Raw genomic sequence first — 72,089 nt, 5'->3', positions numbered from 1 at the left:
TGCTTGAACGTCCCAATCTGGGCTGGATACAACATGTAGTGTCAACACAAGTTCGTCTTATACAATCGCAATCGCAAGTGTCTTTACAGAATGCACATTCATTAAAAAACTGAGCATATCTCCCAGGCATGGTCGGATTCAGTGTGGCTTTCTTCATCAATTGAATAGATTGGTACGCTGTTAAAAAAAAGAATAGTTATTATCATTATTAAAAAGTTAGACGTGTGTTTTAAAACACATTATGTTAAATATGCAGTGTTGACTTTCTTGACTATATATATCATTTTTAAATGTGACACAATGCGACAGCACTTATATTATCAAGATATGTTGCTGTTTTTACCGGTTGGTCAACCAGGAGACGCCTAATGGATTATCATGTTTAGACAACCGATCTCGTTGATCTCGTTGATAATTAGCATATATACGGTGCTTAAAAGTGGCGTGAAAACACCAAAAATCAAATCAAATCTCTCACATTCTTGTTACCTTTATGATTATGGCAATGATATGTTATATATGAGTGTGCATATTGTTTGTTGTCGAACAACTTTATTTGAAGGTAGATTATTTATTTCTTTTGAAGGTAAAATGAAAATAATGTAAACAAGAAATATAGAATATTAAAAACTTACTTTTCTTGTCGCAACTTTTACAATTGATAAATCCATAAACTATAGATATGAAAACTAAAAAAAGTTCCAATTTGATTGCAGTCATCTTTAATGGACATGGAAATCTTTAATATTAAAAATACTGCCTAAGGTCTACGCACAAAAACATTTATATTACATGTTTTATTTGAATACTTCCATAAAGCATTGTGTACAACAGCATTAATTTCAGTCACATACGTGTTTATACGTGTATAGAAAACACCATTTGACTGATCTAATGTATTTCTGCGAGCACATTAGATAGAATTTGACAACTTCAGACCTCCAAAGTATGTCAAGTTGAAACAGAATTAGAATAATTTTTATTTTTAGTTTTACATAAGTGTCATAAGTTAATTATGTAAACATATTCATCATTGATACTAGAATTTAAAATGTATAATTGCGTCCGACACGCGTTTCATGAATATGAGCCGACAACATAATGAACTGTTAGAGGCTTATACCTTTTTTGGACATTGTTTAACCTTTTACAGAAATAAGCAAACTAATACAAACGTAGGTTAAGATTTATTTTCATCAGGTGTGTAAACGGTTTTGCTTAAATTTGATCAATATTACCCTTTATTTTGATCCCTTTATACTTTAGCTCAACTTAAACGATAGAAAACAATAAAGTATACAGATGAAGATTGAATTAAAATCGAATCTGTATTAAGATATTATTGATTTTAGTGCAGACAACGAGTTAACGGAAACACATATGATGCCGAGAAACAAACGACAACTAATGACGTAAGGCTCTTAACTTGGGTCAGGCACATGCAAACCCTTTCCTTTCCCGGGACAATTTTAACATACAAAATAAGAACAAACTATGCAAGGAAGGTTAAAAAGGACATAAGACATTGCTAGGGAAATCAACTCGATGAAGAATTACTATTCGAGTACTCGTTTGCTTTACCGGGGGGCAATACTCAAAACTAGAAAAAGGTAGCAACAATTAATAGTTGATTCAGGGGAAGTATTTAAACAATGACAGTTGTTAAGTCACCCAATCTTATATTTTCAGCGTCAGTTTCCATGCCCCAAATCTTCACAACAATGCTCAACTTTATCTGGATCAATTACATGAATAAGAAAAAAGGTAAAACACTTTGTAAATTCACACAAACCGGAGATAAAAATGACAGACACTGACAATTTCTTAAATGCATTTCAAACATGGTGTTTAAAGTAAAAAAAACCAAACATTAACAATTAACCACCAACAAATTTGGAAAATTGAAAGTCATTCCTACATAATATTTTAATAAATTCGGCAAACCAAGTCTTTTATCTTACCTCCTATACATTTCTAGGAATATGATTGGTTAAAAGCGTCCGCGTGGAGACCGTGTATATTCCATATCAGGTTAGTAAGGGGCGGGGCTCATTTCAATACACGATAAGTAGTGGAGTAACGACTTTGGCACTAGTTGATTAATTAAATGCATTGAAAGTTCTGTTTAATATTGTTATACCGATGGTTATTCAATCTAAATTGTTATTGTTGACTTTTTTTGTGCAGACCAAAGGAAGTACTAATTAAATTAAACACTTGAACATTTTAATATAAAAATAAGAAGATGTGATATGATTGCAAATGAGACAACTCTAGTCTAAAAATAAAGATAGTCAGTCAGATAAATTCGTTAAATAGTGTGCTAGTGACCTAATACGATATACACGGGGGTCAGTTAATTCCATATGGGGTTCGAGCTTCACTTTCAACCCATATGGAATTTACCGACCCAGTATGTATCGTATTAGGTCATTAGCACACCATGTAACTAATAATATTATGTTAAAGTATGTTAATTGACATGCATACTAATATAATTACACAAGTCACTATTATAGATAATCTACTTACTTACTTACTTACTTACTTACTGACATAGAAGTTATTGAAGTTATTGTACAAATCATGGTTCATCATCATGCAGATATCAAGCAAATTCCCTTAGATAATAATCATATGTTGTGTATGTACTTTGTCAAACATACTTATAGACACAAACTCAACACTTGGATTTTAATATTATTTTTATGCCCCACTTACGATAGTAGAGGGGCATTATGTTTTCTGATCTGTGCACTCGTTCGTTCGTTCGTCCGTCCGTTCGTTCGTCCGTCCGTTCGTTCGTCCGTCTGTCCCGCTTCAAGTTAAAGTTTTTGGTCGAGGTAGTTTTTGATGAAGTTGAAGTCCAATCAACTTAAAACTTAGTACACATGTTCCCTATGATGTGATCTTTCTAATCTCAATGCCAAATTAGAGTTTTTACCCCAATGTCACGGTCCATTGAACATAGAAAATGTTAGTGCCAGTGGGGCATCCGTGTACTGTTTTTTTTCATAAATTCCGGGCAACTAGCTACGAGATATATAAAAAATATAATATATTATTGTTTTTGCTCAATCATTAATGAATGTAAAGTTGAAAGTGACATAAAGGTAAATCATTTGATTGACTCATTCGATCCGCAAACAATGATTCTTATACAGGTAAAACGATGATAAACATTTATTTCCATCTATAATATGAATTAAATAGACCTAGAAGAATCTAACAGCACGAGTTTGCATAATCTATTTATATCTATATTTATGTTCACATCGCTTATATGGTTATTGGTTGATTTTAGAGGTCGACTCGATAATTAATTAGATGGCGTCTAGACTAAAATACACACGAAATGAAGCCACTAATTTATGTCTGTGCCCTGTTAAGACTTTATTTTAGACTTATTAGTTTGGATAATTGTTTTACATTGTTATAAATCAAATATGAGAATTTGATTAAAATCGGTGAACATGAATTTGACAGCTAGTGCCCCTTTAGGTTAAAAATGATATGACCTTTTTTCAAATTTTAAAAGAAAAATGCACACACTGACATTTCTTGCATGACTAATTGATCATAATTGCATTTATTCTGAAATCAATCGTCAAGTTTTTACTACAAGTAGTACACAAATTAAACATTAACAATGATCCATGTAAATGAGGTCAAGGTCAGATGATTACATTTCAATCATTTTGAAATGCAGTTGGCTATGCAACACTGTTGTTACATGAACATTTACGGGATAATTATTGAAAAGTGAGTGATACCTTGCATGGTGACAGTATTGTAAACGTTAAACATACAAGACAACCATTTTATTCAATTTTTTTTATCTATCTTTATTCGTAATGGAAAGGTTTCGTCTTCAACACCTTTGACTTCCCAGGACCTTAAAAGAAATAATCAAGTTTTAAGTGATCATCTAATTCTATTTGTACTTAATAGTAAAATATATAAAATAGGCCCAAAAATGATAAAAAGTAAGATTCAAAATTAAATTTCTAGTATCAGTAATAAGGAAATTACTTAATCCGTTTGTGTGAGTGAGTGATAAAGAATTTTTACTTCTGAAAAGTTCATACTAGTAAATTTATTTTTACCACAATTAATGAGAGATAATTATAAATTACGACATATCAGTCATACCCGTAGCCAAAAAAAAGGTGGTGGGGGTTCGTACAAACCACCCTTGAAAACAAATAAGCACTGTTAAAGTCAACGTTCTGTTTGAATTGTGACTGTTAAAGTTGAGGTCGTGAGTCCAAATAACGAATAAAATTGCAGGCTACGGGCCAACAGTATAGCATATAATATCAAAGTGATGTATTTTTTATTTTAATATTTGTATTTCAGGTATTATATATTGATAATATGCTTATAATTATAATGTTTTGATTGCACATATAATTATATGCTTGTATTTTGTTAACTGTTAAGTATGATACTACAGATTTGTATGTGACTGTAAACCTCATTAGTGCATATTTTACTTGAAAGACAGAGACATTTATTTTGTCATAATTTGATAGAGAAATTGAAATGGTTTATTATTGACTTTAAAATAACTGATATCTATATCAATAATTAGGAAACAAATATAGATTCTATCACTGCATCAAGTGTGATACGATATTTATCCATTTGAGTCATATTTAAAATGCGAGACTCGCCAAGCATTTTAAATATTTGAAATTTAACTGTAAAGGTTTGGTTGTGGAATGATTTTTAGACTTTATGCAGATAATCACAATCCTTTATTTCAAATGATCCACAAAAAGATGTGTGGCGTCATCAGGCATGGTCCAGCGTTTTCATGACGCCACAATGGAAATTGCGGAGGACTGCAGGAAAATTTGATGTCAACAGACATGAACGAATGTTAACCAATGAAAAACTTTGATCAAACGAACCACACGTTGATTGAAAAAAAAAATCAACAGGTCAAAAATAAGTAATCAAGTAAGAATTAAATAATTCCACAGTATTTTGGATGAAGAATCAAAACGTGTATAAACATGTAAAGTTATGTTTTTCTTTACAAAGAAAAGCAAAGAAGTTTTCCGGATCTATAAGTTTTTTTTGTATAAGTGTGCTCTGTCGTAACAACTTTCGACATTAAGCACACTTCCGAGAAACTATGAGAACAATTTTAAGTCACATCTGCTAAAATGGTTTGGAACGGTAGCATAATACCATGGCAACAAAATAAAAACACCAAAGTTGCACTCTGCCGTAAAACTTTCAAGTATATAGCAAAAGTCTTTGTAAATCATAAAACTCTGACATTAGCGGGACGGGTCATTGCTTTTTGAACGGGATACCTAAGATTTACAGATGCTGTGACTTTTTTATATGAGCAAACTCTACAACATTGATATACTCTTGTAGCACAATACTAGGGCAACAAATCTATAATAGTAGAAGTATGATTTGTTGTAACAACCTTCGGCATTTAGCACACTCCCGAGAAACTATGAGAAAAATGTTAAGTCGCATCCGCTTAATCGAAAGTATGTGGTATGAACACAATATTTATGCGACCCTCCAAAAATGGCTATGGAACGGTAGTATAATACAACGACAAAAAATTTAAAACAACACCAAAGTTGTGTTCATGCCGTTAAGTACAACGTTCCAGTATTTAGCAATAGTACGAGATAATGATAAAACTGGCTGACGTTAAACTGGTCCGCCATTCCATATAAGGCTTCGCACGTCAGTGCAGCGATAAGTGAACACAACAGGGAATGAATTTACTCTGACGTTAGCCGGACGTGTCATTGTTAGCAACGTTTTCGAACCACACATTGATTGAAAAAAAAAATCAACCGGTAAAAAAATATAAATCAAGGAAGAATTAAACAGGTCGAGACCTCTAGCTTTTCTGACGTCATAATATACTTGCATAGTAATTACCCAAACACAACGCCAATATCGCCTTGAAAAATTGACTCAATAAACTACAATGCAGAGAAGTATATTTTCGTATAAGATAACAAAAAAATACGAGTCAATTAACAATTTTGGTCATGTTGAATTATTTGTATATATTACTTGCTGAACAATTTCGCTGTTTACATTTTAATTATTTAATATTCAAGATAATAACCAAAAGCTGCAAAATGTCCTCATAATTACCATTTCAGGGGTAGTAACCCTAAAACAAGTTGTCTGATGCGTCTTAAAATTTAAGGGCAGATACATCTAGACATAATGATTTTTTTTTGTATCCTTGTCAGATTATATGCTATAAATGCTTTCGTTTCAGAGATATCAGCAAAACGACATCCCCCTGTTCCACACATTGTTCTCTTTTTAGCTATAGCGGCCATCTTAGTTGATGGGCGGGGTCATTTGATACATTTCTACAATCAGATACTTTTAATAAAGGCCAAGTTTGGTTTGTTTAGTTGTTTAGGCTCACTAGTTTCAGAGAAATTTTTGCAGAATACTACATAAATTTACGAAAAATTGTAAAAAAATACTTTATAGGGCAATAACTCATTATGGAGTCAATCGACAATTTTGGTCATTTTGACTTATTTGTATATCTTACTTTGCTGAACATTTTTGGAGTGTACAGTTTATGTCTACCTTATATAATATGCAAGATAATAACCCACAACTTCAAAATTTCTTTCAAATTACCAATTCAGGAGGAGCAAGGCAAAAAACGGGTTGTTTTCAGTGCAGATAGTTCTGGACCTAATTAATTGTTTTATTCTTTTAAGATTTGCTCTGATTGCTGAATTTCAGAGATATACGCTAAAAGAGACATTTTATCCCCATGTTCTATTTCTACTTGTTTGGCTTTATAACTATTTTGATCTGATGAGTCTTATGTAGACGAAACGGGCGTCTGGCGTATTAAATTATAATCATGGTACCTTTGATGGTAACTATTTACACCACTGCGTCGATGCCACTGCTGGTGGACGTTTCGTCCCCGAGGGTATCGCCAGCCCAGTAGTCATCACTTCGGTATTGACAGGAATATCAATTATATGGTCATTTTTATAAATTTCCTGTTACAAAACTTTGAATTATTCGAAACACTAAGGAATTTCTTATCCCAGGAATAGATTACCTTAGCCGTTTTTGGCACAACTTTTTGGAATTTTTGGTCCTCAATGCTCTTCAACTTTGTACTTGTTTGGCTTTATAACTATTTTGATCTGAGCGTCACTGATGAGTCTTATGCAGACGAAACGCGCGTCTGGCGTCTTAAATTATAATCATGGTACCTTTGATAACTATTTAGCCATTGCGGTCATCGGATACATTCTTAAAACTAGATACCCAAATGACTATTTGGGCTAAGTATGATTTAACATGGCCCAGAATATTAAAAGTTGACGACGACGGACGACAGATGCTAATTGATGAGAAAAGCTCGCTTAGACCTTTGGGCCAGGTGAGATTAAAAAGTAAAAAGGCAAAACTAACGGACAAAATTCAAACCGGATCGAAAGCAACGTACACTGAGCAAAAATGTTGAACAAACAGCAAAATTATCGGACAAAAAGCAAAAGCGGACATAAAGCAAATCCTGTACCGAAAGCACCGTATCAATCTTTAAAAAAAGAGAACTAACACAAAAATGCTAGTTATTAAATTTCAAAAACGACTCCGGATATATATAGCTACTTTCATCAGAGACTGCAAAGATATGCTTCAATTAAAAATGAGATATGATCGGTATAATTCTAAAATTTAAAAGGTGAAGACAGTTAATATGTTACAACAACTACTACGTGGAAATAAATTCCAAATAAACAACACTGACCGATCTAAAATGATATTATATTTCAAACTTGACAACGGTAACTTGAAGAAATTACAAAAAAGAGATTGCCTATGTCAACATCCCAAATGATTAGCAGTTTACTAATGGTTAAAATGATAATAATTATTATAGTAAATGACAAAGGTTAAATAATTTAACTTGACTGCGTGATAATGTGTAGTTATATGTAAATAGGGGGAATGAAACATTTCTGTCTAGCTAAAATATAAGATTCACAACTTGGTTTTGTGTTGCATGTGGAATTTCAAAAATCTTATCTTTTTTAAAAGCATCTTCTATAACGAGGGAAAATTAACATTTAGATTTCATGTACACTAAAACAGGTATTGTTGTTACCACCTCACTGTCATTGTTGGTTTGATTGCTAATCTGTTCACGATTGTCTATAGTTGTAACACGCACAATTAAGTAAATCAAGATTACATATGAACATTTATAATCAGACAATTCATTGTCCTTGACCTTACACGCCGTTTACACTACCACCACACTCCATCCAACCCCTTCAAACGTAAACCAAAATATGCAATTCTAACAATTGAGAAAAACAATCAACTTGACAAGAAGCACATATTACACTGTGTCCACCAGTATTTCAATAACAGCAACATACAATATATGTATCGCAATTTTTATAAAATTTTCCTTTGATCTTTCTGACTGATAATTTTCATTCTCAGTACAGTGGAGTGATATGAAAAAATATCGCTAGAAACCAAGGGAGCACGTGCCGTTGTTAATAAAATTTAACATGAAATTGACAACGTCGTCATAGGTAAAGTAGTGATAAACAGATTATCATTGGTCATCTGAACTCGATTGCTTTTCTCACTTTTGCCGTACCGGCTCAGGCGAGAAAATCATTCTCGTTGAGATGACAAAAGATAATCTAGAAATATTGTAATGATAAGCAAAACAATAACTGAAACATTAAAAATATGATAAGAATGCACATTTGTTTTCATGTGAAATATTCAACAATAGCAGACTATAATAAGTATTCTAACATGATGTCCTTCCAACGCTTTGGCTTTTCTACCTCAGGCATAGATTACCTTAGCTGTATTTGGCAAAACTTTTAGGAATTTTGGTCCTCAATGCTCTTCAATTCATACTTCATTTGGATTCGAGCGTCACTGATGAGTCTTTTGTAGACGAAACGCGCGTCTGGCGTATATACAAAATTTAGTCCTGGTATCTATGATGAGTTTATTTTGAGTACACACCCGTGGTAAAATATGAATATATTGTTTTAGCTTATCCGATTGTACTCCCACGTCAAGTGCTTTTTTTATGAATGAGCTAACCGACGTCAGTGAATTATGACGTCAGAATATAAGCATTATATGGGAAAATACACGCTTGTGAAACCGAAAATCATCCCAACAAGGAAACGTAATCAAACTATGCTAAAATGTATTATAAGCGATTTTTTGTTATACATATAAGACATATAAATAAATTATTATGTAAATTCATCCAAAACTATCTAAATTCGTTATTGTAAATTGATTAAGCGTGTAATTAATTCAGTTTGCTCCGTTCTTTTACATTTAATAGTGCGTTTATAAATTATTGGAACTGCAAATATTTCCCCTCACCTAGAGCTTTTCGATCCAAAAGCATTGCCGTATTTGTCCTTTTAGAATCGAAATATCTCATGGGGGCTGGAAATATATCTCTCAGGGTAAAATATTTGTCATAAAGGGCCAACCCGTGGTAAAATCAATATATTCAAGCCCACCTGAATTTTTTCTTAAATATATAGAAATTTTGATTGTTGTAAAATTAACAAAAGTCACAAATACAAAAATTGATTAACCGAGGAATATTTTGACGGGAACAAGACGAAGATTGGGACTTATCTGGCCCTGATAATTAAAAAAAAATAATGAAACATAGCCTTTATGCCCAATGGACTATTTGTCACATCTTTATTTAGGTACAAACGTTCAACATCTGATTATTAAAATCCGAAATACTTCAAATAATGTTTGCGATAATAGGCATTTTGGCAGGAAAACGTAACTCAATATTAGCCTCTGAAAAATCTACATATCAACTAAAGAAAAAAGTAAAGTCACAAAATACTAAACTCCGAGGAAAATTCAGAACATAAAATGCCTAATCAAATGGAATAATTAAAAGCTCAAACACATCAAACGAATGGATAACGGATAACAACTGTGTCATATTCAACAAAAACCAAAAAAGTGTTGAAAATGAATGTTAATTCGATATTAGATTTTAATATAAACAACAAAACCGTCTGTGTGTACTTGGAAATCAATGTATGTATGAATTAATTAAGGCGGACCTGTAGAAAATGACAGACTATAAATTTACAGCATATAATTTCCCCGAAATAATACTCAACATAAGCGTCATGACAAGTTCGGCTAGTAGGTTGAGTCGAGTCTCCGGAACTGCCGAGATCCCATCAATTTTGAAAATGCTTTTTTTTTTACAGAGCACGTTAATACATATTTAAGAATTACGAAAAATTTCCAATAAATTAACTTCAATCTATTCTTCGACAGTGACCAACTGTCATGGTGATTTAACTTAAAATTTATATATGGTAATCAGAGCATTCAGTTCAAATTTAAAAAAAAAAAGAAAACATATATTTTTATCAAAAAAGTATATTTGAACATGTTTTGTTTTACAGATAAAATTGAGAATGGAAATGGGGAATGTGCCAAAGAGACAACAACCCGACCATAGAAAAAAACAACAGCAGAAGGTCACCAACAGGTCTTCAATGTAGCGAGAAATTCCCGCACCCGCACGTCAATAAATATTAAAGAATTACGAAAAATTTCCAATAAATTAACTTTATCAAAAAAGTATATTAAATATGAAATATTTTTACACTTGAAAGCATGTATTTTATAGTAGTTCTCAAACTAAAGAGCTGAAATTATTAGCCTGTAACAAAATCTATCTGATCAAGCTCATGTTTGTATTTATCTACAAACACATCACCATCACCAAAACACAATTGTGTCATGAATCCATCTATGTAATTTGTTTTATATGCACATAGACCAAGGTGAGCGACACAGGCTCTTTTGAGCCTCTAGTTTTTAATTGAACAGATTTTGTTATCAAGAAATTTACTTAAAGGTGGATAAATCCTTTTTTCAAATTTTATTTTTTGGTCGTAAAACCAATAAATCACAATTTTCCGCTGTCAGATTTGACCTAAATGCTTTGGTTACAAAGTTATAAGCCAAAATCTACATTTTACCCTTATGTTATATTTTTAGCCATGTCGGCCATCTGGGTTTGGTTGGCTGGGTCGTCGAACATATTTGTAAAACTAGATTCCCTAATGATGATTGTGGCTAAGTTTGATTAAATTTGGCCAAGTATTTTCAGAGGAGAAGATTTTTGTAGAAGATTACAAAAATTAATAAAAAGGGCAATAACTCTTTAAGGTGTCAGCTGATCATTTTGGTCATTTGACCTATTTGTAGATCTGACTTTGCTGAACATTATTGCTGATTACAGTTTATCTCTATCTATAAAAAATATTCAAGATAATAACAAAAAAATGGCAAAATTTCCTAAAAATTACCAATTCAGGGGCATCAACCCAACAACTGATTGTCTGATTCATCTGAAAATATAAAGGCATATATATTTTCACTTTACAAACAATTTTACTCCATGTCGGATTTGCTCTAAATGCTTTGGTTTCAGAGTTATAAGCCAAATTCTACATTTTACCCCTATGTTACATTTTTAGCCATGGTGGCCATCTTGGTTGGTTGGCCGGGTCACCGGACACATTTCTTAAACTAGACACCCCAATGATGATTGTGGCCAAGTTTGGTTAAGTTTGGCCCAGTAGTTTCAGAGGAGAAGATTTTTGTGAAAGTTAACGACGACGAACGATGGACGCCAAGTGATGAGAAAAAAAAAGTAATGAGAGTTATCATTGTAATACAGTCTGGTTCAATATGGTATTTAATAAATTTGTCTTCGTCATACAATTTCGTTCTGAAATATATAAAGTATTTGTAACTGGACTATAAGAAAGCATTACTCAATCATAATACTTGATACATTTATAATTTCCATAAACGGCAGCGTAGAATTAACCGCTTGGCGAAGGGTGTCTAATAAATAAAAAAAAAAACAATAGTAGTATACCGCTGTTCGAAAGTCATAAATCGATTTAGAAAAAAAAAATCAGGATTACAAACTTTAGTTGGTACCTAACACTACATGGAGATAACTCTATAAAGTCAGCTAAACGTTTTAATTACTTTGTGTTGTAAAAGGAATATTAAGCTTCTCAATGATCAAAATTGGAGTTTGACAAATTGCTATATGACCAGTGTAATTTTTCTGACAAAACGGTTATTTTTGTTAAAGTGTCAAAATAAATACTTTGACAAAATTTTATGAAAATTAAACGAGCCAAATTATAATTAAAAAGCTGAATAAATATGTGAAAACATATGCTACATCAGACCAAATGTTAAAACAATACCTGAGCTACATATATAACCTTGCAGATAAAGCCTCAAACATCATTGTATTTTAAGTTCATATTACATAAATAAGATAAGACACATGTATCGTCTTTGGCCATTCGTTTTTTTTTAATGCAACAAAGCATGACACATTCTTCCTTGTGTCTCTTAGTTTGAAATGCGGAATACTTGAGTAAAAGGTAGAAAGTCAAAAGTTTTAATACTATTGCAAGAGAAGTGACTTAGATGGTTTGTTCTTTAGCAGATCTTAAATGTTCTTTAAAATATAAAAAAGAAAAGAAAAAGGAACATGTTAGACGTGTAATATGCTAATCACGGCTCCTCATTTACTAATTACTTAACATGAAAAATTTATCATACTCAATCTTTTGAGCATCTGGACTGTTCCATGGACAATGTCATTTTCGGAATTGAATGTACTTTTTGTGAACCACTTTATGTTGGTGAAACTCGACAAACTTTGCGTAAAATTATGCATCAACACAGTTCTGATAATAAAGAGCCGAAATTAAGGGTTCTTTATAACCATTTTTATAAACCGGACCATGACCCCTCTTTGCCTATGAAAGTACGCATCATCGAGAAATAGACATAATAAATAAAATAGTCAAATATGGGTACAGCAGTCTTCACTGTGTTACAATTTTAAAAGGAACAATTTTACAAAAAAGCACAAAAACATCTATCAAATTAAAAACACATTTATTGCTTCGCGTGTCTGACGTCAGAATATTTATAAGTCACATAGGAAATTTTTCTGTCGTTCAATGTTTATACAAATCAATTTTATAATTTCACATGGGGAATGTTGGCATACAGGGTTAAGTAATCAAAAGTATGTTACAATTAATTTCAGAAATAGACCGAGATCTGAAATCGTCCAGAAGTTCTTTAGAATTTCTAAAAATTCTCAAATGGTTAATGCCACTACGCGATTAAAATAATTTTGTTGTTTGTCGTTCAACATATTTTCTAATTTATAATAGAATATAACATATTGACATATGATAGAATAATAACATAGTGACGGGATCTTTTAAAGTACAGAGTCACGTTATAAGAACCAAAGAAACACAAACATACTGACGGGAGGTATAAGTACCGAGCCACGTAAAATGGATATCACAGAAAACAATCCAAACAGTAAAAGTAATAGTAATATTAATAAAAGAACAAAGACAAATGAAAGAACAATATAACACGTTGTTAATATGATTAACAACGTCAGTGCGCGGAATCTATACACCAAGACCATCATGTATTATTTGTGAAGTTGATACGGAATATTTATCAACAAGGTCTTCGTACCTTCAGATGAACTTTTTTAGGAAAAGGACTAGAAGTTCTTTGACATACCCCTGCAGGTTCATCAACTTTCTTCTCAGAAACTTGTGACGTTTTACAAAGTCTGAGTAGGAGCTGCAAGCTATTGAATATCTTATAAGTTAGGAAATGTATATCCCATATGCAGGTGAAGTTGGTATATTGCTACTAAGGTGGGGGAAATTTATAATTTCAAAATTTAAATTGTCCTGTTTGTCATAGATTCTGGTACTGAGATGACTGTGTATGTCAAATTCGAGATACAAGTCTAAAAATGAGGCGGAGGAAGCCGTGTCTGTTGTTTCTTTAATTTCTAGTTCTGGGGATATATAAATGGAACCCAATCAGCAAAGTGCGGGCGTTATGGAAAGAACATCATCAATATATCTGAAAGTGAAATTAAATAATCTGGCTTCTTTGATCTTCTTGTTTTTGACAAGTTTCTAAAGGAACTCCGATTCATATGAAAATAAGAAGAGGTCGGCAAGGAGAGGCGCACACTTCGTTCCCATAGGAATGCCGACAATTTGTTGAAAAAGTCTACCTCCAAATTCAACAAATCTGTTGTCGATAAAAAAACTCAGGAAATATATATTGAGGATGTTCTTAAAATTAACAATCTAAGGTTTCATTAATATATCCTCCACAACTATAAATTAACACAGCTTCATATGCCTCATTTTTAGAATTATACCTCATATTCGACATTAGCGATCATTTAAGTATCATAATTTATGACATGTCAAAATTAATTTTAAAATTATCAATTTCATCCACCTTAGTAGCAATATACCAAATTCACCTGCATCTGGGATATACATTGCCCAACTTATTCGGTATACTAGAGCTTGTAACTGCTACTCAGACTATTTAAAACGTCACCAGTGTCTGAGCAGAAGGTTGATGAACCAGGGGTATGTCAAAAAGGTTCATATGAGAATTATATTACCTTATTGATAAATATTCTGTTTCAACTTTACAAATAATACAGGATGGTCTTGAAGTGTAGAGTCTAGGTATTTACGTTGTTTATCATCTTAATAAGGTATTCTTTTCTTTGTCTTTGTGAATATTACTTTTACGGGTTAGTCAATTTTTTTGTTATGTTCATTTGATGTGGCTCGCTATTTATACATCCCGTCATTGTACGGTTGTGAATTTTTGTATTGTCTTTCGTTTTTTTTTGTGTGTGCAGTGTCTGTATGCCGTATTGTGTTTCTTTGTTGAAATATTTGTTTTTTACAGTGATTAAGATTATACCTCAATGACCCCTTTTTTTGGACATTTACTCCTAATATATCTATTTGATTTGTTCACACATGGTTGTCAATATAATGGCATTGTATGCGACTGTCACACAAGTGATAGATTTTGCCAGCTATAGGTCTAGCAATAAAAACCATTTTAAACACATGAAAATACCTGTACCAAGATGGAATATGACAGATGTTATCCATTCGTTTGATGTGTTTGTCATGAGCTTTTTATTTTGCCATTTGATTAGGGACTTTCCGTTTTAAATTTTCCTCAGAGCTCGGTATTTTTGTCATTTTACTTTATAATATCCGCATCTGATTCATATCACTCCAAGAATATGTGGTTTAATAATAACATTGAAGCTCGGCTTTGACTTTGATAACATTAATGTTAATAAATAAGAAAGAAGTTTCCATGAGCTCTTTGAAGACCCAGCAATTTAACGTTATTTATAAAGACACTTATGTAATTGTGTATCAAATAGAGTAAAGGAAGATTCACATTTGTCTTATTCGGTCGTCTCGGTCTTAACGGTTTATACGAAGTGTTTATTAGACTGTTGTTCGTCTTTTTATCTGTTTTCGTGTTTTTTACAATATTTTGTTGGCCTCTCTTCAAAAACGAGTTTTAAATGTTCCTTTTGAATCTTTTTCTTTTTTTCTCTCACAACAATCTCGCTAAATAAACCCGAGACCCCTCCGCCTCTATTAAGGTTTTGTGAAAACAATACTTTACGAAAAAGAAAGATAATCTTTAAACTTTCTGTTTCTATGAAGCAAAAATACAGCAGTGCCTGCATATGTGTTCTCCTAGAAGATATTATATAATATATAAAGGCAGCAGTAGTATACCGCTGTTCAAAAGTCATAAACCGGTTGTAAGAAAACAAATCGGGGTTACAAACTGATACCGAGGAGAAAATATCAACTATAAGAGGAAAACAACGAAATAAGAGAACACTGAAGTGCAACAAAAAACCAAAAGACAATGCAACACACACAGAAACGAACTATAAGATGACAACTGCCATATTCCAGATAGTAGATGTCTGCTAACAATGAAATATTTCACCAAGAGTTCCTTGTGGTGAAGTTGATTTTATCTTTTCGATAGTTTTACATAGATAGAGTACGTTATGATATGAAAGTCAAGATATCTGTACCTCTGGTTACACATGAGACACATATAGCCACCAAAGTCATCGGGACAAGGCTGGAAACTTCCTGTGACAATAGTTATGTATATATGATCTCCCCCAGTTTTTGGTTGGGTTGATGTTGATCAGTCTTTAGTATTCTTTGCTGCCTTCTTTCCTTGAACTCTCTTTTGGTCAGTTTTAGTGTTTTGCCATGACATTGTTAGTTTGTTTTCGACTTGTGAGTTTGACTATCTCTTCGGTATCTTTTACCTCTCATTTTATATGCACGATTGGTCACTATATAATTCAATATGAAACATTTAAAATGAGATATTCACAACATGTTTAAGCTTGATGCATTGCAGGATCAAAAACAAACATGAAAAACAAGGGGTATGTGATACGACAGCCACTTTACCAAAGGCTTCTTCCTAGCTTTGGAATAACTCAGTAAATTTTTTAAGGTTTAATTCCCTCCTCTAATCTAGAACTGTCGGGTACCAGTTTAACATTAGAACAAATAGCAAAAAACTTTTAAAAAGTAAAATCACAAAAATACTGAAAGTCCATAATCACATGGCAAAATCAAATAACAAAACGCATCAAAAACGAATTGACAAGAACTGTCATATTCCTGACTTGGTACAGACATTTTCAAATGTAGAAAATGGTGGATTAAACCTGGTTTTATAGCGTTAACCTTCTCACTTTGATGACAGTCTCATCAAATTCCGCTATATTTACATTGATGCGTTAACTAAACAGACACAATAAAACAGTCAAAATATGAGTACATCAGTCATCATCGTATAACAATTTTAAAAGGAACAATTTAACCGAACACAAAAACATCTATCTACAAACACATTCATTGATTTGTGTGTCTGACGTCAGAAAATTTTATAGATTTGTATTTCAATGTGCATACAAACAAAAGAGCTTGACTTGTCAAAATTGGACCAAGCACAATAAAAATAAAAACTAACACAGTAACACAAGGACAAAAATAAATCTGAAAATACTCAGTAAGTGAATATTGAATATGTATTCTAACATTGAATTGACAACAAATTGAGATGCATGTACACATAAGGCGGAGTATGCAGATTGTATCCCATAATTAAGTATTAAAATGATAAATACAAAAATCGGGATTTGATTTGGTTTTTGCAGAAATTATTTCAGAAGACCGGCATTCTCAAAATTATTTGTTATATTTAAAGTTATAACTTTAATATTTTTTATTTTTAAAACTAGTGGAGTCAACCCCAAATGGGTAAATTTCTTAAGAAATATGATTGGCAAAATGGTGCATTCAAAAAGAGATATTCCCAGATACTACCGACTATATTTGCCGAGCTAACCTTCTAAATTTGAACAAACAGTTTTATTGAATATTTTTACATACAGCAAACTGTGTTACCAATTATCGAATGATTTTTTTTTATCTGTAACACTTCACATTGATAAAATTGGTAAAAACTCAATGATTTTACTGCAAAAAGTTTCCAGTAATTGCAAGAACCTGCCACTTTTATACGCATTTATAAACGTCACACAAAGCACCAGTTTTGATGACGTCATTCATATTAATATTACAATTTGAAAATAAAATAACAACTATATTTTTTTTTACAGTCAACCATGTGAACTAGTTTCATTCAGTTAATTTAATAAAAAAAGACATACAAAGTTTATAATTGGAGTAAAAATTGTGTAAAAAATTACACATTATCTCAGAAAAAATAGTTTTCAACCCCAAAATTCAATATATTTAATACTTTTATGTTTATTGTTAAATAACAGAACAAAGTCAGTTATTTTCTTCAAACCTAATATGGTTTCGGCAGTCAAATGAAAGTTTTTTTTATATAAGTTTTCAATGCTTTGTGGGTTCTACTAAAAAACGAAAAAAAATTCGTTTTGGCGTGCTAGCGGTAAACGACAAAAAAAATCGTTTTGGCGCCGAAAGGGTTAAGAAACATTCAATTTAAGATTAAGTTTACATATTTCACTGCACAACGCATATTTGAATCACAAAATGCAAATTCAAAATACAATATCGCCTAAAAGATTAATACTGATTACTGGATCATTTAAATTTACTACATAATTGATGACGTATTCATAACATTGCCCGTCTGACGTCAACACTACGTAATTGTGCCATTGCTCCGGTATCAGAAGTATATCTGCTACATTTGGTGGCAGTTTAATCCAAGGATTTAAATTGATATTGTTGGAATTGTAGTATTTCTGGGTTACTGTTATTTCGATATAGTATGGTTGAGAAATCGAATACAAATGTATCTTGCCGTTTTCATAGAAATACCTTTCCTGAGTTCCGTAAACCCCACGCTGTATTGCCCACAAAGGACGAGTTATATAATAATTAAGCGATGGTCTATTTGTCTTCTGTTTTAAGTGTTCTGTATACGTCATTGGATAGCCATAGTCTGAATACTGGAGTGAACCAGCAGCAAAAAGAAATGACCAAACATAATTATCTGAAATGGAAAGAAATGACCAAACATAATTATCTGAAATGAAAAGAAAATCGATTATTTTAAAGTTTGATATTAAACCACAAAAGACAATCCCAGCTAGCTGTCTGGTATATGGCATAATATATCAAATAATTACACCTGAAAAGTGGAAATTATTTTTTCATTATTAAAGACCTGTCTAGCAAATCAGACAACTATTGAACAAATAAAAGTAACACAATAAATATTTGCTTTATTTGTAAAAATTAAGTCTCCTGTTATTCTTTTTCCCTATTTAGCGAACATAAATGTCAATGCTTCTTATTATAAAAGGCTATTTCACATATTTCTAACAAAAATTACTACATTCAATGTTTCCGTTTTTGTTTTGTAAATATTGTATGATTTTTTAGTTTCCTACATATTTTCCAAGATGTTTATTCGAAAATCTCTATGCGAGTAAATCATGATGTGCCACGAATAAGTTTTCGTGCTAGAAAATCCTTAACTTATAACCTTATTATATATTCCTGTACTTAGAAATAGGTTCGAATATGTCTTATTTTGAAGATTAACACAGTTTAAGTTACAGATACTACAATGGATTAACATTCATTCATGAAAAAAAACTCCGCGCTCATGGTTTCTTTTTAAAGAATCAACGTGTATGCATTGTATCTTTATTACAATTAAATTACCGATTTTATATCATCATTTTTCATTTTTAATCAAATTTAAGTAACTATTACATCATTCACGAAGGTTTCTATACAGGGGACAATAAAAAAAAAAAAGAAGGAAATGCACTTCATCTACTACTTTATCTCCACAAGATTTGAAGAATCTTTCCGCTGCTCAAGTTTTCTGTTTTCATTGGCAAATGAATATGCACTTATTCTATTTTTTTTGTGAGACGTGATCTCCCATATTTTGGTATATCAAAGATGAGGTAATCTTTTAAGTCAAATGATGAGCAAATTTTACAATGAAGTCTGAATTAACATGTGTTATTAGTTTAATATGCCCAAGTTTATATAATATCTTGCATTTATTAAAGTTTTACAGTGAATCCTAAAATGAAGTATATCATCATACTTGTAGTGAATCCAATTAAGTAGCTTTATAAGATTATATAATGATTGCATTCGTGTGCGAATACAATATATATAAGGAAAACAGTCAAAGTCTTCCTGCAAATTGTCTAATTGCACCAAAAATAAAATTTATAACCGTGCCAATTTCAATAACGGAAAGATAAAGCTGTCCATGCAAATCAGCAGGGGAGAGTTTCAAAAACGAGTATTTTTAATCAAATATTGCTTCATTCGGAAAAGTCTACTTCTAGGTGCATAAATAAATTGGATTGAACAGAATTTTGAAAAAAGGCGTGAAGCCTAGATTTGGTTTATGATTATACTTCGTCATTTGAATGAGCAAGACAAGATTTTGTGAATATTTGAAATTACTTATTTTAAAATATTATAGGAAATTTTTAAGTATTATAACAATGATAATTAAAATTTCATGAATATAAAGTGTGCATTATCTCAATGGTCAGATTTAAATGTCATACAAATACCAAACTTGTTTTTACTGCGCAACGCGCGTTCTGGTTGTCGACATAAGACTCTTCTTCAATATCATATGCATCAACAAAAATTCCAAAGCCTTCTTGTTATAACCTAAAATTCAACCTACTGGCATATAATTCCACTCTATCAGTATTAGTAGAATGTATGGCTTCAATCTCTGTTATATCCGGTAGATTAGAGTAGGCATTAAATACGTCCTCGAATGCTTGCACTGGCATGCATGGCCCGGTCGTATTGGTCCACAAATCATCGTACTTGTCATAGACGTAGACGCCGTCACGTGTCAGTACAATAATGTCGTTGGAGGTGTATGAACCACATAGATTCTGTATGACTTCAACTGTACCAATTATAGACTGAAACAAGAAAAACACGGGTAATAGTTGTATGATTATTCTTTTTTGAATATATAATACCAATTAGTATATTCTCATTATAGAAATGAGTGGTAATGTATCAATATTGAACAATACTAAAGTATGTTGAAACATTTGCTATAGGAGTGACTGTAATATTTTCTATATCTATGAAGAAATAGCACAAAAAATGTGGTGCACACTTCCACATTTAAAAAATATAGATTTTATCACTGCAACAAGTGTTACCATATTTCTCTACTTGAGACAGTTAAATTTTAAAGCGCAATTAAGGCTTGCCGAACTTTAAAAAAAAAACAGAATTAAAATTTTGGGAGTGAAGAAATATCATGATAACCGAGTATTAGGGGTGGCATCTGTTTCTCTAAGTACCAATTATCAGGCTGTCTGCATATTGATATTGTAAAGTCACAATATGAAGGTTTTTGTCGAGTGAGCGCTGATATTGGTATCTCGGGATGCTACGACATATGATACGGATTTTGCCATGTAAGAGATGAGCAGTGTGATATAGACAGTTGGACGACCGATAATGATTTTTTTTATATGTGACGTCATAAGGCTGGGGCATGGTCGTCTTTTTTCGGGCCGTCACAATAGAGAAAATCAGAAGAAATCAAGAAAATCTAACGTCATAGTTAAATTTCATCCAATCATTTGCGGAGAACAGAAATTTCACTGGTGATGAAACACATTCTTCCTAATTCGAGTCATACTAAATTCCATTTTTAGGGTAATCATTAACAAAAATGGTGATGAAGTCACGGTCACGTGACAAAATGATGTCTATTAATTGATAGACAAAAAAAACCCCCAACAGAACAGAAGAGTTGTTTCATCCAAAATTCGATTTTATAAAACTGTATCAAGTTTGAACATTAGAATAAATCTCAAATTTGTGAATTATTTCGGTTAAAAATCAAATTGAGTCTCTTGAATTAAGAACTTTTTTCTCTCGAACCACCTGTTGTAGGGATCAATCCTATGGGCACAAATTATGCTTCATTATTCAAAGCACTCTCCCAGATATGGCAGATGTTTGGTGCGCCCGCTAACATATCTAACTCCGCCAGGTGTACATCCATATGTAGCTGTCCTTAGTCGGGAGCCTGTACAAATGTAATTTTGTGGTTTTCGTTTGTTGCTATATATCATATTTGTTATGTGTTTATTGTTTGGTGCATACATCATGTGTTTAGTTTTCTCGCTTTAGTTATTTTGTACATAAATCATGTCTTTAGTTTTCGCTCCTGAATTGTTTTACATTTGTCATTTTGGAGCCATGTATAGCTTGATATGCTGTACAGATTTTGCTCATTGCTATAGGCCACGCTTACGGTGACATTTAAAATTGCGGACCATCTATGTCATTTTGGCTCTGGTGGAGAGTTGTCTCGTTGTCAATCATACCATATCTTTTTGTTTTTAAATTTACCAATGATATTCCCGTCTAAGTTCACTGATCATTTTTACTACAGCGATTGACCATGAAAGAAAAAAGTAAAAAGAAAGTCAACTTACGGTATTAGAATACGGATTTATTGTAACAGGGTTTGAAGTTGTCTCTGCATCAGATGTATCTAGAATGTTCGGTGAGGTGCTTGTTACTTGAGGTGTGAGTACGCCCTGTACATGCTGTAGTATATCATCACGTTCCATCACACACATACCTGTAGTGCTTACAAATTGGTAGGGAAACGCGTCTGTTGCTTTCTCCTTCAAATTGCATTGGCCTTGTCCCTGGTTAATGTTGGTGATATTATATGTGATGACAGCACACGCATCAACCATTATGCAAAGATTAGCACACTCACCCTGAAAATTAAAAAAAACTAGGATCAAAATGTTAAATGAAAATTGCTAGTATTGTCCCCAGTTTGAATTCAATGAGTAAAGAAAAGAAATTAGATTTTATATTTTCTTGTGAAGAATGGGATATTTTACTTATCATTGTTGAAATATAAGTTTAATGTATAATTTGAAAAACAATTATAATGTCAATATATGAATTGTGTGTGATTTAAATGTTATATTTAATCATATAAATATTTGAATGAATAATTTTATAGAGTAGGTGTTTTTTTAATCAGGAACTTTTCAACTCATTTCTTTTCTGATTTTATTGAAATTTCCCCCCAATAATTATCTCGACAATATCTGTAGTTAAACGTTGTTCATATAGTTTGTATGAATTAATATCGTACAACTATAAGAAGCCTAGCATAGCAATTAGTTATTTTGTAATATTACTCATTTTTCATGGATTTGCTTCACTGAAAGGGTCAAAATCGGGAAACCATCAAGGTTATACAGAAATCTGAATATCAAAGATGTTATATCATGATATACTTTAGACACTTTCAAGAATTTTTTAATATTCACTTGACAAAAATTTCAAGATATACTTAATTCAGTGCTATACACAGCTACTTTTGCATAGGTACTATTTCTGTACCAAAAATCTGTAGTACTGGAAATCTACTTTTAATATTCAGTAATTTTTTTTGTTACTTACGAATTATTGTAATATTTAGGTACCTGTATTTTACAGTACCTGATTTGTACTTGAAATTTAGGTACTACAGATTTTTGGTTGCACGGTTACATTTTCAGCATTTTGAAAGTTTGTATTTTTCAAATCTCATGAAGTTATGATGTTCAAACATGGAATACTATGATCATTTTTGGTATTACTTGTGTACCAATATTTTAAATACAAATCAAGTACTGGAAAATACAAGTACCTAAATATTACAATAATTATAAAGTAAAGAAATAGTACTATATATTAAAAGTAAATTTCCAGTACTACAGATGATTTTAAGTACAGAAATAGTACCTATACAAAAGAAGCAGTGTACATGTTGCTGTTGTAGGCATTGTGATACCAAATTTTACATGTTTTGTAAAATTTGGCATCGAGGACGTCACTTACCAAAATAAAATAATGTTTAACCGTAAGACATAATTTGTCCAGATTTGGCTTTATTGAATTGATCAGCTCTCAAATGAATGAATAAGTTTTGGATTTTCTAATATTTGAACCCGAGCATCACTGAAGAGATATATTGTCGAATTGATATATTGTCGAATTGCGCATTTTGTGCAGAACAAAATGGTACGGTTAATATAACTTTTCAAACGGGATAATGGTTTTGTTTGAGACTAAAACTTATCCATAAGAGCAATTTTTATCAATCTTCAAGCGTTCATTATTACTTGGTAATCTGCTCAGCATACGCAACTATTATCAGCACCCGCATTGCGCATGCGCTAAATTTGATCGCAATCGTTACTATAGATTAAAGGAAATATTGTATTTTGGTTAGCTGACAGTAAACAAAAATAAATATCTTTTTCATTGGCATCACATAAGAAAAAAACATTTTCTTAGCTTTCTAGTGATATATTTTATAATTGAATCGGAATTGCAGAAGATAAGGCCATTTTCATTTTTAAAAAAGTGGTTCATTCCCTATTACTTCATACAATTCAAAACCAAAAACGTGTGCAAAGGAGTTTTCATATATGAATAAATCTTTCATTATTCTTAGAAATAAATTCATTGGCATAAATGTATATTCTTTACTTTATAATCTTTCCAATGGTATATATAAGGTATTTAAGAAAATTTAATGAATCGGGGCCTTTTTTTTTATCCAAAACTGGAGTTGTTGTTATTGTTTGAAGATTGCGAGAAAAATTGTAAGTCCATGGAAGTATTATATTCATATAGTACTTCCATGGTCCTACCAAGTTAATTGCTCACAGGTCACAAAACAAAGTTAAATCTATTTGTACATAAAATATTTATACATGAATTTAATAAAATGTTTTACATGTACATCATGAATTTAAAAATTCAGTAAAAGAAGTGTAACTTTCATTTAAAATAATATTTTTGTCCAACTGTCAGTTTTCTTTATTTTTGATAATACAAAATCTTTCACTACTACATTAACTCAGACTTTTGGATGTTTTTCGTGAAGCGTATTCAAAAAAATTAAAATCTCATCTAAAATGAATCTGTTTTTTTTTGCAATTTTCTGATATATAAAAAAGAAGATGTGGTTTGATGAAACAGGAAAAGTGTCATTATCTTAAATTTTCCAGATGCAGTAACACTTTCAGAAGATCTTTTGTAGTAAATGGATTTTGAATGAAATCTTTTACGTCAAATTTTCTTTCATCAATTTGATACCTATTCACTGATTTTGATTGTCAATATGAATCGCTGTACTATCTTACATGTACATGTGATATATACTAGTCTATTGCTTGTTTGATGCACATTCTCCTTTTATCCACTTATTTTTTAGAAAAAAATAAATCGCATAGAGCAAAATAAATATTATTTTTAATTTGTCTCCGTCCTTTCAGAAGTTTCTATCGTGAAACATATTTATTTTTTATACTTGAACATTTATGTAAAATTTGTATTAAAAAGGAAACTTATTTTAATTATTGTTCTGTTAATGTTAAGTTTACGAAGAGCTGTCTCATTGGCACTCATACCAAATCTTCAAGCATTTATATTGTACATGTATTTGCAGAATTTTTTATTTGTCGAATGAATGAGATTACTGGAATCATTAAAATTTAGAATTATACATGAAAACAGATGCCTCCGACCCCTGTTGTTTCGATTAGCATGTTTTCTAAAGATATCTGCGTGAAGTTCACAAATTTCATCAAGTATTTGATCACCTGTTGTGAATTTCAGATAACACTGTCAAGTTCAGTCAAATCCGTTGTTAAAACTTTCCTTTACATATTAGTAATATTATTTTCCGGACAGGGATCCCCCTTTTTTATATTATACTCGGAACATTATTGTACACACTTTTTCTGTGGGACTTTCTTTACGGTTTTAGGCGGCATGCAATGAAATTTTGGGAAAATTTGCTGATTAGTTTGAGAATATCAGTACATAAATTCATTAGTATGTGCTTCGATTGGCTTATATCTATGAAAAAAAAACCAATCTAAGACTATATCATTATTGTTAGTGAGAGACCTATCCTTCCATCAACGAACATGTGAAGCGTGTGTAAATATTGCTGAAACTGAGAACCATGTATTGATAGAGTTATATATATATTCCTGATATAATCTGCTCAGGAAAATGCAATAATATTGTCAAAACATGAAAGTAAACACATAGTTCTAAGTGTTTTTGAATTTTGGAAATTGAAAGATTTTTTGAAAATTAGCCTGATGTGAAATAAAATCATGAGAAATTGACGATATTTCTAATGCAAATATCTATATGCATTTATCATAGGTATACTATGATATAATATGGGATGCTAATTACGGAAGAACGCCGTTAGACGTTTAAAAAACGATATTTTCCCATTTTTTTTACTTTTTCTACGAAATTGCTTCGGCCCTCGTATTTCATCTGTGTAATACCAAGAAAACACAGATTATCATTTAATCTGGGATGAACAGAAGAAAAGACGGATGTCATAAATGAGAAATATTTAATCTCGAAATGAATATAATGGCATCAGTGAAGAAACTTCAATTGTCGAACAATTTGCCATTATACCACATTTATTAAAACCTATTAGTTTCAGATCTATACTCGCAATTCTCCTCATGATACCACATCTATTAAAACCTAATAGTTTCGGATGTATACTCACAATACTCCTGACTGTGTACGAATGCAGGTCTCTATTAACTATTGTTTGGTGACATGTCTGTCTGTAAAACATAGACTGCTCAACTTCACAAAACACGTTCTTTAGTAATAAATTATATAAGAACACAGTCATGAAATTTCGTGGCATTTTAGTTTCTTTTTTGTACACGTGGTAGTTTCGTCTCGTCAATCAAAGTATAGAAAATTTCGTGGCATTTTAATCTCTGGTTGTAGAAGTGGTTGCTTCGTCTGCTTCAGAGTATAGAAAACAACTAGCTTTGATTCCCGAATGTCGTTGCGGAAAATCCGTATAATCTATACATACTATTTACACGGTAAATGTAAGCCAAACGATGTCATTCTTCTCTACTGACAATGGTGAAATAAAAGAAAAAGACATGTATAAAAATCCAATTCTAATATAATTTAACACCCACTTTCAAACCGAAGAATCGTATAAGCCTTGACTAAGTGCTGAATACTAACTATATTTAATAAATTAATAAGTACTGTTTCCGTGTAAATTTAGGCGGTCGTTTGGCGCTATTGTTATACAAATATTTAAAATGAAAATCATCGACTTTAAGCTTTTACTCTCAAAAACAAACTTGTCTGTAATGGTATCTGTATTTTTATGATGGTATATAAGTAAGAACTGAATACAATGAGAGTGGTAACATTCACCTTAAGTATACAATAGTTATTGTATCAATAGTGTCTCATTAATTGTTTGTCGTCAATGTCTAACCATAATTATTGATTGACTCTTGTTGGTTTTATCCTGAAAGTATATTACTTCCATGGTTTTAATCACTATGTAAGTTTAAAAGTTTTTACTTTTCATTTATTTTTCCACCAGTAGTGCAAAGTTCACCGGAGGCGTTACAAGACGGGACAGACATTTGCGCTTTGAATCTTCTTATATTGATTATCAACGTATTTTTCTACCAATAATTTGACGGCGTATGGTAGTGCAAATTTCACTGAAGGTGTTACAAATTCAGACATTTGCGCTTTTAGAATCTCCTTTTGTTAATATCAACGTATTTTTCTACCAATTGACGGCGTATGGTAGTGCAAAGTTCACTGAAGTCGTTACAAATTCAGACATTTTAGCTATTAGATTCATAATATCAACGTTAATAATACAGTAGTCAGCACTTTTATATTTGCATAACTTTGATACCATTGATACGATTTGAATAGTCGTATTTATATAAACTGACTGTTTATAAAACTTTGAAATGTTCGAATCCCAGGAATAGTTAACCTTAATAACTGAACACGGCAAACTTTTCGGAATAAATGATATTCAATTTCGACCTTTATTTGTACTTTTAACTTTTTTGATTCTATCGTCACTGTTGAGACTTTTGTAGACGAAACGCGCGTCTTTTTAAATAACACATGAGGGAGCTACCTTTTGATTTTTATAGGTGGGGGGGGGGGGGGGGGGGGGGGGGGATGAACAATTTTGTCCTGCATTTTTTTTAGCTGTAATCTCCGTCCTGCCTTTTTATTTTTCACTCTGTTCGGTTCTGCATTTTTTTTTTAGTTTATCCTGTAGTGACCTTTTTTTTTTACCTAATTATCGTCCTGGCTTTTTGGAAGTGTCTCATCCTGCCTTTTTTTTTACTCAAAACTCCTGTCCTACCTATTTTCTCAAATTTCATCCTAGCGCCCCCCCCCCCCCCCCCCCCCCCATAAAAATCAAATGATAGCTCCCTAAAAGTCATGAAATAGTGTGAACTATCACTCTAATTACGTTGCATCTCTGGGACTTATAACGTTGCTTTACCATTCCAATATTTATATTCGTTTGTTTAAACTTGTGTTTGCAATCGTATCATGAGCCTATTCATTGGCAAATAAACACATTACTTCTCGGAGACAGTATTTGAATTTACTAAGTTCCCCATAAGTAGAAATAAGAAGATAAGGTATGAGACAACTATCCATCTTAGTAACAATGTGTTAAAAGTAAACCATTATAGATCAAAGTGCGACCATAAATACATAGTCTTAGCTATAGGGCCCAAAATGACGAGTGCTAAACTATTTAAACAGGAAAACCAACGTTGTCGTCTATAAAAACTAACCAACGTTGTCGTCTATAAAAACTAGAAACACTGATATACAACATCAACAACCCATGATAAGTATTTAGGGGCCAGCTGAAGCATACCCCCGGGTGCTGGATTTTCTAGCTGCATTGAAGACCCATTGTCGGCCTTCGGTTGTTATCTGCTCTTTGGTCGAGTTGTTTTCTTTTGACACAATACCAATTCCCATTCTCAATTTTATGTTGGTGTTAAAATATCGTCATCCTTATTCTGGTTTAGAGTAAAAAAGAAGTCTTCCTTAGAGTTATGAATTGTTTGATTAATTGATGAATCTTAAAATTAACGTCCCGCGGCAAATATTACATTCATATTCTCATTTTGTTTTTATAAACCAATTTTCAATGTTAATATAGATAAAAAAAAGTATTTGTAAAAAACAATAATATGAAGTAACTGAAAATCAAACACTATAGCTAAAATAAATTTCAGGACCACACATATGGTTCAAAATTAAAAGTAATGTGAATAGTCATACTTTCAACAAAAGTACACCAAATTACATAAGTCGTTAAGTAATAATTGATAATTGCTAATTGTAAAATCTGTTAAATCCATAAAATATTTATTTGATAGGCTTTAAAAAAATATATATTTCTAGTTTTTTGATCGTTAATACTAAAACAAGATTTATTTCTGTTTAAATTTGTCTACCCATGAGATTTTTAATTTCGTCGTTTTTGAAACAACAGGGATTTATAAATAACCAATTTTGGGCAAAAAAGGATGACTAAGATAAATTGATTAAAAAAAACATGCAAATAATGCAATTCTACATCAATGTAGGTGACCTTTACCCTAAGCCAATTAGTACTAGTAGTTACTTGGAAGCCTTACTTGTTTTCATTGCACTATTATTACATTGTAACGACTGTGACAAATTTATATAGCATGAGCAGTCATCAATTTGCTCCTAACAGATAAAAAGCATGCACAGTGTCTATGTTTCTTTCTGTAGTATAAAAAGTTTTAACCCTTTCGCATAAGCATGAGCCTGTCCAAAGTCAGGAGCCTGTAATCTAGTAGATAATCGGTGGTGGGGTGGTGTGGGTGGCAAAATGGGCGAACGACCCTCCTATGATCGACAAGAAAATTGAATAATATCATGTTTTATTTTACGATATTTATAAAAATTTAGTACAGAATCGTCTAAAATTTATTTCGCGTCGCTCGTACGTGCAAAAAGTTTTTTTTTTTTTTTTTTTTTTTTCTTAAAGATTTAGTGATTTGGTATATTGACATTAAAAAAAAAGAAACAGCCTGTGTATTTTAAAGATATCCATAAAAGTGTAAACATGTTTTTAGATTTTTTTTGCAATGACGTTGTCAGTATAATTTTGATTTATGAGTTTGAATGGTACTGTGGTATCCTTTACCTCTTTTTAACCTCTGTCTTGGTATAGATTGTTAGAAATCGGTTACTAAAAAAATGTCAATTTTAAGAAATGTTTTCAACCTTTTAGGTCAATAAGTAATACCTGAGGACACCCTCCCTCTTTTCCACTAAATTTGACTGATAAATGGGCTTAGTTTTAGACAGTCTACATCACACTTTTACTCTGACAGCAGCAATAGCAATCAAGAAACACACAGAGTTCCGCGCAACCCATCACGAAAGTTAAAGATAAATCACTAAGTTAATAGTTTGATTTTATAATTCCTCAATATTTCCTGAAGATGATTAAATTTATGTAAATACTCTTTTTTGATAAGCATTCGGAAAAGAAAACTTCAATGGTATCTTTCAATGTTATTACTAATGATATCGTTGTTGAATGTGTGAAGGAACAGAACCTTTTTCCTCATTAATTCACATGTATTGTTTATAGAAACCTTCATCAGAATGATTAATGACAGCACTTCAGTGTCAGGGCTGCAAATGTTTATACTAACAAAACATAGCTCAGTTACCAGATCCTTGAAAAACACAGTAATAAATTACTGTAAACTAGAGGCGCAAGTGAGACTGTAACTGCTCACCTGGATTGTAAACATATAACATGTATGAAAAACTATGGAGTATAATTTCATTCAAAACATTTCTCCTGTTAGTTAATAACTTTTCACAAAATGAGGAGGATTTTAAAGAAACTTTCTTTCGCTCTTCCTAAAAAGTAAGATTATTTTTATTTAAATAGATAAAAAGATAAATTTTAAATTTCACATTTTGTGCTGTCTTTAAATAATGAGAGCTTTTGCAATACAAATGGTACCGCGTTTAATCTGATCAATGAAATGAATCGAATACGAATATGATCCTTTACTTAAAAAATGGCGTTAAAAAAGGGTCTCCTAAAGATTAAATACATTTGTCCTTGTAGGTTTGAAGGTGGATATTTTGTTATATAATTTTGAAAATATAAATAAATATTTCCTCTGTCGGTCAAGCTTTCAACCGGTCGTAATGTAATGGAGAAGTCTGACAAAGATTTCAATGGTAAAACGACTTACTTGTTTAACCCGGCCGCAATTTTGCGCCTGTCCCAAGTCAGGAGCCTCTGGCCTTTGTTAGTCTTGTAGGATTTTTATTTTAGTTTCTTGTGTATATTTCGGAGTTTAGTATGACGTCCATTATCACTGTACTAGTATACATATTTTTTAAGGGGCCAGCTGAAGGACGCCTACGGGTGCGGGAGTTTCTCGCAACATTTAAGACCCATTGGTGGCCTTCGGCTGTTGTCTGCTCTATGATCGGGTTGTTGTCGCTTTGACACATTCCCCATTTCCTTTCTCAATTTTATTACTGCATGAAGGAAGTGCCGAATATAGCTCTCGTAGCTTTATAGTACTGTACAGGTACATGTAAGCTTAACACATTCCATTTATTTATACATGAATATTATAGCTCTCGTAGCTCTATGGTCCAGGTAAGCTAAAAAATTCCCTTTGTTAATATAGACAGTGATTGTTTATAATCTTAAGACAGCTCTCACCTACTTTACATGACACCGGCGGTAACTTCTCGCGGTAATTTGGTTTAAACTGCTAGTATAATGGCGCTGTTCATCCTTGCAACGTTTACTGTGCTACTATATAGTGGTCATTGCTTTGACTACAAAGTTGTAGACCTGACACATATTCATGGAAATGACTCTATTTACTGGCCAACACATACGGGATATGAGCTAATTTACAGTCAGAGAGGAAACTTTGGTCCAGGAGACGATTTATGGTGAGTTAATTTATTATTCACCACGTCAAATATTCCCTTATTCTAAATGTTCAAAAAAGTCGGAGAATGAAGTATGCAAATGCGAAAAAAAAAATGTATTTTATTTACAGACTTAGATTTATTGTTCCAATATTTTGCATTGAATACGACACATAAATTACTAATACTATGAGTTTCTTAAAAATGTCAGTCTGAGCCACACTCTTTTCAACTTAAATTTCTAATTTATAACATAATTTTCTTTTTCAAGCTTGCTACATATATCAGTCGGCGGAGGACATTTTAGCGAAAATAATCGGACGTTTGAGCGCCACAGAATAATAACCCATTTTAGCGCCAGATTTTACCCCCATTATAGCGAAAATTAAAATTATCAATGCTCATTTTAACGCAATATTTTTAACCCATTTTTAAATAGATAATAAATAATAACAATTTTTATAGACACAAGACAGTACAATATAAAACATCTCATTAAAATGCATCACTGAAGGTCTAAAAAGTTAAAAAAAAAAAAAAATAATAAAAAAAATGTTATATAATATAAAAAAAAAACGTGTTATGATTGCCAATGAGACTACACTCAACAAGAGACCAAATAGCACAGGAATTAACAACTATAGGTCAACGTAAGGCTTTCAACAATGAACAAAGCTCACACCAGATGTCTGTTCTAATTGTCAATTACGTTAATTATTAAAGATACCCAAGACAATTTGAATTATTTATCATTATCACAAGAAATATTACACTTTTCTAAAAGTTAAAGACCGCCTAGCTTGAAAAAAACATGACTATTATGACCCTCATCCTATTCCATGAGTTTCTGATTTCCGAGTGCTTATACAAATACAGAGAAAGGGTATGATTGCCAATGACACTACGGATATAAAATAAAGTAAATTATGGCAACTGGTTACTAGTAGGCATCATTATTTTGAAACGTATATTAAATCGCAACTTTCAAAGCAATGTCGTCGTTCTAACATTACAGGAGAACTCCATACAAATGCAATCTTCGATCCTTCCTCTGAAGTTGTTTTAAAATCACTTATGAAATATATGAAAGGTATTCATATTTAGCCAACTTAGCCTAAAGAGACAGTGTGGGATTTTGCCATCACTTGGCGTCCGTCGTCTGTCACCGTCCGTCGTTGTCCGTTAACTTTACATAGATCAACTCCTGTGAAACGCCTTGGGCAAATTTAATTAACAATGATTAACTTTGAAACAAACAAGCATATGATATCTTGTTTAAAAAGATGTGGCCGATTATCCCGCCTGCCGACATGGCTAAAATTGGATCTTATTACCATTTTCTTCCTATTATCGTGAAAACTATAATAGTTAAAAGGAAACATTTTAAAATAACAAGAAGGGTTGAGTTTGTCAGCTTACTCATAATTCAGTAGTTCACCTCTAATGCTAATGTGTACTTAAAGTGGCCATTGCATGACTGTTAACAATGCAGGTTAGCGACATAGGATCATTAGCGCCTCTTTTTGTAACGAACAATTTATAATTGGTCATAATTGATTAGCCATTTTTGTCTGTGATCTTTGTCCGACGTCTGCAATCGATCAAATAGTTGTCTTCCATCGATCGTGTATTGATAATCTAAAATCATAACAAATTTGAGAGAAAACTCAAATTAATTCCTACAATATTTTCCAGGGTAGCAGCCTATACACTTAAAACAACAGAACATCTTGGAACCCACTTAGACGCTCCTGTTCATTTCAACCAATATTCGTGGACAACACATCAAATACCTATTGACCACTTAGTTGGACCAGGAGTCATAATTGACGTAAAAGACAAAGTCAAAAATGATCTTGACTATCGGGTTACTGTAGCTGATATAGAAAAATGGGAGGAAAACAATGGGCGTATACCAAATGGCGCCATAGTTATTATGAACTCCGGTTGGCATGAAAGGTATCCTGATAAGAAACGTGTTTTCAACACAGAAGATCCGATTGACACAAAGACTTTTCACTTTCCATCTTGGCACGAGGATACTGTCGCCTGGATGGTGGCACACCGTACAATACACGTACTTGGTGTAGATTCCCCATCTTTGGATTACGGTCAGAGTAGGAAATTTCCTGTTCACGTTCTGATCAGTTCCGAAAACATATGCGGTTTGGAAAACGTAGGTTATTTAGACAGAATACCGGTCAGTGGGGCTATAATTTCAATAGGAGCTATGAAAACTGAAGATGGAAGTGGATGCCCAGCCCGAGTCATCGCTTTGATTCCACAGGGAGAGAGCACAAGTGGCTCTAGCAAGCATCCGCCATTTTTTATTCTTAGTATGTTGTGTTTCATTTACCATATACTGCTGACTTACTGAAACAACCTTATTTTCTTGTTTTGAATGTTGAATGATTATTATATGTACATTTGTCATAGTGAATCATAATAAATGTGAGTGTATTTTTAGATTTTTTATTGTTAATTTTTGCCGTTCTTTTTAAGCCCCATTTACAATGTATGGGCATTATGTTTTCTGGTCTGTGCGTCCGTTTGTTCGTTCGTCTGTCCCGCTTCAGGTTAAAGTTTTTGGTCGAGGAAGTTTTTGGTGAAGTTGAAGTCAAATCTACTTGAAACTTAGTACACATGTTCCCTCTGATATGATATTTCTAATTTTAATGCCAAATTAGAATTTTTACTCCATTTTCACGGTCCACTCAACATAGAAAATGATAGTGCAAATGGGGCATCAGTGTACTAGGGACACATTCTTGTTGTTTATAATAATTGTAAAAGCCTAAAAATGAATTGATGATATATCATTCACAATGATATTGATATCCTGGTCCATGTAATTAAAATTAAAATTAATGCCTCCCCCCTTTGCAGCGGAGAGGGCATTAGGTGTTACCCCTGTCTGGCTGTATATCTTTCCGTTTGTTAAAATTAATTAATCTCAACCAAATATTAAGAACCTTTTTTACAATGCTTATAAATAATATTACCTCAAAATACAGGTCAAGTTTGAATTAGGGTGGCGTCACTTTTAATGTTCTAGAGCTTTACCCTTTTACAAATAAAAAAATGTTTAAAAATGTTTCGTTTCCTTTCCTTAACTTAATTTTGCCTCAACCAAATGTTATGAAACATATACATAATGCTTATTGCCACAAAACTCAAATGAAGTCCGAATTTGCGTGTCGTCACCTTTCTTTTCTTAAATTATACCTCTTTATAACATTATAGGCGAGCGGGGGCATCATCTGTGTCCTTTGGACACATTCTCTATTTATTAGTCCCTTAACGATGAAGTCGAATGGGACTTTTGGTTTGCACTCTGTCCGTCTGTCTTTCTGCCTGTCTGACTGTCCATTCGTCAGTCCGGTAAATAAGTTTTCTACACTTTTTTTGGTCGAACTTGAAGATATTGATTAGAAAATTGGTATATAGTTTTATCATGACAAGCAACAGAGACCAAGTTAGAATTGTGTTACGGTCTGGTGATTTTGTGTAGAGTTATTGTCCTTGGACGTAGAATAATTCACTCAAATAATCAGTTTTCAGCACTTTTTGTCCTTATGCTTGAATATATTGATTTTGTGGTCTATAGTTTTATCATAACGAGTAGAATTTCGTTACGGTCTGGTGATTTTGTGTAGAGTTATGGTCATTTTACCGCACTTTTTTTAGTTTTGTTGGACGATATTGATTTAAAAATTGGTATAAAGTTTATCATGAAAAGTTAAAGTTCAAGTTAGAATTTGTGTTCCAAGACAAATAATTGTTAACTGTAATGCTGGTGTTTTACTTGAGGACTGGCTTGTTCAGTCATTCTTGCGCCAATGATATTATGGTTTCTGAATAGTTCCCTGCGTAGACATTTTCTATGCAAACTCAAACTATTTAGAAGACAGACGGAAGATACCGAGGGAAAATTCAAACTTGTAATACGCAGGCAAACTGTAACGTATTTACGAGCGCTATGCCCATCTCTTACTCTTGGGAAGGAATATAACAACACAATAAATATAGAAATTAACTTTGAAACAGTTTTACCAAATCAGTTCGACACAAAACATACCCCCTTCCCTGCATAAAAAAAAATACAAACAAAAAGCAAACAAAACCAAGCTTACAAAATGACAAAAGTTTCTATATAAGAGTTCTCACAATTAATAATAAAAAAAAGCCACTTCAAATCCAATTACAAAAAAAAACCCAAACAAAATCAATCAGCACACATCATACGCCAAATTTCGATAAAATTATATCAACCAGTACACAACCAATGGATTAAGTGTTACGACGTAATAATCAGCCGAGAAGAATATGAAATTTTTAAATGTCAAAGTTTATTCACACCTGTTTAATAACTATTGGCGTTAATCAAACCACACTCAGTGAATCAATTCAGTATTATACTCGAAACACACATTTTTTTTTCTCGACAAAATAATGTTATTTCTTTTCCTGTTGTTAATAATTTTCCTTGTTTGGACTGTGATGTTCTTTGTGTACTTTCACACTAACCTGTTGATACTTATCTTTTGACATTGCAGGTGGTCATCTTATTTAATGTTAATGTCGCCTTTATTCTAAATCCATTGGATGATTTAGTCTTTTTTCGTTCATTTTTTTTTTACATAAATGAGGCCGTTAGTTTTCTCGTTTGAATTGTTTTACATCGTCTTATCGGGGCCTATTATAGCTGACTATGTGGTATGGGTTTTGCTCATTATTGAAGGCCATACGGTGACCTATAGTTGTTAATGTCTGTTTCATTTTGGTCTTTTGTGGATAGTTGTCTCATTGGCAATCATACCACATCTTCTTTTTTATATTAGATACGGGACTATTTTTATAAGTTGTTATTGGCTTTGACCTAGCTTTTAGTAACTGCAAGTACTATCTTTTGTTGTGCGGTTACACCTCTGTCACAGGTTACGGGAAAATTGAGCGCTCATAAACATGTGTAACCCCGCCACATTCTTTGAGGGTCTGTCCAAAGTCAGTAGCCTGTAATTCAGTGGGTGTCGTTGGTTCATTCCCGCCATATTTGTTTTTCGTAAATAGTTTTTCTATACATTAGGCCGTTAGTTTTATCAATTCATTATTGAATGGTTTCATATTTTCATATTGGGTTCTTTCATGGCCAACTATACGGTATAGGTCTTTATCATTGTTGAAGATCGTACGGTTGCCTATAATTGTTTACATCCCCTTCATTTGAACTTTGGTGAATAGTTGTCTCATTAACAATCATCCCGCATATAATAATCTCGATACAATTTCGTTCACGAAATTTCAGAACTTGACCCCTGTTTCTTTTCCTTCAACGATACTTTTTCTGATGAGCAAAAAAAGATGAAAATAAACGCTCACAGTGCACCTCTTATGTTGTTTTGTTTTCGAAAGCTATGGATTACGCCAAGGTCAGGACACACACAAAGTAATTCAGAGGTCTACATATAGTTAATTCATTCTTTGATCTATGAATACATTATTTAGTTTTCTTATATCACGGCTATGACCGAGGACAAATAAGAGAGAAATATATCCAACTGACATGGAAGTAGTTCCTTAAAGAGACCCATTCTTGGTCAATACGTTAAATCATAAATAATTCGATCATCATTACTGTGACATCTGATTTGAATACTTTGGTAGAAGTCTGCAAATGTGAAGCACAATACCCCTACCACTGAATATGCCATATGCTTCTACTTAGGGGGCAACCATAATTTTTTTTCATCTGCCGGACTACAATTTTTTTTTATCAAATTGTTAATTAGATTTTTTTGTAGGTAAAAAAAAACACCCCTCCCTCCCTTTTTTATATGAAGTTGAACTGCAAAATACAGAGGGCACTTCAATGCCATGGTTATCTACGTATCTCGTTTTGTCATTCAATATATGTTATCGCTACGCATATACATGTATGTCGTGCAATATTCTAAAATAAAGCCAAAATTACTCCTTGAAAGTCCACATTTACATACACTGGGTTTTAAAATAGCATTGAAAATTATTGCAGACGTAAGATTTATAGAATTTGACCCAACTTTTATTTCAAAACAATTCAAAGAAAACTTCAAAATAAAATGAATAAATTACTTTTAAGAGAGAAAAAAAGTATAAATAAAAATCAACGCGTTGTCACTACCAAATTGAAAATAAATAACAAGATGAAAAGCTAATTAAAACTATATGTTACTGGATACTAAATCATATTGAATGTTTGGATACAGTGATTCTTAAAATTTGATGGATCCTGAGATGCAGAACTTGCATTTTAAACAGATACTTAGTAACAAGATCATAATTGCTTTACCATATTTTTGTAAGATCGGAATGGAATAGTCTTTCCATCACACGAAGTAAGCAACTTGAAAAAAGTACAGTTTGTTATTCTATTTATTTGTGACTAATTTCATGCATTCATGTGAACCAATTACATCATGTTTTGGTATATATAATTATATATATATGTAAACAAAGCACTCTACAATCTGCAGTTTACAAACATAACGACCTAGTTGATTGTCAAGAAGAAGAGGGCGATTCGCCAGTATTTTGACTAACCGAAAATTGTTAATGCGTGTAATAGACATCGGATGCTGTATTAATATTTGCACGAAACAACTACGTTCTCGGTAAAGATATGTGCATGCTGTAATCTTACCAATACATCATTACCAATTTATTAGTAAACATGTTGATGGACCATCTGATGAAAGATAATAATACTCTGATCCCTAACACCATGATGAAAATGAATATTCTGTTCAAGCAGATTACGAAAAGAAACTCAACACAATCTGAAACCAGATTTATAATGTTAAATTAAAAATAAAAAAATGATTTGAATTTTATAGTGATGAAAAACTGAATACAATTGAGTTTTATCTACGTACATTATCTATATACATTATCTACGTCCACTATTTTGTCACTAAAAATATGTTGTCACTACGCATTCTTTACGTGCAATATCCTGAAATAATGTCAAACTTCCTACTTGAAAGTCTTGAACACACTAGATTTCAAAATATCATCGAAAATTAACGCAAACTCCGACAAAAGCCATACCCCCTTTGAAGTTTAATGGTTGCCCCCTAATGTTATAGAGTCGTCGGTCAGGTAAAATGGTCATCGCTCTGTTAAGTTTCTGATTCCTGCATTTAAATACAAAAATAGAAGATGTGGTATGAGATAACTCACAGGGGACCAAATGACACAGACATTAACAACTATATGTTACCGTACGGTCTCCAACAATGAGTAAAAGCCTTATACCGCATAATCAGCTATAAAAGCCCCGAATGACAAATGTAAAGCAATTCAAACGTCGAGAAAACTTATGGCCTGATTGCTGTACAAAAAATAATGAGCGAAAAGCAAATATGATATACAGTGACAAACGACAATCACTGAATAACAAGCTGATGACTTTGGGTAGGCATGAACATACATAATCATGTACGTTTTATGCCCGATTGACTTTGCATGAAGAAAAAAACACAACGCAGAGCGACTTATAGAGTCACATATCAACATGATCAATGCAGTATAACTCGTAACCAAGTAAACATAAATAAAAACGTAAGTTAAAACAGTTCGTTCTTTTCACATTTTTTTCTTATTTCATAAATTTTTACATTTCTTTCCTCTCTATTTTTACAGTTGAGTTATCCCAGGAAGCAAGATTAATTTGTAGTTGTCCATTTCTTTGAGAGGAGATATGAACCACCTGAACATAAAGAAATTTATGCTATGTAATCTGGTAATACTATATAAAAATCTAAACAAAATTTACAAATTGGAGTCAGATGGAATTTATCTATGAGAACCTTGACCTCAGATCTGTTCACTTCGCACTGTATATCATGTATTATAACGAACAAATGAAACATGATGGGAAGACTAAGAATAGATAACCATACATAAAAAGAAAGCTTAGTTAGCATTTTTCTGCAATAATTCGAAGACAGTTTATATATTATATCTTTTGGAGGAGTTTGATGAACCCAGCTTGTTTTGTTTATATATCTTATTTTCAGATATACAGAGAAGATCTTTTCTCAGAAAAATGGACATATGTAAAATATTTGTTGTGATATGTTTCGCGACTGGTTTACATTGTAATCCGTTATTTCCGTATGATTTGGTCGACTTGACCAGAAATCTGGGACCAGATTCACTATACTATCCAACATTGGCAGGATATGAAAAAGTTATTGAACTTAAAGGAAGTAAAAAATACGGTCATTGGTAAGTATAATTCAAATCAAATACCTTTTTAGTATTTCAAAACATTTAATCATATAGATCGTTATATATCTGTTCTTTATTTCTTAAGATTTTAAAAAGTTTAGCGATTCTGTTTTTTTTTTCTTTTTTACGTCGTCAATTATTTTAACCCTAGAAAAATCTTACAATTAAAAAACATACATGTGATAAACATGAAACTAAATGTACCAAACTTATAGTGACTTACATTTTATTTCTATTTCTTAACATCGCTCAATATGTTTACCTATACAAAACAAAATGTTTCGGAAATACTTTTCTTAAATTTATCATCGGAAAATTTAAGAAAAATATTTTGACCATAGATGAATTAAGTAAAATTATTTCTCTTTTGATCAAATAATATTCATTTTTACATTGATATTGTTGGCTGGGTCGTTAGGGAGCTAAATCCAGAAAAGGGTCTCGTACATGTACGCATTAAATTTACAAAACATTATTTTTCTTGAATGTTTAACAAACTAATGAATAACTATTCCAACAAATTCAAATTTCAATAATAATTCTTTAAACCCGACCCTTGACCCTCGACACACACTTAAACATTTAACGGAAAGCATAACGGAGAAAAGTTGAACCTTTTGTCTTACATGTCTTAGGATATTCTCTTACCCTACCTTATATTTGGAGTTCTCCGGTTTTGGTGCCGTTCAAAAAAATCATATGCAACTATTCCAGTCGTAATTAGGTTCGATAACTCTGTATGTGACTGGTTTAATTAGGATTATGTAAAATGTACAGTAACTGGTTACCCGTGTAATGATTTCAACATATATATATATAGGGGAGAGATCCGTTTGCGCCAAAAATGCGTCCTTTTGCGCCACAACTTTTTTCTCCAATGCTACGGTTGCGCCACCTGTTTTAAAATTACATGGTATCATTTGCGCCAAAAATAAATCATACGATTGCGCCAATTAGAAGAAAAATTATTTCCCCCCACCTTTATTCGGACTTGGAAACGGCAGTTTACACGGCAAATGTTTCCTTTTCTGAGACATACTTTCTTCTTACTGCTGCTGCATGGGTACTTCCTAATTGAATGTATGTAGTAACATGTAGCTTGTAACTTCACTTCATTGTCCATAATAATTCCCCGTGGAATGCTTCTGCTCCATTACTAGTACGTCTTGCGGTAGATAGAGTTTCCGCCCATACGGATGGTGGGAGCAAAGCAAAACATAATCAGCAAAAGCTTATATTTTCTTCTCTTTTGACATATCATATATCAAATATTCAGCAAAGCAATACATAAAATTGAGAAAGGAAATGGTGAATATGTCAAAGCGACAACCACCCGACCATAGAGCAAACAACAGCCGAAGGCAACCAATGGGTCTTCAATGTAGCGAGAATTCCCGCACCCGTAGGTGTCCTTCAGCTGGCCCTACGTTTTCTTCTCTCTCTGTACATGGACTGTCTACTGCATTTCAAGTCATTTCTCTCCAGATGCTCATCTTCATGGTGAAATATCTCCGATCATATGATACTTTTTAAGCCAAAAATAAGAACAATTATTAATCATTAATATATTTATGATTGATATATGTACAGGTAAATTGGCGCAAATGAGTTCCGATTATTGGCGCAAATGATACATTTTGAAAATAAAATTTGGCGCAAATGATACCCCTGAAAAACAGTAATTGGCGAAAACGGACTGCTGCCATATATAGATAGATATTTCATCTTTGTTACCATCCATCCGTGGTTTCCTTTTGTTAATATAAAATATTATAATAACATGATTCCATAAACAATCGTATAATACGTATATATATTGTCCATTTGACTTCTATATATTTGCAGAAAATAATTCTTAAAATTTCATTTTTATTAATTAATATTTTTTTCCTTCATGTATGTTAATATATGATATATACGAACTCTGACTATTAATTTCATAATTTTTGGTCAATAATTAAAAAAAATCCCATTAGGTCTCTATGTTAATTTTATTTTTTGAAGTGTTGATTACTTGATGGAGTAAGTATATTAAGTAGTGAAACAGCCTTCCAACCAAAACAAAAACAACATACATGTGATTTTAATGTTTGTTTGTTTGTACCATGTGACTATACCGATTTGAATATTAAAGGACACCAATGAAAATGATCATCACTTTATAGTTTTGATTATTGATTTTATATCATTATACAAGTTAACTTACTATACAAAAGCTTTTCATGCTTTTAGCATGGGAGTTGTATATGCCCGCGTCACACTGTCCCGATTTTTATATACGATGGACACCCGAATGCGAAAATTGTAAGTTCGTACGAAGTTGGTGCCGATCTCGATAAAATACCAAAAAGTGACCGAAGCAAGTACGATGAACAACGAAGTCTATACGATGGTACCGAAATTATATACGATAGCAAAAGATGGACATACGAAGGTTAACCGAAGACAGGTATTTAAGCTTCATATCTCAGCCGAAACCTACACGATGGATCACGAAGACTACACGATGGATTACGAAGGCTACACGATGGATTACGATGATGGCGCGATGGCCATACGATGTCTAAAAGACGTCGTGTACAGCTTGAAATAGCATAATACACAGGAAATTGACAATATTAAAGGTATTTCCAGTTACTGAATGTTTTGGTTGATTTCTAAAAAAATAGTTTATGTATCAAATATGCATATTCAATTTACCATTTTCTGCATGTGTCATATACAAATATAGTGTCCATATTTGTCCCCAATATGTTACATACGAGGGGATGCCACGCTCGGCATTGCCTTGTTTGAACTGTAAAATGAGTGCGCTAGTCTGAATAATCACCCATAATTATGCCCATGTTTACTGATCTATCTTAAAGGTAAGGTAATGGGTTCGTTGATCCCTTTTATTCAAAAAGAGCTCTTTCTAGGAGAATATCATAATAATATAGACAAAAGGAAGGATGTGGCCGGGAAAGCAACAAATACGGCAAAATATGACATATAACAAACAAAATGGTTATGGAGTAAACATTCGTGTGACAACAACTCAGACGATACATAAAAAATCAGAATAATGAAGAAAAAGTTGGTTTCCCTATATACGTGTACTTGCAGTGTTGGTGTACGAGGCACGTTTATGATTTTCATTATGTTACTTGATATGAAAAATTGACAAAAAATAATATTTTACATGTAAAAGTAAATCCTGAGCCTGTAATAGCTGCTCTTCTTGTTCCATTTGAACTAATAGAAACAACGCTGTCGCATTTCTTGTTCTCATAGAATCATATGATATGAGCTCCATGTTTTGTGAACGTCTTTCTTAACTGTCGTATTAGACTGACCAGTGCATATCGCGCATGGCACTTTAAATGTATTTTAGCGCGAAAATTAACTTACATTTAGCTGGATTTATTGCCGTCGTAGTTTCATCTTGTCGCCTTCGTACTTTTATTCGATGGCAACACGACGGGATTACGAGGTCTTCACGAAGTCGTGTTGCCATCGTTAGACCTTCGGGTAGCTTCGTGATTCATTCGTGTAGACATCGTAATGTCAAAACTGCCCGATGAAAACGATGGAAACACGAATGCAATACGATGTTCAAAGATGCATTCCCGGTGACATTACGATGGTGAGGATGGTGATACGAACTCAATACGAACCCTCAACATCGGACGCACCTTCGTAGATTTTTTAACATGTTAAAAAATTTAGAACCTTTCCCGACGTTGTCCCCGAAGGCTAGAAAAAGTGGCCGATGGTTCTACGATGGTTAAAGATGGAACTACGAATAGCCCGATCTGGATACGATTAGTCCCGATTTTGAAAATTTCCATAATCGTGTTGCCATCGGCGTAAAAATCGGGACAGTGTGACGCGGGCAATAACAAATACAAACTGTTATAAAGCAGAGATTGCTAGATCAATATATTCAGAACTGGAATTCCCTCATTCAAAATTCACCAAAAGGTATTAACTACAAATTTTTTAAGAAAAACTTGGAATTCGAAGAATATTTTAATATTTTGGACTTCAAAGACGCTATTGTTTTTTGTCGATTTAGAACGACTAATACTAAGCTGCCGATTGAAACAGGAAGATGGCAAAACGTGATCAGAGAAAACCGCTTTTGCAGTCTATGTAACAATCGACAAATAGGTGACGAATATCATTTTATATTTGAATGCAATTTTTTCCATAAAAAACGCAAAGAGTTCTTAACTGCATATTTTACAAAACGGCAAAATACAGTTAAATTCTCTGAACTTATGTCAAGTACAAGAAAACCAGTTCTGAAGAAGCTTTGTTCTTTTATAAAAAATATAAATACTAGTGTTTGTACTCCTGGCTTGTAACTTTTGTAACCTCTCTCGCTTGTTTTGTACATATTGTAAATATGTATTGTTGTATTTGTTATCTCTGTACCGATGTAATACATTGGCTTTATGAGAATAAAGATATAACAAAGAGGCTCTGAAAAGATAATTAAAAAAAACCAGACTAAAGTTAATATACATTCAGTTATTTATTAATGTGCAAAATGCACATCTTGGAGGCAAACAATTTAGGAAAATAAAAAAAAAGTTGTATAGTTGGTAAATTCTGTCATAACTCATTTCCACTAACATAAAAACAATATTCATTTTCATATCCTTTGCCTATAAAGTACTATTTTATAATAGTTTATACTATTATATCTAATATTTTTTTAAACAGAAAATGGAAATTGCATTTTCCTATCATATATATATATAACAATTATTACAATAACATGACATGGAATCTAAGTTTGTTTGATGGTCAGAAGAGGTCATCTTAATATGTAAATATACATAATCACATGGTACAAATAAACAAACATTAAAATCACATGTATTTTGTTTTTGTTTTGGTTGGAAGGCCGTTACACTACTTATACTTACTCTATCAGGTAATCAACATTTCAAAAAATAAAATTAACATAGAGACCTAATGGGAAACTTTTTTAATTATTGACCAAAAATTATAAAATTGATTGTCAGAGTTCGTATATATCATATATTAACATACATCGAAGAAAAAATTATTAATTTATAAAAATGAATTTTTAAGAATTATTTTCTGCAAATATATAGAAGTCAAATGGACAATACATATATAAGGTCTTGTCAAAACTTCATCGTGATTAGGCCACGTTGCCATGTTTGTTTTCTTTGATCACGTTGATGGCTTAATTAATATCTCTACAATCTACCTTTATCCTTGATTATCATACGAGTTACCTGTCATATTTAATTGTAATACAAACAGTTAAATCTTATTGAATTATTTGCATGTGCAAAATAAGTGTCGAACATCGTCTACTTTTGAAAATTATTTGGTCGCCATTTTGTTATATGTAACTTCGAAATTTTATCAAAACAAATGGCATTTATCCACTTTAACAGAGGGAAACAAGGTTTAATTTTATGCTGCATTAAGGTAAGACAATTATTAAAAAGACATGCATTTAACAATTTTTTGATTTTCATCGTACAAATCTTTAAAAATATATATTCCCATGTCGCCCCAAGCTAACAATGTACATGTAAACTGCATGGTCGGTGCATGTAAATCTTTATTTTTAGTGTGAGAGACTGTTTCTAATAAAGATATTGAAGAACATGTGAAAAAAGAAATTTCTTAAGTACAAAAAGACACACTTTGATAAATTTTTGAAATATTACTTTTTGATTTATTGCTAAATTAATACCGACATGTCGTGTCGTTGTGAACCCTCAACAAGGGCCGCCATTTTGAAAATATTTCTGAAAACTGCCAAAATATGAACTTTTCAACCAAATTCGAAGCAAAAAGTTAAATACCTGAACTGATATGGTGTGCGATTTCATTTAAATGAATATGTTGTCGATCTTTTTAGGGGTTGGTAGGATATAAGTAACAATAAATTAGTTGAGAAAATTGATTTTACAAAAAGGTCCCATTGCAATTTTATCGAGTTTTAACGCAGATGTCAACGGAGGCTGTGTGGCTATGTCACCTCAATTTTCAAACTAATTTCGAAGCACGAAATCATATTTCTGAACTGAAACTTAAAACATATTTAATTGTAAAAACATATTAACTGTAAAACGCGGGGTTGGTAGGGAAAATATAATTAATAACAAAAAAGTTATGACTGTTTTATCTATGTACCCCGTTCACTTTCATTGATAATCAATCGGCCATTACTGATATTTTTTATTTGTATGTAGCTGATGATATATTTTACATCTTAAATATATGTAGTTTTAAATTGTATAAATTTTGTATATAATTAATCCTTTAATATTAGTCTCTCATAATTCTTAATAGAATGGCACTTGTATATGTTTTAGTATTTAAGCTAATGATATTTTACTGTTAGTTTTAATATACAATATGTTTTATAAATGTTATCCAATATTTCATGTTATACGCAATGTTTTATATGTTTATTGGAATGTATAATGTTATATAAGTGGTGAGACTTTAATAAAATATTGAATCTTGAATCTATATAACTTAAGTGTAAAAGTCACGTGATGACGGAGATAGTTGGATATGGTCAGGTAAAACGCTACTTTTCTTATTATCACTTTAAGACAATATAGTTGAAGAAAGAAAAAAAACATTTCTAAAATATTTTATAAAATCCTTGTCATTTTTCAAATAGTTTTTGAATGAAAAATGTGTCAATGTCAAATTCACGCCAAATGTTCAATGGCTTGTATTTCAAAAACAAGCACACGGACTTTGTGTTTTTTTTTAATGCAGTTTTAACACATTACTCTATTTTTTGTTCATCACAGATTTTTTTTATAGTGAAAAAAAAAGCAACCCGAAGGCAACCATTAATTGTCGCCTATGCAAACAATTACTTCGTTATAGGTTAAAAGGAAGTAAATAATAATAGGTAGAAGTAAATTCATTTTCTGCTGCCTTGGTAATTAGAAATTAAAATTGAAATAGTGAGAAATGGGTGTTGGCCATTGGTGTAGAAATAGCGAGAAATTTAGAGAATTCAAAACTCTCTAAGACAAGCAACATTTTCTGTGCCAAATTAAGCAAGGGGTGCTCTTCATTCATACTATTTCGAAAATTCCGGAACCGTTGAGTACCCTTAAAAAATGTCATTTTTCTATCAAAAAAGCTGCGGCACCATATGTGTTTGACCATTGCAATTACACCCAAAGGTGTTGATAATTCAGCATTCGAAATTTTTTTTAATGGATCTTTGATAGTGAAAAGGCAGGATCAAATAAGGCTACCATGTTCGCCTATGTAAATAATTACTTCCTTGTTACCAATAAGGATCAGGTTTTCGAGAAAACGAACAGGAGATTTCATAAAAAGAAAGATAACTCAAACGGTTTATTGTGTATCGGTAAAATTGCTTCTACGGATGATCCTCTTCCAAGAGAAAAACACAAGAGCGACTCGACTTGGTCTTTTTCATAACGTTTCCGTAACATGTTAACATAACTATTAGAGGTAGAATCAAGGGACAGTATACAGGCTTAAAACTGTGAGAATAAAACTATCTCTTATTTTGTTTATTGGTTAAATAAAAATAATCTCGCCAAAACTAATGAGTGTCATCATGCCTGCTTTTTTCTAACATACTAAATAGATTTTACAATTTAATGGTTTGTTCTAACATACTTAATATATTTTGTTATTATTTCAGGTTATTTTCTAACATACTTAGTATATTTTTCTATTATTTCAGGTTATTTTCTAACATCCATAATATATATTATTATTATTTCATGGTATTTTCTAACATCATGAACATACTTAATATATATTATTATAATTTCATGGTATTTTCTAACATACTTAAGATATTTAATTATTATTTCAGAGTTTTTTCTAACATACTTATTATATATTATTATTATTTCAGGGTATATTCTAACGTACTTAAGATGACAGAACACGTCGGTACCCATATGGATGCCCCAAGTCACTTTAACAAAGTCGGATGGAATATGCATCAAATACCAATCAATAAAATGGTAGGTCCAGGGGTCATTGTCAATGTCAAGGAAAAGGCGAGAAATAATCCGGACTATCGAATATCAATAAATGATATAAAAGAATGGGAAGAAAAATATGGACAAATACCTGATGGAGCAATGTTGATAATGAATTCGGGATGGGATGCAAAATACCCTGACAAAAACAGTGTTTATGGTACGAAGAATATATCAGATCTTTCATCTTTTCATCACCCAGGTTGGCACGAGGATACAATTTCCTGGATTATATCTAACAGACACATACTTTTCATCGGAACAGATGCTCCGTCATTTGATTATGGACAGTCGACAACATTCCCAGTACATATTCTAACTTCACGAGAAAATATATCTGGTTTGGAAAACGTTGCCAACTTGGATAGAATTCCACCTAGCGGATCAATTATCTCAGCAGCAGGGATGAAAACTGTGGAAGGAAGTGGAGGGCCTCTCAGACTTTATGCTATGGTTCCAAATTCTGGTGCTAACAATAGTGCAGTTACAGTTGGAACATCTAACGTGTTATTTTTTGTTATTGGTCTCACTCTACTTACCAAACTGCAAGACTAAAATTTTTAAATATCTGTATCTGTGGCTCAAAAACGACAGGCATGTCGTTTTTATTAGGTAAAACACATAGATAGAAATATTTGAATTTTGATACTTTGAAGGAATTTATTTTAACTCTTTTTAAAACTATAACATTTGTATAATGAAACCGTGCTGAATCAGTCTAGTAGAATTTGGATTGTTCGAATAAAATTTAAAGATGCTAAAATAAAAATGTACATTTCATATACAAAAAAAGTGGAGATTAAATCAAGGGACTATTAAAATATTCCAAGTCGAATAATTACACCGCAGTCACAATAAAAATTGCTAAAGAGATAATCAACAGTCCCTTTGTCACTAAACAGAAAACCAATGGTTAAGGAACAAAAAACCCTTCACCGCTAACCGGAGTTGAACTTAAGTCCTCTAAAAATGGTAAGCAGTTCCTGCTTGATTGGGGACGTCCGACGTTAATTGTTCAAATTTTTTTTTCTCCAATTGTTCAATTAAAGATTTATTCAAATTTGGTGTTTAAGATTCTACATGAACACAAGCTCCAGTGTTTGTTTTTTTGAATCGACTGAATAACAAAATATACATGCAAAAAATGATATATCTTAAATAAAGGCAGCAGTAGTAAACCACTGTTAAAAAGTCATAAATCAATTGAGAGAAAACAAACTAAAACCAAGGGAAACAAATCAACTATAAGAGGGAAACAACGGAACAACAGAAACACCATTGCAACATACATAGACACAACTATTCAATAACAACTGTCATATTCCTGACTTGGTACATGACATTTTAAGAACCTGGCTTTATTGCTAGCCAAACCTAGCGCTTAATGGCAAGGTTAAAAATACTGCTAGAATGACAACATTACATGACAAGATTACATTACATTACAAATAAATGCATAAACATTCAGGACAGAAAAATACATAAATAAATAATATAATAGTACATTTCAACATATTAACCACAGAATAATTACAAACGATACTACACATATAGCATAAGTCAGAATATTAAGCATTATTATCAGAAAAGAACAGCAAAAAAAGGTTGATCCCGCTAACATGTTTAACCCCGCCACATTATTTATGTATATGCCTGTCCCAAGTCATGAGCCTGTAATTCAGTGGTTGTCGTTTGTTTATGTGTTACATATTTGTTTTTCGTTTTTTAAATTTTTGTTTTCTTCATATAAATAATGCCGTTAGTTTTCTCGTTTGAATTGATTAACATTGTCTTATCGGGGCCTTTTGTAGCTGACTATGCGGTATGGGCTTTGCTCATTGTTGAAGGCCGTACGGTGACCTATAGTTGTTAATGATGAAATCTCGTGCAGGATTTTACAAAAAGAAAAAAACGAAAAAAAAAGAAAAGAAAAACAACCTAAACATTAACTTAAGGCCGTACGGTGACATACAGTTGTTGATTTCTGTGTCATTTTGGTCTCTTGTGGACAGTTGTCTCATTGGCAATCATACCACATCTTCTTGTTTTATATTTACCTGTCCAGAAATGAAAAATATAGAACGTCTCTAACCTGTTGCTGTTTTTATATGTTTTATATTTAAATTAGGAATCATATTTCAACTGACTTTAGTATTATGTGAATTTTAGTTGATTGTCGTGTAAAAGAGTCACGTGAGTTCAAATAATGAAGACAGGTGTGCTATAAACTGTGAACAACAGTTGCAAATGTCGCAACTCAATTAATCAAAAATAAACCAAAAAAACATAAAAACAATTGACACAAATCACTCAAAATAGGTGTATAATACTCATCGTTACTGAAAAATAGTCCATAAGCACATTATAAAGTTCCAAAATTTCGTAAGTACAATCCCGCCCCCTTTTCTCCGTATTTGACCTACCGAATTTGACTTATTACTGGGTTTGTGCTAACATAAGCAACATGACGGGAACAATACGCAGAACATGATGAACATACCCCTAGTTTTTGTACAGGATTAGTGTTGCTCAGTTTTAGTTAACTATGTTTTGTTTTGAGTATTATTGTTTGTCTGGTTTTTTTTTGTAGCCATGACATTTTATTTTCGGCTTATGGGTTTGAATGTCCCTTTGGTATCTTTCGCCTCTCTTCAGGACTAATAAATAGATAATATTTTCCAAGATTAATGATCGCTAATGTTTCATTTACATCCAACGGATAAAGGGTAAGGACGTTACAAACAGTTCGAGAATCACATTACCTTGTACAATGCCAAAATATAAGATAATGATATCGATAGGATGAAGGATTATGAGTATTTATAACTGTACGTACAAATGACGTATAAAGCAATATATCTTTTGTTATATTGTAATTAACCAAACAACAAAAACAATGATAGGATCAATGATATCAATGCAAAAATATTTCAATTCGGTGTTAAATTGAAAACATTCATGAACAAGTTTATTCAAATGACGAGTTTACAAGAATCGTATCTAAATTTACAGGCCTTATAAACAATATCATCGTAAAATTTATGATGTGATAACCCGTTTAAACAGAATTCTACAGTTACATCTAAATTTACTATCCAAATCTTTGTCTGTTGGGTATACAGAGACTTATCGACAAACAAAAATAAATCTAAAGTAAAACATTCAGTCTTCAACAAGAGATATGTGTTCATACGTCATGTCAACCCCTAAGATGTCCATAGCTAATACAAGCTGTGAATAAATGTAAAAAAAACCAGTCAAATGTCTACCATAAAAAAAACTGTTTCATAATACATTAGCCTCGATTATCATTTCCTGGAGTAATACACATTTAAGTCAGGAACCTGATGTTCAGTAGTGAAGTGGTTAATAAGAGTTTCTCGTTATTTTACTCAGATTAGACCGTTTGTTTTCCCGTTTGAATGGTTTTACACTATCATTTATGAGCCCTTAGTAACTTGCTGTTTGGTGTGAGCCAATGCTCCGTGTTGAAGACCGTACTGTGACCTATAATGGTTTCTCCCTTACAAATTTTGATTTGGATAAAGAGGTGTCTCATCATAGCACTCATACCACATCTTCCTATCTATTTATTGAATAAAGGTATATATAGAACCACTAATTCAGGCCGGTCGGAAAGATAATACAAGAAAGTAGTACATATTTAAAACAAATAGTTCCTACGCATAGTTGTATCTTTGTCAATAGCGGGTATATTTGGGTAGTGTTGGTATCAAATGAAAGCTTGGGGACTTGGGATCAATGTAGAACCCTTGTTGAAAGATTAATTTGAATAATAAAGAAGTATATGAAAATTTGCTAGGAGGGCACATTTGGCCTGATCTTCAGACAAGAAGTTCCTGTTTTTGTACTATCAAACTTCCGGGAATAAGTTCGCTCTAATATGCAAATAAAAGTATTTCGATTTTTTCAGCACTAGTCAGGATAAGGTACAGTTCTGACTTGAAATAGCTGCCACTTTATTTGAACTTAAGACAAAGTAGCCATTAATAATTAAAATTGCAGATTTTAACATAGAAAGCAATGGACCCAAAAAAATAAATAATTGAGGAACAAATCATGCTAACAAATGATAAACAAATCGTATGATTCCTTTGTGATTCGAAAGTGATAAAATTTCACATGCAAATGAGCTAAAAAATCACAATAACAAATCACAAACAAATTGCTTACAATTCATAAGCAAATCATAAACAAATTGTCAAGAAATAATTTTGAAATCATTAACAAATCAGAGGTAATTGCTTTCCTACTTCAAGCAAATCAAAAACAAATTGTTTTCAAATCGTAAAGAAATTGTAAAGAAATTGTTATCAAATCTTTAACAAATTAGAAGTAAATCATATTCCTACCTCAAGCAAATCATAAACAAATTGTTTTCAAATTATTAAGAAATTATAAACAAATTGTTATCAAATCTTGAACAAATCAGAAGTAAATCATATACTCCTACCTTAAGCAAATCATAAGCATATCGTAAATAAATTGGCATCAATCAACAATTCACAGATTAAATCATTCACATCCAGATCAAACATATGTTCTGCCCCTGAAACCACTAAACTTTAAAGCGCAATTGTCTTCATTTTACCTTAAATAGCTACTCCTCTAATTGTAAAAAGGAATACTTTCTTTGGTTGCAGTGGGGACGAATTGTTCACTCTGTGTAAGTTTATCTTAGTTCTCTCCCGAATTTGACTATAACGAAATTTGAAAAAAAACATGGGCAACCACGTGTACTTAGTAGAATGATGTCGAATAGGTGCTGGCTCTAAGTCTTGGTCCAAATCTGCTACATTGTAATATAGCTTTGCCCATTTTGCCCGGGACCTGGTCAGTAAACATCATGCACAATTAAAACATTAAACTTGCCAGTGTATTATGTCTGCTGGCTCTAGAAGCCAGTCTTTAAATGAATGTTTCGATCTGTTTACACATTTTTATTTTGAAAATTAATCCTTACAGTACAAAATTATCATGTTATTACAATGAGACACTGGAATGCACAGTTTCTAAATTTTAATGGTTAACGTTTGAATAGTATTAGTTGAATATGTGAAATTATAAATAAAGAGATTCCTTACCACCGTTATCTTTCATAGACTGAATAAAACTCCTCATCTTGCAACCTTCTTTGTTCAGTTAATATAGAACAGTATTTGAAATTTGAATTTGACCTCAACCGGAAGTTAGAGAGATAGATAAACAAAGAAAATTGGAATGCATTAACATTTTATTCATCGTAGCAAATCATCAATGAATCACACCATGATAGCTAACAAAGTTAAAAAATCATTTTCAAATCATTTCATATGATATTCTAAGTTGACAAATCATTTTCAAATCATTTCATATGATAATCTAAGTTAACAAATCATAATGAAATCACACCATTCTAGCTTACAAAGTTAATAAATCTCTTTCAAATCATTTCATACGATATTCTAAGTAAACAAATTATAAAGAAATCACACTAAAACAGAAACAAATTGCTTACAAATCATACAATAGAAAGAAATCGCAAAGAAATCAGTTTTAGGGAATTTGGAAAATTCTGATTTGTTTATGATTTGAAAGCAATTTGTTCATTTATTTTTCTGTTTGGGGAGCCATGAATTAATGGTGTTATACCTAAATGAACCGTGGCATCGTATTAAAAATCTCCATATGCAAAGGTTTTTGAAATGCTTCTGGTAGAGAGTTATCTCATTGACAACCATTTCACATCTTCCTATTTTTGTATATTACATTTGGTTTTCTGTACTTCTCCATTCCTGATCAGTAATTTAATTTCAGTACGACTATCCAGTACATGCAATACTTTTGATGCTTTGAAACATAATCGAGTCAAACGTTTAAATATGTAAACATCTCTATCGTGTTTGTATATTTCTTTTAATATCATAAAATATGGTTGAATTTTCTACAGTAACACTTTGTTTTGTTCCTCACAGAATATCAAGTGAAAAAATTAGAAAAGTTATTTGTTTGAATAATCACATTTCTATGACTTTAAGAACATTCGTTTTGTTAAATGTGGAATTTGTTTTGCAAATTTAAGATAAGTTATTTGTTCGGATGATCAAATTTCTTAACTCAAAGAACATTCATTTGACGGAGAAGATGGCTTTTATATTTGAAGAAAAACAAATCCTTAAATACAGCTGATTACAAATCAGTATAAATTGTACAGAGGCAAACATTAATTCGAGTTTAATGTGATCGAAAATTAAATCTGCGGAATATTCAAAGAAGTGAATTAAATTAAATGGAGAAATCACGAGATTTTTCCATTAAACTGTGCACGGTAGGCGAGCAATTTATCAAAATAAATGCACATTATGACTAGAATGATGAGGTTTAAAGCGATTTGTTTCACTTTTGACATTCGGAGGAGTAAGTTAAAGTTGAATTTATAGTTAGAAAAAGTCAGAAAAAAACTCGGGGGAAGTCAAACGATAAAAGAATAAAATATAGATTTATGTAAAATGGATTCAATAAAGATTCTATATAAAAAGGATAAAAATAAAGATTTATTTAAAAGAAAATGTTTATACGCGTCTGGCGTATAAATTTATAATCCTGGTACTTTTTTGATAACTATTTATACATAAGAAGGCAATACCTAATATTTACTCTTCGTCATAAATTTTGATTAATTAATAGATCCTATAGGAAGATGTGGTATGAGTGCTAATAAGACAACTCTCAATCTAAGTAACAATTTATAAAAGTAAACCATGATAGGTAAAGGAAAGGCATTCAACACAGAGCCTTGGCTCACACCAAACAGAAATCTATAAAAGGCCCCAAAAAAATTCCAGTGTAAAACCTTTCAAACGGGAAAACTAACGGTCTAATCTATATAAAAAACGAAATGAGAAACACGTATAAACTACATACACAGACGACAACCACTCTCCATTGGCTAAACGTCAATTGTAATTTATAAGAGAGAAACTTTCTTCCTTTTATGTTACACTTTGCATAGCTGTTCCCAAACCATGCTTCGTTTGGGAGATATATAATATTCAAAAGATTTTTTGTATTGTTTACGTACTGGTGCCAAGATATGATCTTTATGTTTCATTGCATTAAGAGATAACTTGTTCAGGAAGACTTAGATTAAAGGGAGTCGAAGTACAAGTTCTAACTCTTAAAAGTTTGTGGCATACACTTGTTGAAAATATGTTTTGACCTTTGAATAAAATAGATGTAGTAGTGCATATCAACTTAACATTCTAGGATATAATTTTTACGAAACTTCATAAGAAAAGTAGTACAATTTTAGCCGTACAGGAGTTCCTATGTAAAATTGTATTGTTTACAATTTTACGATAGTGCAATCTGTACTAAATACTTAGATACGATTCAAAAGATCAATATACTGCGATGTACACAAACTACATTGTATTAATTGTAGTATCTGAGAAATGGTAAACAATTTAGAAAACAAACAAATTCTCGAAAAATATTATCAATAATTTCAATATATTTTAGAAGAAATATTAATATTCATTTAATTGAATTATATGAACTTTCCTAGATAGCATCAATAGTACAGATATATATATATATATAATGACTTTAGAATCAAATGCAACCCGATTAAAATTTCTATCTTTCTTGGCTGGTTTATACTTTCCTACCCTTTCATAAGCAGGTTCCTGTTGCTCAGTCTTTATTTTCCATGTTGTGTTGAGTGTACTGTTGTTTGAGTTTGACTATCCATTGGGATTCTCATGCCTACATTACAGCTGCTATTTCAATTAAGGTTGATTTGAAAACTACTTTATTTTCCCTTGCCCTGAAATGTAAGATATGTCCACATCAGTGTTTGAAATTGAGGATTCATAGGTGTGAATAAACTTATCATAGATACCAGGACTAAATTTAGTATACGCCAGACGCGCGTTTCGTCTACAAAAGACTCATCAGTGACGCTCGAATCCAAAAAAGTTAAAAAGGCCAAATAAAGTACGAAGTTGAAGTGCAGACCGATTAGTTTGTGGGTTTTTTCTATTTCTTTGCACCTCGCATAATAACCTTTCTAACTAATGATAAAAAGACATCAACATTTAAAGCGTCTGCATCCTATCTAATACGTGTTGATCATTAATTTAAATTAAATATGGCTTTTAAAGAAGAAACAAAAATGTTCATCACCAGAAGTATTCTCCGACATTTCACAGATCAGAAGTAATGTGTTTTCAGTTCCAATCTTCATATAAATGTTGTTTTTATATCACAACTCTAAATCAGATTCTCAGACATTTAATAAAATTGATATGTCACTCGAATTTACTTTCTCCGTAAATCGAAAATAAATATATTGACGACGTAGTAGAGTAATTATGGGATTTTAAATCAGGAGATGTGGAAATTATGTACTTGTTGAAAAATGTCTTCTTGTTATTGAATCTATAGTTGTGTTCCAGTAAATCACTGACAAATTAATTGGTATTTTGCAGAAAATTAAATAGTTTAGTACAATATGTAGGTGTTGTCAACAACAAAAAAGACAATCAATTTACTTATACGTGATGCAATAAATATTCAGTACAAAATGCCCATGTGACCACTTTTATGTCTTTGGTTTTCGATGTTATGTTCCTCATGCTGTCTCAGATGCTTAAAAACAAAAGTTAAGAAAAAATAAATAAAAACAATATTTCTAATAAATTTTAAATATACGGAATTTTACTGTCCTATAGGCATATATATTCTATATATGTCGCGACGACATTTAGACAGTTATTTCCGGAAATCAATTAAATTTCGTTAATCGACTGTAAATTTCTCAAAACGTAACGATGGTAAAGTATTTCGATAGCGCAGAGTACAATTTGGAATTGGACCGTAAAGGAACATTTTTATAGAGAAGATACATTCAGCTAGAGAATCAATTCATTTATACATGTATAATATGCATATATGTTAGAAAAACATTCTAAAACAATTCCAAACTTTTATAGGAACTTAAGTTATTTATTGCTTTTCAGATACAAATTAACTCGTTTCAGGTAAGATGAAATCTCGTGCAGGATTTTACAAAAAGAAAAAAACGAAAAAAACCCCGAAAAAAACCCCTAAACATTAACTAAAGGCCGTACGGAGACCTACAGTTGTTAATGTCTGCGTCCTATGGTCTCTTGTGGAGAGTTGTCTCATTGGCAATTTTACCACACCTTCTTTTTTTATACATGTAGCGCGCAGTAACATTTTTAATTGTAAATATTGTGACAAAAGTTTAAAATAAAAATATAACCATTTGAGTTTTTGATATTCAGATTCAGGAAAGTTTTAAAACAACTTCCGGCTTCATGTAGGTGACACAAGTATAAGGCAAGTGTGACTAACCCCTTTATGTTTGAGTGATATCAAGTAAAACCACAACATACGTTTATAGGCAAAAGCTCGCAATCAGCTAATGACAAGTATGTATTAACTTTCATGAGTCTTATACTAACAAAATACACTGACTTGATTTACTTAACCAACAAAACGTTTTGTATTCTTAAAAAGAAAATGTATAACCCTGTAACTTTCCGATGTCTTATAATTCGGGTGTTCACCCTATCCCATTTGAATGCTATAGTCGATGAACAAACATAGTCTTTAGTAGTTGATTTTCCCCGCCGATTAATCAATCGGGACAGGTGTTTTTCCACACTTTCGATTTAATTAAAAGTTATCAATACCTCTTTTTTCTAGATTTTCTTGAAAAAAAGACAGATCTCATTTCTCTGACTGGCAGACTCGTTAGCTCTAAATCATTGAATTTGATGCTAGTTTGGATTAAGACAAAACAATATACGATAACATGCTTTATTCATTTAAATCTTAATGAAATCGAAAGTAAGACATACGCACGTTGATATTGACCTGAGACGGAGTTTTAAAAAAAACAAATAAGAAAATCATTGATCAAGTTGAATAGATTGGACTTACAGACTGTAAAAGAAAGTCGCAGAACAGGTTTATTCCTTTGGGTACATGTCGGCATAATATTTCCATTGAATCAGATATAGAAAGAATTTAATGATCCACAAGAAAGTATAAATGTTCAAAATAAAATCGTTACTTACGTACCCGAACATGATTTCTGACTCTTAGACATCGGAAGGCTTGAAGGTGCAAAACAACGGGAGTCTAGATCATTAATAAGGAAATAAAACATTCTTACAATATTTTTGTCTTCGATCACAAAACCATTTTATATCAGTGCAATGATTTAAATCTTAGTTTTACCAAATTCCTACAGAGCCAGTGCCAGTTTTCCACAAGTGGCAAGTTATCCATTGAAAATAGAAAATGTGCATTATAGTATCTAATACAACAGTTTATGTAATAATGAATATCGGCAATGCAACCGTTCTTTGTTGTATCATATGGAATTAGTGATGATATGGTCTGCAATCATCAGACAAAATGATTATATTTAGATGGTAAACAACTTAAACATTCTTGCATTAAACATTTTGTGAGTTCACAACTTTATTTTCAAATTTTTTATTTGATTTTGTTCTTATATATTACAAGAAAAAAGTAAAATCATAAAATTACTGAAATCAGAAGAAAATCAAATCGGAAAGACCCTAATCACATGGCAAAATCAAATGACAAAACACATCAAAAACGAATGGACAAGAAACACACACTTCGTCAAATTAAACATTGCTGAAATTTTTAGCTGGATTATACCATTGTTTCACACAAAAGCGTAACTTTATTTATATAGAGGGCAATTGTTTTACATTGTCATTTCAATGCCTTTTATAGCTGACTATGCGGAATGGGATTGTCTCATTGTTGAAGGCCGTACGGTGACCTATAGTTGTCATTTTGGTCTCTTGTAGACAGTTGTCTCATAGGCAATCATACCACATCTTTCGAATATGTTCATTTCAATTATCATCGCCTTGTTACCATTTTTTACTTACACATTAATACTCATAAAGTACAAATGTAATAGCTATTATAATTTCTAATTTTAATTGTAACTTTAAAGCAGGAAAACAAAAATAGTTCTACGTCGGAGATCGCAGTTATAAGAACATTGCTTTATTAAACGGAAAACACAAAAACAAATGAATACATATTATCAATAACTCTGTCTCTTTACTGTGGACATAATACATTAAGTATTGAGTGCTGTTTAGACATGATAAATGTCAACATTTTGTACTTATGGTTTCGGGTAATTTATAAACTACGCAATTCCTTATCGTTAGTACTAGACAACAACGTTAATTAAATGTGCAGTGCATAAAGATGTTGTACAAAGAAGGATTCGAGTAATATTCACAATAAATGTTATCTAACTTACATCGATAAACCACGTTTGTAATTATCATTGACTTTATCTTCAGACTACAAATCAACCCAGAAACATTCCGTGGTCAGAATGAACAAATTATCTTGACCGTTCAACATACGTGATCAAAAAGTTACCAGGATTATAATTTATTACGCCAGACGCGCGTTTTGTCTACATAAGACTCATCAGTGACGTTCAGATCAACATAGGTATAAAACCAAAAAAGTACAAAGTTGAAGAGCATTGAGTACTCAAAATTCTAAAAAAATATGCCAAATACGGCTGAGGTAATCTATGCCTTGGATAAAATTATACTGTCTGACAGTCTAAGCTTTAATTCCTTGTCCAGGTTCCTTTTGGTTTACAATGTGTTTAGAGTGGGGTGCTCATTTTCGCCACAAGTTTCCATGTATTCTGCACTTTATGTTTAGGTATTTATCTTTCTGAAGTATACTCATATTTCTGTATGAAAATAACATCAAAAGCAAAATATTCTTAGCTTGAAAACGTGTTTCTTTAAAAAAAAATCATCTGAAAAGTTAGATCAAAGGCTGTATAAAAATTCCTGATTTTTTGTCAAAGGGGGACACATATTCGCCGTTTTATCACATCTATTTAAAACCAAATAAATGCAGCTTTATGAATAATAAATAAATGCAAATAAATGATTTTTCATTTCCTATCGTTAATTATCCATTTTTAGATGGTGACGTTCCCTTGTCACCATCTTACGGTGTTTATATATCTCAACTTGTACGATTCGCTCGTGTATGTAACAATGTTTTAGATTTTAACGAGAGAAATTTATGTATTACTAAAAAATTATTACACCAGGGTTTTCGATATCACAAACTAGTCAAAACATTTACTAAATTTTATCATCGGTATAAGGACATCATTCGTAAATATAGCTCAACATGCATACGTTCAGGTATTTATCATCCATTTTTTTATGGAAATATTCTTTATAAAGCACAAAAGTGTCAGTATTCACCTCAAAAACTAACAAAACCTTTGAATAGACTTAATAAGAAGGGATATAGTTACCATACTGTTGTCAGGTCATTAAAGATTGCATATTTTGGCGTTAATGTTGATTCACTTATAGGGTCTTTGCATCGGAACTAAACACATTTATTCAAAAACCAGTTGTTGGCATGACACGGGTAATGTTCTTCTCATATATGTTATGATGGTATGATACTAAACCCCTAACGGGAAGGATTGTGCCTGATGTTCATATGATGAAATCATAATCTTTCAGTCAGTTTAATTGAAGTCTGGAGCTGGCATGTCAGTTAACTGCTAGTAGTCTGTTGTTATTTGTGTATTATTGTCATTTTGTTTATTTTCTTTGGTTACATCTTCTAACATCAGACTCGGACTTCTCTTGAACTGAATTTTAATGTGCGTATTGTTATGCGTTTACTTTTCTACATTGGCTAGAGGTATAGGGGAGGGTTGAAATCTCACAAACATGTTTAACCCCGCCGCATTTTTGCGCCTGTCCCAAGTCAGGAGCCTCTGGCCTTTGTTAGTCTTGTATTATTTTAATTGTAGTTTCTTGTGTACAATTTGGAAATTAGTATGGCGTTCACTATCACTGAACTAGTATATATTTGTTTAGGGGCCAGTTGAAGGACGCCTCCGGGTGTGGGAATTTCTCGCTACATTGAAGACCTGTTGGTGACCTTGTGCTGTTGTTTTTTTCTATGGTCGGGTTGTTGTCTCTTTGGCACATTCCCCATTTCCATTCTTAATTTTATTAAACAATATTTATCAAATCAATTTCATTATAGATGGATAGCAGACATTTCAAAGGTGTAAACAACTGAAATTTACGGGGCAATCAGTCAAAGCATTACTAAGAATATTTCTTTGAAATCATGTTTTTCATTCAGGAAATTGTTCGAAAATCCTAGTCCGTTTATCGGTCCTTGCAGTAAGTGCCGAAATTTTGTCTAAATTTTTAAAAATAACCATATTTGTTATAAAAATATAATAAACCGGCATATTCCTTCCATTTCAGCCATCCTTTGAAGTTTTTACACCTTTAAATCATAAAACGGCGAAATTGTGTCCCCGGCGAATATGAGCACCCCACTCTAGTAGATTTTGGATTTGAAATACTTTTTGCCGAGCAATCATTAATTGTCGAAATATTCAGTTTTTGGCAGTAAAACGGATACCTTCATTTTGTTACATATCAATATTATTATAGTTTTGACTTTTGTAAGGCATATTTGTCGAAAAGCTTCAAACAGAGACATATGTACGTCTCTGCTTCAAACTACTTGAATTTAATGCAATAAAATGCTGAAATAGGAGCATTTGAAAATATGTCATTTATATTAAGATATGAGGCAAGGCTTTATTTACCCAAAAAGATATTTACCTGCTAAACGTATTATCAAAACGTGTAATTGGATGTACATTTTTTTTATTTTGGGGGTAAGGCAATGACGTTCTTGGATTAAGTGTCCAGAATATATATAACCATATTCTTTCATTAATAAAAATGTATGATAATTTTAAGAGTTTGCAGTAATTGTATTGACTTATTATACCTCCTTCTAAATTTAAATTTCTTACATTTTGTTATAAAAATAAAATCTAAACATTTATAATCAATAAAAACTGACACTATTAAATTATTTGGGGCCAATCTGATGATATCGCGGACAAGACAATTGTTAACTAAGAAATATAAAGGGTCCGCTATTTTATGATTATTAACTAGTTTCTGTAGTACAGGCAAACTTTGACCTTAATGTTGTAGAAACTTGATTATTCACCAACAGCTTTCTAGGATTCAATAAAAACGAAAAATCAACAAATCATTCTATATCTTTGTCATACTATACAATAATAAAAAGCGAGTCGGAAATTTCCTTTTTGGTAATCATCCATTAATTATATACTTGAATCGCTAGGTCATCGTGATATTTGATGTTGTGCCACTTTAGAAATCTAGGAACCAGTAATTAATCAAATACTAAATGTATAATTTTGGATAAACTTTCTAGAAAATGTCTTAATGGAAACATTTATTTTCTATTAGATAAGTCCGTAATCGCAAAAGATTTTTTTAGTATTATGATATAATAGATCATGCCTGTTTTATCATATGAATTACTTAAATTATGCAAAATAGAAACTTGACTAGAATAAACATAACAATTATATACTTTGAAGCACGTTGATATAATCATACCCGTTTTTATTTTAAAAACATTATGAAAAAGGTATTCTTTTAAAAATGAAACAAATAGTATGAACTTGTGCTAGAAGGAACATGTACAATCAATATAATGTATCATATGAATTACAAGTACTACATGCCACATATAATAAAAAAACAGTACTAGGAAACATAACTGTATGAATAAAAAAACAAAGGAAACACATAAGTTCTTGGAAACAATTGTTCATCAATATAAACAAATATGTATAATTTTAGCTACAGGCTACAGAGCTATTAAACAAGCCATTTTTCACCCGTCCAGCCTCGAATTGTAACATTTGTTTTATGTTCTCTCTTTTTATAAACATTTTTGTTTATACGCATCTTACAAGTTTCTTTATGTTTGTGACAAATTGATCCTTAGAATTTGATCCATTTTCATTCAATTAGACAAAATTTGATTGATTGAACAAGTTAATCTCACCATCGATGAATTGTTTTGAACTTTAATACCCAAACAGTCATCCGATATGTAATTTTACCAACAGTGTTTTGTTTCCGATTGTGACATTTTAACTGAGTGTGAAATGACGGATATTGCATGCATACCAGGACACGCTTACCGTATCGACCGAACCAATGTCGCTATTTTTGAGTTCAGTTTCTGTTTGTATCATTGATTTGTCTCTTCCTAACTAATTTGGGAAATCACTGTCACCTTTATCTGATACATTTTTTCAGTTTCTTTAACTTCCCAAGCTGAGTTCAGCTTAAAGAAGCTTGATAAAGTTCATCTTCCATTTGCCATTAGCCAACATAAGTTTCTGTGTTCTCTATATTTTGTTTTCAAGTGCATCTTTCGTCTTTTTTCCTGTGTACGGGGTTCCAGTATATGTTGTCATTTTTTTTTAATATTTTAATATTTTAATTGTATCAAAAGAACAACACATAAGCATCATATCTAATACGGTTTGATTGCATTGTGGTATAAATTTATCAATATAGCCAAACCTTGATTGACAATACTGTTGTATTTTGGAGCATCCACTACTGTGGATTCATTAATATTCGTTGGATACCAATTTTCGTGGGTTTCATGGGTACAGGTAAACCACGATTTAAAATGTTAACAAATAAAATATTTTCATCAGGTTTTGTATACATAGATTGGCGAAACCATGAAATCAAATATCCACGAATATGCAAAATTTCAGCAATCCATGAAAATTGATACCCACGAAAATAAAATGAATCCACTGTATTTTAAAACTTAAAAAGGACTCCTCATATTAACCATCATCAAGTTGATCGTCAAGTATCTTTATTTTACAACTGATGTTATCAAAAAGGGATATATGTTCAGATATCAACTGTCTGTGACTGAGTTTGTTATGAAGCTCAAATATTGTTTCCCGTTGTTTGTAATTGTGGTTTTGTTGTATTCCTACTTGTTATCTGTTACATTTTCAACGAGGAAACCTCGGTACCAAAATCATCGCAATACGTGCAAAGACCCCATGAGTGAATATGAATTCCATATAAATACCAGCTTCAGTGAGCTGATAACAGTATCCTTTCTAAATAAGGCTGTTAAATAAAAAAAAAGATTGGTGAGCTTTTGAGGTGAATGACGACATGTTTGTGCTTTGTATAGAATATCATTATTAAATGTGAAATACCTGAATGTATAAGATGTCTGCACGTTGATTTATATTTACGAATGGTGTACTTATCTAAAAATGGATAATTAACAATGGGAAATGAAAAAACCTACTTATTTATTTCTTTTGATCGATTATTGTGATTAAAGATAAAAGAGGGACGAAAGATACCAGAGTGACAGTCAAACTCATAAATCGAAAATAAACTGACAAAGCCATGGCTAAAATGAAAAGGACAAACAGACAAATATATGTTTTCCGAGGCTCAAACAGGTTTCAGAAAAGGTACATTGGATAACATATTTGTTTTACATTCATTAATATCAATTTATCAAGCACTTGGAAAAAAAACTCTTTTGCACTTTTGTTGATTTTTCGAGAGCCTTTGATACAATCTTTCCTACATCTTTATGGATAAAATTACAAAAGGCGAATATTTCTGGTAACATATTTAAGGTAATATATAGTATGTATAGTGATGTTAAATCTTGCGTAAGGAATGGGAACGAAGTGTCAGCCGTTTTTAACTGTAACATTGGAGTGAGACAGGAAGAAAACTTATCCTCCTTTTTATTTGCTGTTTATCTTAACGACCTGGAGTCTTTCTTTGCCGAGAATGATGTTCAGTTCAGAACTTGCAAGTTATCGAAAATATTTGCCACACTCATTTGCATATATATGTTACTGTTTGATTCACTTGTACCTCCAATTCTGACATATGTATGTGAAATATGGGGATTCGGAAACAATTACATGTTGGAAAAAACCCATCTACAGTTTTGTCGGAATGTGTTGAAAATTAGATTGTCGACACCAAATTTTATGACATATGGAAAACTTGGTCGTATATATACCAATAGATACCATAATAAAGTGTAGAATTGTGTTTTTGGAACAAACTTCTCACCAATGAAAATAAACTTAGCAGTATACTTTATCAAATTATGTTCAACTTAAAAGATGATCACACTTTCAAATGAATGGATTATATTAAATCGATTCTAGACAATGCCGGACTAAGCTATGTTTGGACTCAGCAATCACCATTAGATATTTATCTACTTAAAATCGTACTGAGAGATGCATTCATTCAACAATGGCATAGTCAACTTGACAACTCATCCAGAGGAGAATTTAATGGACTTTTTAAAACAATCTTTGGTTTAGAAAACTATCTTTTAAAATTAACACCATTCGAACGAAAATATATTTCAAAATTTAGATGCTGCAATGTAAAAATTCCAGTAGAGCTGGGAAGATGGTATAACATTCCAAAAGAAGAGAGGAAATGTAATTTGTGTTTAACTGCAATTGGCAATGAATACCATTATTTATGCAATTTAGTGCAATACTTTATTAGTAAAAATATCAGCATATTCCAGAGTACTATGTGAAATATCCAAGTGAAGCAAAAATGAAAGGGCTACTGTCATTGACCAATATTAGCGTACTTAAAAATGTGTCTTTATTCATTCCAAAGTTAACTAAAATATTATAATATTAGAATATTATAATATAAAGTAAAGTAATTTTCTATATATTTCATTTCTAAGTTGTTTTATTTATTTCTTTAATTGTATGTGATTGTATTTTGTAATTTACCTCTTGTTTCACATGTCAATGTGACGTAGTGTTTTTAAAATAAAGCATATATATATTCTATTGATGTTAATATTATAGTCCCAATGACAATGCCCTCTACACGAGTAACTATTATGTTTATTTCGTTGAAGAAACTGAAATTTTTCGAGGAATTTACTTCTGCTGAAAATTTCAATCAATATCAACAATTTCAAAATCCTGTCTTGTTTCTTAAAATTACTTCTCCTTTAGTTGAATTAACACCCTTTTAGTTGAATTAATACCCTTTTAGTTAAATTACTTCTCCTTCAGTTACACTACTATCCTTTTAGTTAAATTACTTCTCCTTTAGTTAAATTACTCCTCCTCTAGTTAATAAGTAAAAAATAAATGAAATTCCTTGTGATTATAAGTGGTATAAGTTAATGAAAAATCGAACTACCGGCACGAAAAACAAAATTTAAATGCATTTGAAAAAATAGTTTTCCCCAAAATTTCATGTTTCTATCAGTAACCTAGTCATTTGTTGTCTTATGTCAATCTCAAAGACTTTTGTTATTTGGAAAAGTTTCTGTCAATGATAGTTTCTATTTAACTCAGTCACAACTTTTTTAAGACTCGGTGAGATCTAGAGCTTGACATTTTATATAGACACATTTCTATTGTTAAAGATACGTCAGGCGCCCTCTAGATGTCTTATGGTTATAATATACAAATATGGAGGTATGAAAACTATTATATTAAATATGTATGTCAACTTATTACCTATACTTCTGCATTTAGATAATTATCTTCCTTACAACGACTAATGCACCAATTGTACGATATAGTCGAGTGTCTTTCAGATGTCCCTTGCCACAGACACTGCTTTACACCTCTGTAGCAACCAAAGTAAGAGTCCTGAAATTCTAAAATATGAAAAATCCGTTAGAAGGGCTGACTATTTATTTACAAATGAGGATGTTCCATTCTCAATTTTATTTATATGTTATGGAGGTCGCCGAGTAAGGGACGCTTGTAATATGCAGGTATTGAAACAGGGCTGGGTTCTGATGTTTTGGTTATACCATTGAGGTAAAATGTAAGTCAATATAATACTTCTATAGTTATACACAGTTGATATCATATATGAAATAAGCATCTAATATGATCATGATACTGTAAATGCAGCTTTCCAATTCCTAACTCATCGAAATTTTCATACAAAGAAATCCTATACATTAATTGTACGTAAAGATTAATTTCAGATGAAGGTTTCATCAATGAATGTAAGGTTTTAAAACGAGATAAATAAAAATGCTACTTTTAGTAGTTTCATAGGGTTTTAAAACCGCGCAGACCGTGCGCACATTTATAGTCTGTGTCTGAGTTTGTTATGAAGCTCAAATATTGTTTCCCGTTGTCCGTAATTGTGGTTTTGTTGCATTTCTACTTGTTATCTTTTACATTTTTAACAACGACGAAAACCTCGGTACCAAAATCATCGCAACACGTGCAAAGACCCCATGAGTGAATATCAATTCCATATAAATACCAGCTTCAGTGAGCTGATAACAGTATCGTATCTATAACCCTTCTAAATAAGGCTGTTAAATAAATAAAAAGATTGTTGAGCTTTTGATGTGAATGACGACATGTTTGTGCTTTGTATAGAATATCTTTATTAAATGTGAAATACCTGAATGTTTAAGATGTCTGCACGTTGATTTATATTTACGAATGGTGTACTTATCTAAAATTGGATAATCAACAATGGGAAATAAAAAAAACCTACTAATTTATTTCATTTAATCGATTATTGTGCTTAAAGATAAAAGAGGGACGAAAGATACCAGAGTGACAGTCAAACCCATAAGTCGAAAATAAACTGACAACGCTATGGCTAAAAATGAAAAGGACAAACAGACAAATATATGTTAGCACATGTAAAATCATAAAGAAAAAATTAATTATATAAAAAAAAAAATGTTTATGAAATCACAACTAAAATCAGTACATGAAATACACCTGACAATAAAGTCAGTCCCTTTCCATTTTTATTGAGCTATTTTGTCATCATTCAGTGGCTAGTACATGTACACATTATAGAAAATAGACTTTGAGATCTCAGTTATAAGTACATTGCCTCGTAAGACAGAAAAAACAAATGCAAATAATTCCATATTATCAACAACTGTGTCTCTTTACTGTGGACATATTGCATTAAATATTGAGTGCTGTTCAGTTGTCAACACTTTGTATTAATGATTTTGGGTAATTTTTAGAATTACGCAATTGCTTATCATTGAATAGAAAACAACATCAAAAACGTAATGAAATGTGCAGTGCATAACGATGATTTACAATGTAGGATTCGAGTAATATTCACAATTAATGTTATCTAACTTACTGTACAACGCGTTTGTAATAATCATTGACTTTATCTTCAGTATACGAATCAACCTAGTAAGTTTCCGTGGTCAGACTGAACAAATTATCTTGACCGTCCAACTATATTTGATCACAATTATACCGTCTGACACGCATAGCTCTGATTCCTTGTCTATATTTCACTTTAGTTTAGGTTCTTTTTGGTTTGATCAGATCTACAATGTTTTTATTTGATGTTGAATTTTGATATATTTTGAATCTCGAGCATCATTACTAGTCGAAATGTGCATTTGTTACAGGAACATTGGCATTTTGTCGTCGTCAAATATGTGAACAACTATAGTTTTGAATTTTGTCAGACATATTTGCACTAAAAACTACTTGAATGTAATGCAAAAAATGCTGGAGACTTGTCATAAATATGTAGAAATTTGGCAAGGCTTAGAAGATACTTTCCTACAAAGCGTATTTTACGAAGGGGTTAATGGGTGTACAACTAATTCTTTTTTTGTAAGAGAAAGGCTAATATCAATTTTATCCCTAACCTTTATGCAAAAAACTAGCCACGTTTAGTTAGATAAGTTTATTTCACTATTATCATGAAGTCATAGCGGAATAAGAAATGACATTCTTGGACTAAAGTGTCCAGAATATATAACTATGTTCTTTCATCAATAAAACTATCATAATTTTAAGGTGTCGGAATAATTCTATTGACTTATCAAACATATCATTAAAGAGAACTCATCATTAAGGCCGTACGGTGACCTATAGTTTTTGATTTTTGCGTCATTTAGTTTCTTGTGGATATATATTCACAAAATACTCTAACTGGATTTGCTTAACCAACAAAAAGTTTTATATTCTTAAAAAAAAAGGAAGTAAGAAAAAGTAAAAAAAAAATACTGAACTCCGAGGAAAATTCAAACGGAAAGTCCCTAATCAAATGGTAAAATCAAATGATTAAACACATCAAACGAATGAGCAACAACTGTCATATTCCAGACTTGGTACAGGCATTTTCAAATATTAAAAATGGTGGATTGAACCTGGTTTTTTAGCGCTTAACCCCTCACTTGTATGACAGTCGCATCAAATTTCAATATATTTACAACGATGCGTGATCAAAACAGAAATAATAGGTAAATCAGTCAAAATATAGTCAAAATATGGATACAGCAGTCATCATTGAGTCACAATCTCAAAACAAATAAATATTCAACAAAAAGCGCAAAAAACATCTATCAAATTAAAAAAAAACACATGCATTGCTTCGCGTTTTATTTTCTGTTGTCTTACTACTCGATTTTTCACCCAGGTTCATTATAATGTTTAAGCAGATGAACATAATGTCTTTAATAGTTGATTTTAATTCTATTTTTGCTATATTCCGACATTATTCTGCTTCCATTACATAATTCTCTATGATAGTTTACTACAAGTGCCAAGTTTTCCCTCTGGAAATAGAAAATGTGCATTATCGTATCTATTGCAACAGTTTATGTAATACTCAATATCGGCAAGGAAACACGTTCTTTGTTATATGATGCAGAATAAGTGATGAAATGGTCTGCAATCATCAGACGAAAATATTATAGTTTAGATGTTAGACAACTTTAACTTTCTTGCAAAACACATTTTGTTATATTGCAACTTATTTTTTAAATATTTGTTTTGATTTTGTTTGTATGTGGAAAAGCATATATATTACAAGGAACACACATTTCGTCAAATTTAATATGGCTGAAAATTTTAGTAGGATTATATAATCGTCACTGTTTTACGCGAAAGCGTGAAAACTATAAAGAGGGCATTATTTTTAGAATGTGTTTTTTTTCGTCGACTTATTACCTTTTATTTTATCTACACATCAATACTCAAAAAGTAATAGTTATCATAGTTTTCTGATTTCAATTGAAAGTTTAGAGCAGAAGAAAACGGAGATCGCAGTTTTAAATAGCAATATCACAATAGTTACCCGATCCAAAAAAATAACAAAAATTCCAACATAACTTCATAAATCAGAACACAAATGCAAATTAATGCATATTGTCAACAACTGTGACTCTTTTCTATGGACAAATTACATTAAATATTGAGTGCGGTTTATAAATGTTAGAAGTCAATTTGTCGAGCAATTTGTACTAATGATTTCGGGTAATTTATAGAATTAGGCAATTCCTGATCGTTTCTAACAGAAAACAACATTCAAACCTTAATTAAATGTGCAGCGCATAAATATGATGTACAATGTAGAATGCAAGTATTCACAACTCATGTTATCTTACTAATACATTGGCATACCACGTTTGTAATTATCATTGACTTTATCTTCAGACTACAACTCAATCTAGTAAATGTCCATGGTCAGAATGAACAAAATATCTTGACCGTTTTTGAACAACCTTATACTGTCTGACATGGAAAACTTTAATTCCTTGTCCAGGTTCCTTTTGGTTTACAATATGTTGATTTTTGATTTTCAAATATGTTTGTCCGAGTAATCATTTATTGTCGAAGTCTACATTTATCGCAGTAAAATGGGTATACATATTTCGTTACATATATCAATATTATTATAGTTTCGAATTTTGTAAGGCATATTTGTCGAAATGACATATGTATGTCTCTGCTTCAAACTACTTGAATTTAATACAAACAATGCTGAAATAGGAGCATTTGAGAATTTGTCATTTATATTTAAATATGAGGCAAGGCTTTATTAAAATTTTTCCTTGCTAAAAGTAGTATTTTAAAAACGTGTCATTTGTCATAGCATATTAATCTATTGTAATAAAAATTCATAATATCTAATAAAATTTGTAGATTTAGCTAACAAGGTCCTTATATTTGTATAAAGTAACATTTGTTTATAGTGGAAAGTTATTTTAACGTTAAATAAGCTAAAATTAAAAATTGCTTTCTGGTCCTTCTCTGTGATTACCTTTAGATAAATCTGGTTCATTTCCCAATCAATCTATCATGAAGGGAAGATAAATAATATAAACTTCAATCATAGTCTTTTTCAAAAATGATGAACGGTTCTTTATATTGGTATGTAATCTTTTTAAACGTTTCAAATTTATGAAATTATATTCGTACATCAATGTTTTTGATACACCAATAACAAAAACTGAAATATATTGAATTGATACATTTTGTAACTATTCAAATTTATATCAGAAACCTAAACTTAATTAAAAACCAATTCTTCAGAGAACAATTGAAGGTCTTTCCACCTCGATAATAAGAATGAAATTTAAAAAAACGATGTTAGAAAATGTCACTCCTTGTTGATGTAACTTAGTTCTTCAAATTGATATAAAAAAAATAAGATCAAAAAGTATATGCAGAAGACTTAATTGTTTTATTAAGAACAGAAAATAATTTTTAGCAAAGGTGAAAATCTAGAACGTGAAATTGACCTTTGACATTGACCTCAATTTCAAGGTCATAGGTCAGTGATCTCAAATCAAAAGACCCCAGGTCAATCATTTGTATGGTTGTGGAGAAATACTGATTTCAAATACATAAGGGGAGAAAACTCCTATAAGGGTTAACCAAAACACTTCGACTGAAACAGGTTGAAGTTGTGCCTTTTTGTAAACAGTAATTTGGCAAACAAATCATATTATTTACTGTAACAGTTTCTTTTGAATAACGATAACAAGCAAAATTCAACATGACCATGACCTTCGACCTGGATCTCAATTTCAAGGTCATATGTCAGTGAACTCAAAACGGAAGACCGGAGGTCAATCACTTGTATGGTTGTGGAGAAATACTGATTTGAAATACATAAAAGGAGAAAACTCCTATAAGGGTTAACCAAAACACTTTGACTGAAATAGGTTGAAGTTGCGCCAGTTATTTGGCAAACACATCATATCATTTACTGTCACAGTTTCTGTGGTATAACGATAACAAGCAAAATTCAAAATTTAGAACTTGACCTTGACCTTTGACCTTGACCTCAATTTCCTTCAAATGGACCAAGGATTTCATATCAAAAGATTGTAGGCCTCTACGACTTATAACGTATAAATTTATCCAACAAATCGCCTATCTTAAATTTTCAAAGGGAAATAACTCCCATAAGATGTCTTCCGATCACTCAAGTCAAAATAAAGCAAATCATTCTCAAGAGTAGACGAACAATTTGGTGAAAACAGTTTGCTAAAATCTTTTACGGTTTTAGAGATATAGCGATAACAAGAAAAAAAGACGCTGGGAGAT

At 31.7% G+C, this 72,089-nt stretch overlaps 3 protein-coding genes and 1 long non-coding RNA gene across 4 annotated transcripts in view; 2 read left to right on the top strand and 2 right to left on the bottom strand.

Moving 5' to 3' along the window:
- The window catches only part of LOC139501090 (uncharacterized), a 1,020-nt gene extending 87 nt beyond the window's left edge, over window positions 1–933 (bottom strand). The window contains exons 1-2 of the long non-coding RNA XR_011658456.1: window positions 636–933; window positions 1–177 (exon numbers count right to left, since the gene is read on the bottom strand). The exon at window positions 1–177 is cut by the window's left edge and continues 87 nt beyond it. This is a non-coding gene — a long non-coding RNA (uncharacterized lncRNA). The remainder of the gene's footprint in view (window positions 178–635) is intronic.
- A 15,902-nt stretch (window positions 934–16,835) lies between these two features.
- Window positions 16,836–40,410, bottom strand: LOC139502243 (uncharacterized). The gene is made up of 4 exons (XM_071291674.1): window positions 40,340–40,410; window positions 22,016–22,309; window positions 20,224–20,473; window positions 16,836–18,546 (listed from the first exon to the last, which is right to left on the bottom strand). Exons 2-4 carry the CDS (start codon window positions 22,283–22,285, stop codon window positions 18,089–18,091), a joined length of 978 nt encoding a protein of 325 aa, XP_071147775.1. The 5' UTR covers window positions 22,286–22,309; window positions 40,340–40,410; the 3' UTR covers window positions 16,836–18,088.
- LOC139502246 (isatin hydrolase-like) lies at window positions 31,172–33,881 on the top strand. Its single transcript, XM_071291676.1, has 2 exons — window positions 31,172–31,436; window positions 33,111–33,881. The coding sequence occupies exons 1-2, from the start codon at window positions 31,258–31,260 to the stop codon at window positions 33,790–33,792; spliced, it is 861 nt and encodes a 286-aa protein (XP_071147777.1). The 5' UTR covers window positions 31,172–31,257; the 3' UTR covers window positions 33,793–33,881.
- Window positions 39,065–48,776, top strand: LOC139502244 (isatin hydrolase-like). Its single transcript, XM_071291675.1, has 3 exons — window positions 39,065–39,195; window positions 39,473–39,683; window positions 47,587–48,776. Exons 2-3 carry the CDS (start codon window positions 39,502–39,504, stop codon window positions 48,269–48,271), a joined length of 867 nt encoding a protein of 288 aa, XP_071147776.1. The 5' UTR covers window positions 39,065–39,195; window positions 39,473–39,501; the 3' UTR covers window positions 48,272–48,776.
- The last annotated feature ends 23,313 nt before the right edge of the window (window positions 48,777–72,089 follow it).

The sequence above is a fragment of the Mytilus edulis genome, chromosome 13, assembly GCF_963676685.1.
Source record: "Mytilus edulis chromosome 13, xbMytEdul2.2, whole genome shotgun sequence".
In the NCBI taxonomy this organism is placed as follows: domain Eukaryota; kingdom Metazoa; phylum Mollusca; class Bivalvia; order Mytilida; family Mytilidae; genus Mytilus; species Mytilus edulis.
This window is presented reverse-complemented; position numbering and strand designations above follow the sequence as displayed.

Excerpts from the sequence above, each read along its gene's own strand:
- LOC139502244 (XM_071291675.1), top strand. The coding sequence starts at position 39,502 with ATGGACATATGTAAAATATTTGTTGTGATATGTTTCGCGACTGGTTTA. Across the intron at positions 39,684-47,586 it reads AGTAAAAAATACGGTCATTG|GGTATATTCTAACGTACTTA; the intron begins GTAAGTATAATT and ends TTATTATTTCAG.
- LOC139502243 (XM_071291674.1), bottom strand. The coding sequence starts at position 22,285 with ATGGTTGATGCGTGTGCTGTCATCACATATAATATCACCAACATTAAC. Across the intron at positions 20,474-22,015 it reads TAAATCCGTATTCTAATACC|TCTATAATTGGTACAGTTGA; the intron begins GTAAGTTGACTT and ends TTCTTGTTTCAG. Across the intron at positions 18,547-20,223 it reads TAGAGTGGAATTATATGCCA|ATAATTATGTTTGGTCATTT; the intron begins GTAGGTTGAATT and ends TTTCCATTTCAG.
- LOC139502246 (XM_071291676.1), top strand. The coding sequence starts at position 31,258 with ATGGCGCTGTTCATCCTTGCAACGTTTACTGTGCTACTATATAGTGGT. Across the intron at positions 31,437-33,110 it reads GGTCCAGGAGACGATTTATG|GGTAGCAGCCTATACACTTA; the intron begins GTGAGTTAATTT and ends AATATTTTCCAG.